General features: G+C 33.7%; 4 protein-coding genes across 6 annotated transcripts; 3 read left to right on the top strand and 1 right to left on the bottom strand.

The window, feature by feature from the left end:
• Positions 1–28,847: 28,847 nt before the first annotated feature.
• On the top strand, positions 28,848–37,511 carry LOC141721596 (putative protein phosphatase 2C 76). Its single transcript, XM_074524569.1, has 10 exons — positions 28,848–29,003; positions 30,048–30,160; positions 30,234–30,353; positions 31,833–31,960; positions 33,193–33,291; positions 33,504–33,662; positions 35,029–35,115; positions 36,039–36,130; positions 36,564–36,638; positions 37,125–37,511. The coding sequence occupies exons 3-10, from the start codon at positions 30,253–30,255 to the stop codon at positions 37,272–37,274; spliced, it is 891 nt and encodes a 296-aa protein (XP_074380670.1). The 5' UTR covers positions 28,848–29,003; positions 30,048–30,160; positions 30,234–30,252; the 3' UTR covers positions 37,275–37,511.
• A 1,935-nt stretch (positions 37,512–39,446) lies between these two features.
• Positions 39,447–42,573, top strand: LOC141721598 (abscisic acid receptor PYL3-like). 3 transcript variants are annotated; one of them, XR_012574789.1, is made up of 4 exons: positions 39,447–39,757; positions 40,797–41,012; positions 41,849–42,161; positions 42,252–42,573. XR_012574789.1 is itself a non-coding variant. In XM_074524571.1 (3 exons), the coding sequence occupies exons 1-3, from the start codon at positions 39,641–39,643 to the stop codon at positions 42,065–42,067; spliced, it is 552 nt and encodes a 183-aa protein (XP_074380672.1). In that variant the 5' UTR covers positions 39,447–39,640; the 3' UTR covers positions 42,068–42,573. The 3 variants fall into 3 exon arrangements, 1 of the variants encoding a protein (XP_074380672.1); XR_012574790.1 differs by having other exon boundaries at positions 42,272–42,573; XM_074524571.1 differs by having other exon boundaries at positions 41,849–42,573.
• A 1,708-nt stretch (positions 42,574–44,281) lies between these two features.
• On the bottom strand, positions 44,282–47,381 carry LOC141721597 (transcription factor SPEECHLESS-like). Its single transcript, XM_074524570.1, has 3 exons — positions 46,888–47,381; positions 45,746–46,294; positions 44,282–44,911 (listed from the first exon to the last, which is right to left on the bottom strand). The coding sequence occupies exons 1-3, from the start codon at positions 47,374–47,376 to the stop codon at positions 44,846–44,848; spliced, it is 1,104 nt and encodes a 367-aa protein (XP_074380671.1). The 5' UTR covers positions 47,377–47,381; the 3' UTR covers positions 44,282–44,845.
• A 17,458-nt stretch (positions 47,382–64,839) lies between these two features.
• On the top strand, positions 64,840–66,895 carry LOC141720059 (low affinity inorganic phosphate transporter 4-like). Its single transcript, XM_074522414.1, has 2 exons — positions 64,840–66,363; positions 66,785–66,895. Exons 1-2 carry the CDS (start codon positions 64,840–64,842, stop codon positions 66,893–66,895), a joined length of 1,635 nt encoding a protein of 544 aa, XP_074378515.1.
• Positions 66,896–72,089: the final 5,194 nt, after the last annotated feature.

Raw genomic sequence — 72,089 nt, forward strand, 5'->3', positions numbered from 1 at the left:
AATATGAAATGAGTATGATGGGGGAATTAAGTTACTTTCTTGGACTTCAAGTCAGTCAAAGAAGTGATGGAATCTTCATCAGCCAAACTAAGTATGTCAAAGATTTATTGAAAAAGTTTTGTATGGTTGATTGTTCACCTACATCTACACCTATGCTACAACAACAAAGTTGGATGAAGATAAAAAGGGCAAAAGTGTAGATATTTAAAGCTATAGAGGGATGATTGGATCATTGCATTACTTAACTGCAAGTAGACCAGACATCATGTTTGCTACATGTTTGTGTACAAGATTTCAAGATAATCCAAAAGAATCACATTTGATGGCTGTAAAGAGGATTTTCAGATACTTGAAGGGGACTCCAAACTTGGGATTATGGTATCATAAGGGAACTGGTTTTAAAGCTGTTGGTTACACAAATGCGGATTTTGTTCGATGCAGGGTTGACAGAAAGAGTACTAGTGGAAGCTATCAATTTCTTGGACAAAAACTTGTGTCCTGGTATAGCAAGAAACAACAATCTGTATCAACTTCTATAGCACAGGCTGAATACATAGCTGCAGGAAGTTGTTGTGCTCAAGTGCTTTGGATTAGAAACCAGCTCATGGATCATGGCCCAGTGTTACACAAAATTCCTATCATGTGTGAAAATACTAGTGCTATATATATAGTGGCTAATCCAGTTAATCATTCTAGAACAAAGCACATTGATGTAAGGTACCATTTTATTAGAGAACATGCTACAAATGGTACCATTGAGCTCATTTTTGTTCCAACAGAAAAACAATTAGCTGACATTTTTACTAAAGATTTGAATGAAGCAACTTTCACTAGACTTGTAGATGAAATTGGAATGCTTAATTCTTCGTCCTAAGGCAAGAACTCAGCTAATATTTTACAGCAGATTAATTTCTAGTAAATCAAAATTAATTTAATTTAATTGGAAATTAACTGAAATATGAATTATAAATATTTCAGAAATCTCTGCATGTTTATTTTTCAAAAACAAATTCAACTTGGAATTTTTCAAATTCTAAGTAAACTGTCTAAATTTTAATTTACATATTCACTATGTAAAATTAACATAAGGCAGAATCAAATTGATCAAAAGTATATAGAGAACTGAGTTCTCGATAAGTCTAACTGACTTATCGACAAGTCATTTTAAGACTTCTCGAGTGAGTTCTCGATAAGTCAATTTACTTACTTCTCGAGTGACTTCTCGATAAGCTTTATTATGACTTATCGATAAGTCATTGTAGAGTTCTCTATAAGTGTAAACTTACAGAGTTCTCTACAAGTATCTTTTTAGACTTATAGATAACTCAGAACTAAAATAATTTAATTCAAAAAATTATTTTGGTAGAATACTTTTGGAAAAATTGTTCTGATTTAATTTTTATTTATTCAAATAAAAATTAGAATCAAATTAAGTCCATTTTGAACAAATTGGGTATTTATTTGACATCTCGATAAGTTATTTTTTTGTTCTCTAAAAGAGTAATTTAAAATAACTTCTCGATATGTAATTCAATTTCAAATTGACTTCTCGATAAGTATACTCCAAACATTTATTTTTGACTTCTCGATAAGTCATTTGCTTTTACTATAAATACCCAGGCATCTCGATACATATACAGACTTACATCTTTCGAGAACTCAAGTGACCTAGCTTTTCAATCCAAAATCGATTTCTCTCTCTTTTTCACTCCTTTCTCACTAATTTTTCTTACCCACTAAACTTCATACTCATAATAATGGCAGCCAACAATATTGTTCCCTTCATCCCAAAGGAGACTAACTTTCTTGCATTCTTAGATGCAAACCAAGCACCTGAGACTTTCCAATGCTTTGTCAAGTTCTTGTCTGAGACCTACTTTGTAGGGGCTCTAACTGATAATCCTGTGTTGTACTTGGATGTGTTGAAGGACTTTTGGAACACAGCTATAACAAGGACAATTATGCATGAAAACCAGGCTACAACAATTGTGATAAACTGCACAATTAAGGGCCAACAGGTGGAGATATATGAGAATGATGTAAATATGGCATTGTCAATTTCTACTGACAAGCTGGTGGAGGCTCCAACTCAGGATGAGCTGTATGAATTCATGGACTTCATCAATTACTCTGAGAAGATCAACCTGGCCAGTATGAACAAGAAGTATCTAAGGAGGGAATGGTCCTTTCTGTTTGATTCAGTGATAAGGTCATTCACCTGCAGGAAGTCAGGGTTTGACAACATATCAAAGGGTTGTCCAGAAGCCGGTCTACTCACAACAAACAAATCAATGTAGGACACTACATACTGGAGGAATTGAGCACCAGACTAACAATATCATTGGAGTCAAGAGGTAAGGAAATTTTTCTACCTAGATTCATTATGTCAGCCTTAAACCATAAAGTCAATGACATATATATGCTTGAAGGAGTAAATAGGTCACTAATTGGCAACTGTAAGCAAGTGTCCAAAATTCTTTTTGGATCACTTCTTACTAAGAATAAAGTTCCAGTGGGTCTTAAGTTAACATCATTCATGATTGAAAGATTTAAGACCTACCCTTATTCTATGCCAGACATGAGAACCAGTGCAAGTCAACCTAGTGCAACAATGGTTCCTGAGCCTGTGGAAGTACAAACACAGGCACACCCACAAGAACCTACCAATGTTGAGCCTATTCCTTCACTACCAATAGCAACTAGGAAACCAACCACTTCATCCTCTCAAAAGGGTGAAGTGAGTAAAGAGAGGAGAAAGGAGATAACCTTGAATGTTATGTATGAGAGTGGTGAGGAACAAATAAAAGCTGAGTCACCCTTAGTCAAGTGGACAAAGAAGAGTAAGAAATCTGAGTTGACCACTCAAACCACCTCTTTATCCTCCCAAAAGGATGCAGTTATAAAACTGAGGACTAAACAGACTCTAGATACATTCTCTCAACATGATGTGTCTATTGAAAAGAGCATTCACCCCAATACACCCTGTATAGAGTCTGCACAACCAACACCTGAAGAAATTCAAGTGTATAGTAGGAGAAATAAAGATGGAAAACACTGTGAGAGCACATATATTTAAGCTCCCTCAACCATTCAGGGGGAGCTGTCAACACTCAATTCTGAGCAACAAATCTTAATCTCACAAATTTCTTCATCACATACAGCACTTGAATCCATTTCTCAAGTGCAAGCTAAATCAAGTGACTTGGTTCAAGAAACCTTGCTCACCACCCAGACACCAAATTTAGTTGGTGAGAGGCTACATGCTGGGATAGACCTTGATGACACCAACACACCCATAGGGGATTCATCAGTTTTTACTGAAGACCCTATGAATGTCACAAATACACCTTCATGTGCAAATCAGCCTTCACAGGCTGTTAGGTTTGAGAGTAGTACTTCTGACGGGGAGCTATCTAAATCCTCTCCAATTCAATTGAAGGTTCCTCATGTAGGAACAACTCCCCTGAAAACCCTAGCAGAAATTGCATTAGCAGTTGATGCTAGGAATACAATTGACAATGATCCTGTCATGGAGGAAGCAAGTATAGCACATTCAGGTGACAGTGTGGTGCAAGACACATAAGGGTTTGAGACTGGTGCACATGACAACAACCCAGTCAAATCCCCTCCAATTTAATTGGAGGTTCCCACTACATGTCAGGAATAACAACTTGTCATAAACACAAAGAAATCTGTGAGTCTAACTGTGACTTCAGTCACAGGTGGTTCTGACCCTCAACCATCCACCTCACAACCACAACAACAACACTTAATCTCCCAATGGCTTCAATAAACCACACATCAACCTTCCACCATTGAAGATCTTAGAGTTGATCAACTTGGAGGCCTTGCACAGATATCACAACAGCTTCTCACATCCAACATGTCCAACCAGGACTACCAAGCTATCATGCTCACCTACCAGGCTGATGTTGAAGAAAACCAAGCTAAAATTATTGATGAAACTGGTCAGGATGCTAACTGTGATGCTTGGATGGATAAGGATTTCACCATTGAAATGGATGCTGTTAGGCAATAAATCACACACGGGGGGGGGGGGTAAATATGTTTTTCTGATTTTAGGATTTTCTTGAAAGTTAATGGTTGAACAAAGTAAATTAAAGAACACGGATCTTGCAGAATCTAAACTTGCATAAAATAAAGAACACAGATCTTCAAAACTCACTTAATTTTATATTAAAAATTAAGACTATTTTGCTATAAAATTTCTAAGCTCTTTGATGTTAAAGAGCTCAGCTTCTTCTTGAGAGTGATACAAGAGATTTGATCTAATTTGTTACAACTAACTAAAGGACCGGTGTTAACTTTATAACTCAGTTAACAGATGGTTTACACAGTGGATAATAAACATGTTATTAGCTTTTCTAAACTGTTACTTGTCATTTCTATTTATAGAAAAGCAGATCTTCCATTTTTGGCTTAGCATATCTTTAACATCCTGTGTTCACTTTAATCTTCCTTTGTCAGTAAAACTTTGCCATTGATCTTGCACACTCTTCAAGCTGCTTTTTGTAGACTTGTCAATCCAACTGTTGGATTGTTTGTTGATTGTTTATCTTGGATATTGAAGTGATATGCAATTCTGTACTTTGAGATAGTACCTCGAGATCTCTAGTTTGAATTAATAGAACACTTGACATCTCGATAAGTACATAGGCTTATCGAGATCTCTAGCACTCCACATTAAGTTTGTCTTTTAGAGGTCTTCAGCTTGTCGAGATCTCTAGTCTTCACATCTTCACTTTGGCTTATTGATTACTCAGAGTTCTCTACTGAATGTAGACTTCTTGATAACTCTAAGTTCTCTAGTGTAGAAATGACTTGTCGATATCTTCAATCTTTAGTTCTTCAATTTTGCTTATCGATATCTTCCTGAGTTCTCTAGTAGCTTTTTGACTTCTTCACTATGAATTCATTCATTTCTTCTATCCCGGTGGATATTGCTCATCCGTCGAGTAGTGATTGTATCCCGACGGATGTGCCTAACAACAGTCATCCGTCGACTAGCCAAACTACTATCCCGATGGATGTTCGTCATCCGTCGGTACCCTCTACAACTTGAATGACTTATCGATAAGCCATTCTGGAGTTCTCGAATGACTTCTCTATAACATTAAATCTGTGACTTGTAGAGATCTTGACTTAAAGTATTTTTCTCCAAACAGATATATTTAACTCCAAGCTTCTTCAAAATTCTTCTGAGGCATGATCTTCTTGATCTTCTTCCAGATAGAATCCTTAGGCTTGATAATGTTTTAGGAAAAAGACTCCAGTATGCTCCTTTGCATTTTAACATACTTTAAGTGTTACAAGTACAAAATACAAATTTAGATAACAATACAACTTACTTAGGGTTGACAAATTATCTTAGTCTTGTTAAAGTACAGGAATGTCTTTTATAACAATCTCCCCCAATTTGTGAGAAGATTGCTTAACACAAATTCATGCATGTTAACAAGACTAACCCCAAGTTTAAAAACTGATGGAAGATAAAATTAAAACATAAAGCTTGATAGAATTATAGCTTGTACAATATAAGATTTACCAGGTTCAATGATTACAAGAATCAGGTAAAGACAGTTTTTATATCTGCTTCTTCTCAAAGTTTATCCTTCAAGTGATCAAGAATTTCAAGTTCTTCTATGATTAGTGTTCCACTTAGAGCTTCCACAAGTTTTTGCCTTCCTGCCTTAGGGTAACCCTGGTCCAGATACTCTAAGCTGAATCTTGAGAATCCACCAACTTTGATGTTTAGAAATCTACCATCTTTAGAAATTCTGCTCATTCCTTTTGCTTTCGACTCTTCTGATCTTTTTATAAACATATCTATTTCTCCATCATGTCTCCTTCTTTTTTCTTCAGCTTCAGCCTTATCTCTTTTCTTTGTTTCCTCCCTTTCAATCAACCATTCAGCCAAAGATGATCTCCAAGTCCTTGTAACAGTATCCTTGCCTTTTAACAAACTTAACACTCTCTTAATTTCTGCAGGAGTCAAAGAATCCATTAACTTTTAGTCTAGAAGAGTGAATGTACCATCCTTAAAATAAACTCTAACTTCTCTCAGAGATACAATCCATATTTTAACAATTTCCTCAACTGGATGTTGGAAATGGTCTTCATCTGAGGTGCACCAATTTAGAGTTAAAAAGTCAGATTCCTTAAAGCAATTATAGATGTCCCTTTCAGTGAATTCCACTTCCTTTACAGGCTTGACTTTCTTAGGCTATCTCCCAACAGATTTGAGCTTGAATTTTATTGAAGGTTTGGCTAAAGGTAGGATTGTCATTTTCTTGAGATTTGTGTGGCTTGAAGTGATTGGAATTTTTGGGAAAGAGTTGGCAGTTTGTCTATAAAGAAATTTTAGCTTAGATGTTTGGGAAGGTTTGATGTTAGAGATAGTTGATGTTGTGGGTTGAGCTAAGGTTTGATATGGTTGTATTTGGATTTTTAGGATTGTTTGAGTTCCTGAATCATCATGAGGTTTTCTGCTCTTCCTCTCCCCTCTTCTCTTCTTCTCTTCATCTTTCTTGTCATCCTCATTCTTCTTCTCTCCACCCTTGCTACCAGATGGCTTACTAGACTAACTCGGATTTGAGCCAGAAGGATTCTGATCACTCTTCTTGTGCTCATCATCATCCAAGTCATCATTGTTAAACTGAGTTTTGGGCAAGTTGACTTCTGCACTATCTAGATATCTCCTTAGTAGTTTTATCATTTCCATATCATCATGGTTCTTGTTTTTCTTAGCTTTTAAGCTAGTTCCTAGGATCATGATAAGCTTCTCATTGCTCCGACACATTGTTTAGGGATATTGAAAAATCTGAATTGTTTGGTGGTTGGACAGATGTATGTTATACCCTTGCTTGGCTGTAGATATGCTTCAAGAAATGAAGCTACATGAGCATCTTTCAGTGTAGTTAATAGCTTGGTATCTTCACGAGTTATAGCTCTAACTTTGCTGATAAAGATATCTAACTCAGATGCCCTCTTTGAGACAAGGCAATTGAGGGACACCTGCATACATCTGTCTGTCCCTGAGTCATTTGCATTAACCACTATCCTATCTTCCAGAAAGTTGTCCTTGTTGACCTTGATCACTCTTATAAAATTGATTGTCTTATCGAGGGCCTTTTTATATGTGAAGTGATTGTTGTTGAGAGAAGCTTTTAAGGCATTGAGTAGTTCTTCAAAGTCTCTGCTCAAACTAGGTCCTTCAGCAAACCTAATAAGTCTCTCCTTATCAAGATCAACTTCTTTATCTTTCTTTCCAGCACCCTGAACTTGATGTTGAGATGACCTTGATTGTGCCAACCTAGCCTCTATCTCCCCCTTAGTCTTGTTGACAGGCATGAGAAGGGGAGTAGGGATTTCAGGCCTTACTTGTTCAGGAAAAAAGGTAGTGGTATGTTGAGTTTACCCATGATGGCTCCTAAAGCTATAGAATTCTGCATTTGAAGATGCCTATGGGAGTCCACCAGAGTTTGGATATATGTTTGTTGGCTCTTGACAAGAGATGTCAAAGCCTTAACTTGTGCAGTGAGAGAGGAGTTGGAGTCTTGCAATGTTGTGATTTGCGCCTGTAGAGACTGAATTTGCAGATTTGTTGAAATGGATCCAGGCTGATAAGAGCTGCTAGATGTGCCAAAGTGTTGTTCTATAGCCTCTTTGATCCCTTCCATTAGCAAAGCTGAGGGCTTATATCTATTCTGGTGAAGTTGATCCAGCTGGACCTTGGTCTCATTTGAGTGAGTAATTTGTTTCTGGATCACTTCATGGAGATTGGTGAAGGATAGTTTGAGGTTTTTGACTTCCTTCTCAATAGAGGCAAGATCCATCCTAGTCATTTTCTCAGAAAAATGGTTGAATTTAGAAGAGATCTTTTCTTGAGATGGTATGATCATGTCCATTTTCTCATTCACCAGTTTCCTGATTCTGTCTTCATGGCCAGTGAGTTTGATTTCAAGAGCCTTACCAAACAGGTGAAATGCTTTGAGCTGAGCTTTATATACATCTGTAATGGCATCATAGACAGCTTCTGGACTCAAGTCTTTTTCATTGCTTCCCAGGATAGTAACATACTCTTCTCTAAATCTGGCCAGAACTTGATTCATCTCTAAGGCAAAGTCCTCACACAGCCATGCATCCACATTCCCATCTGGCTCAGCATCATTGATAATTTTCTCCTTTTGCTCCTTAACCTCTTCATTGTAAGCAAGCATGATGGCTTGATAATCTTGGTTGCTCATGTCTGAAGTCAGAAGATGATGTGAGATGTTGGCCAGTCCAGAGATCTGCTCTACTAGTAGATCATCTACAGAAGTTGGTTGAGAGGCAGATTTTTGTAGCCATTGAGAGAGTATGTGAGATTGTTGAGGGTGAGAGGTGGATGGTTCATCAGAAACTCCTGTGACTGAGATCACAGTTTGACTCACAGATTGCTCTATGGTTTTGACAGTGTGTTGTCCTCCACTTATAGTGGGAACCTCCAATTGAATTGGAGGGGATTTCACTGGGTTACTGTCATATACACCAGCCTCAAACCCTTGTGTGTCTTGCAACACACTGGCACTTGAATGTGCTATGCTTGCCTCCCCTATGACAGAATCATGGGCAAGTGTACTCCTAGCTTCCATTGCAGAGGCAATTTCTGCTAGAGTTGTGAGGGGAGTTGTTCCTTCATAAGGAACCTCTAATTGAATTGGAGAGGATTTAGATAGCTCCCCCTCAGGAGTACTACCCTCAAACCTTCCAGTCTGTGAAGACTGTTTTACACATGGTGTATTAGAGGTATTCATGGGGTCTTCAGTAAAGACTGATGAACCCCCCATATTTGTGATGGTGTCATCAAGGTCTACCCCAGCATGTAGCCTCTCACCATCTAAATGAGGTGTCTGGGTGGTAAGCAAAGCTTCTTGAGCTAAGTCACTTGATTTTTGGTGCTCTTGAGAAATAGATTCAAGTTGAATTGGAATGGAAGAAATATTAAATAGAAGAGATTGTTGCTCAGTTGTGAGTGTTGGCAGCTCCCCCTGAATAGATGAGGGAGCTTCAAGGGATGTGCTCTCACATCCCCCTGAATAGATGAGGGAGCTTCAAGGGATGTGCTCTCACAATGTGTGCCTTCCTTATTTCTCCTACCATACACTTGAATTGCTTCTTGTGCAGGTTGTGCAGACTCACTCCTGGTTGTTTTTATAACTGTATCCTGTTGGGAGGATGTAGAGGAGGATAGAGCGGTCATCTCAGTTTGTTTACTTCTTTTGGATCTTTTGACGAGAGGTGGTTCTCTTTCTGCTCTCTCCTCACCACTCTCAGTTATCACAGCTCGGTTTATCCCCTTTCTCTTCTTTTTACTGACCTCACCTTTTTGAGAAGATGAGGTAGTTTGTTTCCTAGCTTTTAAAGGTTGTGAAAGAATGGTTGCAGCTTGGGAAGATCCCTGTTGGTGATCCTGTGTTTGTACTTCCACAGGTTCAGGAATCATAGCTGTACTAGATTATGCATTAGATCTCATGTCAGGCATAGGATAAGGATAAGTCCTAAATCTCTCCAACATAGATAGAGTGATTTTCAGACTTACATTCACCTTATTTTTTGTAGTAAATGAGCCAAATATTATTTTGGACACTTGCTTACAGTTGCCTATTTTAGTACTATCTATACCATTCAGTAGGTGTATGTCAGCTACTTTATTATTTAAAGTGAACATAATAAATCTAGGAAAGATAATTTCCTTACCTCTAGCTGTCAGAGGCATTATCAGCCTGGTTGCAAGTTCTTCCAGGATCAACAGACCAACATTCAGGTGTCTGTTGTGGGCAATTGAATATACCAGCTTTTGCACAACACTTAAGATATTGTCATATCCTGTTTTTCTGCAAGTAAAGGCCCTTACTACAGAATCAAAGATGAATGACCACTCCTTCCTTAGATTGGCTCTGTTTAAGCTTGACAGGTTGATTCTCCCACCATAATTGATGAAATCCATGAACTCAGTCAGTTCATCAGGAGTTGGTACATCCACCAGATTCTCAATTGGCAGCCCCAAAGCTCTATTCACATCTTGGTCATTGAATTCTATTCGTTGGCCTCCAATTGTGCATGTCACCACCATAGAAAAGAGTTGTTAACATCAGTCCTCACTATAACTGTAGTCGAGAATTCATGCAGCACATCTAGATAAAGTACTGGATTTGTAGTCAAAGCACCTGCAAGATAGGATTCAGACAACAGTTTCATAAACCCCTTGAAACTATCAGGGGCTTGGTTTGCATCAGTGAAAGCTAGATAGTTGGTTCCTTTCTCTGGGATAGATATTCTAGCAACATTTTGGGCCATTGTTGATTGATGAGAATGAATGGGTAAGAAAAATTTATGAGAACGGATGAAAAACGAGAGAGAAAACGGTTTCGAATTTAAAGCTAGGTCACTTTAGATCTCGAAATTTGTAAGTAAGAGTATGTATCGAGAAGTCTGGGTATTAATAGTAAAAGTAAATGACTTGTCGAGAACTCAAAATAGACATTTGGAGTTTGTCTATCGAGAAGTCATTTTGAGAAGTAAAGTACATGTCGAGAAGTCATTTTAAATTACTCATATAGAGAACTCAAACTTGACTTATCAAAATGTCAAATAAATACCCAATTTGTCCAAAAAGTGGACTGAACTGATTTCTAACTTTTATTTGAATAAATTCAAAATATAATTAGAATAAATTTTCCAAAAGTATTTTACCAAAATAATTTATAAATTTAAATTATCTCAATTCTGAGTTATTGATAAGTCAAAAATCATACTTGTAGAGAACTCTGTGAATAAACACTACTAGAGAACTCTACAAGGACTTATCGATAAGTCATTTTAAGCCTATCGAGAAGTCACTCGAGAAGTCAGTGAGTTGACTTATCAAGGACTCACTCGAGAAGTCCTAAAATGACTTGGCGAGAAGTCAATTTATACTTATCGAGAACTCGGTTCTCTAAATACTTTTGGTTATTGCAATTCTTCCTTGTGTTAATTTTACATATTACGAATGTAAATTAACAACTGAGCAGTTTACTTAGAATCTGAGAAATTCCGAGAAGTCTGGGTATTTTTGGGTTTCCTGCATTCTATAGCAAAGTGGTCTAGTTCATCACAATTGAAGCACCTTATATTAGATCTGTCAACAGATCCAGTTTTATAACCACTTTTGCTGTCAGAATTGTACTTCCCTTTCTCTTTCCAGCTGTTGTCTTTGTTGAAAGATTGTCCTTTACTCCTGAAGTACCTTGGCTTCTTTATTCTAATGTTAGAGAATTTTCTAGCTAAATAGGCCATTGATTGATCTAGCTCATCCAGTTCTTCAAGAGTGTAAAACTCATCCTTTTCTAACTCTAGTATGACTTGCTCCTGTGAATCAATTGTTCTCTGCTCACTTGTTGAAATGACTAGAATATGAGATCTTGGTTCATCATCAGATGTTTGACCTTCATTTACTATTAAAGCACTTGAGACGTCTACAACATGTCCTTGACCAGATCTCAATGATTTCCTTTGAATCATCTCTAGTTCATATGTTTTGAGAATTCCATATAGAACTTTCAGAGTTATTCTACTCAAATCTTTCCCTTCCCTGATTGCTGAGATTTTCTGTTCCAAATGGTCAGGGAGAGTAAGCAAGAACTTTAGATTCACCTCTTCAGCTTTATAGTATTTGTCATGAAGTTGCAAGTCATTTATCAGCTTATTGAATCTTTCAAACATATCAGTAATGCTCTCCTTAGGCTTAGCCATGAAACCCTCATACTGTGAAATCAGTATCCTTCTTTGATTAGATCTAACCTCCTCAGTTCCTTCACAGAGTATTTCAATCTTCTCCCACATTTTCTTGGCAGAGTCACAATTAATAATGTTGTTGTACATCACATTGTCAAGTGACTCAATCAATATCAATTGCAAGCTGATATCCAGGGAGACTTTCTCCTTTACAGGGTCAGAATACTCAGCTGGATCTTTAGGAGCATAATGAGTTGGTATGATCATGTCTCCATCGTAGATTCCTTAACTCTTATTATAGGAATGAAGGGTCCATTCTTGAGGATCTGAATGTAGAGTGGATTGGCCATCTTGATAAACAGCATCATTTTCTTTTTCCAAAGAGTGTAGTTAGCTTTGTCAAAGGTAGGAATTTTGATGCTACTAATTTTCTGTGTATTCATTCTTCCAAGATCTTGAATCTGTTTATTTTCAGATTTTGCTCTGATACCACTTGTTAGGAAATGAATCACACACAGAGGGAGGGGGTGAATGTGTTTTTCTAATTTTAGGCTTTTCTTGAAAGTTAATGGTTGAACAAAGTAAATTAAATCTTATAGAAAAGTGTTCATGCAGAATCTAAACTTGCAGAAAATAAAGAACACAGATCTTCAAAACTCACTTAATTTTATATTAAAAAATTAAGACTGTTTTGCTACAAAATTTCTAAGCTCTTTGATGTTAAAGAGCTTAGGTTCTTCTTGAGAGTGATACAAGAGATTTGATCTAAATTGTTACAACTAACTAAAGGACCAGTGTTAAATTTATAACTCAGTTAACTGCTAGCTTACACAGTGGATAATAAACATGTTATTAGCTTTTCTAAACTGTCACTTGTCATTTCTATTTATAGAAAAGCAGATCTTCCATTTTTGGCTTAGCATATCTTTAGCATCCCGTGTTCACTTTAATCTTCCTCTGTCAGTTAATCTTTGCCATTGATCTTGCACACTCTTCAAGCTGCTTTTTGTAGACTTGTCAATCCAGCTGTTGGATTGTTTACTGATTGTTTATCTTGAATATTGAAGTGATCTACAATTCTGTACTTTGAGACTGTACCTCGAGATCTCCAGTTTGAATTAATAGAACACTTGACATCTCGATAAGTACATAGGCTTATCGAGATCTCTAGCACTCTATATTAAGTTTGGCTTGTAGAGGTCTTCAGCTTGTCGAGATCTCTAGTCTTCACATCTTCACTTTGACTTATTGATAACTCAGAGTTCTCTACTGAATGTAGACTTGTCGATAACTCTAAGTTCTCTAGTGAAGAAATGACTTGTCGATATCTTCAATCTTCAGTTCTTCAATTTTGCTTGTCGATATCTTCCTGAGTTCTCTAGTAGCTTTCCTCACTTCTCCACTCTGAATTCATTCATTTCTTCTATCCCGGTGGATATTGCTCATCCATCGAGTAGTGATTGTATCCCGACGGATGTGCCTAACAGCAGTCATCCGTCGACTATTCAAACTACCATCCCAATGGATGTTCCTCATCCGTCGGTAGTCTCTGAAACTTGAGTGACTTCTCGATAAGCCATTCTGGAGTTCTCGAATGACTTCTCTATAACATTAAATCTGTGACTTGTAGAGATCTTGACTTAGAGTATTTATCTCCAAACAGATTTATTCAACTCCAAGCTTCTTCAAAATTCTTCTGAGGCATGATCTTCTTGATCTTCTTCTAGATAGAATCTTTAGGCTTGATATTGTTTTAGGAAAAAACTCCAGTTTGCTCCATTGCATTTTAACAGACTTTAAGTGTTACAAGTACAAAATACAAATTTATATAACAATACTACTTACTTAGGGTTGACAAATTGTCTTAGTCTTGTTAAAGTACATGCATGTCTTTTACAACAGATGATGTGCTAGCTAAGCTCAGAGAGGAGTACATTACCATTTTGGGCAGCAATTCTAGATCTTTAACTCCCCAAGAGGTGTATGATTCCATCAATGATGTCTACAAAGCTCAAATCAAGGCTTTTCATAATTTTAGAAAAGCACTTCAAACATTGAATGGACATCAAGACAAGATTATGAGGATGGTAAGGGAAAAGATAGATCAAAAATCAATTCAAAACCTTTTCAGTTTAAATGTCAAGGTATGATCTCAGTGGGATTGACAGGAGTGTTACACAACTAAAAGACTCTTTTTTAGCTTTGCACAAGGTGGTTCAAGATCACATCATCAACTCCAATGACACAAGGCGGAAGCTGGATCAAATGCATACTGTAAGATACACTCCTTCTCCTTTGGTTATGGATGAAATTCAGAAACATGTGCAAGCTTCATTTGGCCCATCTACTACTGTCTCTACTTCACACTCTTCCTCACAAGACTTTCAAGATCTCAAGACACAAGTGGCTTCTCTAGAAACCTCAAATGTATCTCTCACTGCTCAAGTTCAAGCTTTGACTTATCTGGTAAAAAGTCAACAATCTGACGTCAAAACCCTGGTGGACTCTCACAAGCATCTCCAAATACAAAATTATGTTGCTTTGGGAGCCATTATGGGGAAACTCAACATATCACTGCCCTCACTACCTGAGCAAATAAGGCCAGAAATTCCAACTCCCCTACTCATGCCTGTCACCAAGACTAAGGGGGAGATTGAGGCTAGGATTCAATAATCTAGAGATGCTAAGGCAAAATCTAAAGAGCCTATTCAGGTTGGTCAAAGCTATTCTCAAGTTGATGTTGGAAAAGAAAGAATTCTAAAGGCTGCAGAAGGACCCAATCAAGATCAGGAATTCAATGACCTTCTTGCAGCACTAAGAGTGTCTCTTCAAAACAACTATGTGACCTGCAAGAAAGCTTTGGCCAAAAACATCAACTTCATAAGGGCAGTGGTGGTGAAAATTGATAACATTTTGGAGAAAAGGATTGTCATGAACATCAATGATGGTGGTGTGGACAGGTGTCTTCAGGTGACTCTCACAAATCTTCAAACATTAAGAGTATCTGAACTGGATGTAATGATTGACAGAGTGAATCCAGTTATTCTAGAAGACACTCAACTTCTCCAAGAGCTCAAAAAGGCACCAATAGCAGCTTTTCCAGAAGCCTATCTATATCGAAACCAAGGAGTAGTTTATGTCTGTCCAACAACCAAACCAGTCAAACATCTCCTTGTTCCTAAATATTGTGTCAGATCAAATATGAGGCTGATCATGACTTTGCAGTCTGATCTAAAGTACAAAAGGAACAAGAAGGATGAGGATGTGGAGATGATAAAGATCTTGAATAGATATCTAGTAAATCCTGACACCATGCTGCCAAATACTCAATACAATCTAAGAAAAGACAAGGATGATGATGAGCAGAAGGATAACAAACAAAAGCCTCTGGATTAAATCCAAGTCAAGCTTCTAAAACAACTGGCAGTAAGGACAAGAGTCAAGAAGAGAAAAGGGAGGATGAGAAGAAGGATGGTGACAAGAAAAGGAGAGGAGAAAGGAGAAGCAAACAAAGACATGATGGCTCAGAACCACAACAAACCCTAAAAATCCAAACAACTCTAGCTCAACCCTCAAAGCCAACAACCTCAATCATCAAACCACCTCTAACCTCTAAGCCAAAGTTTCTATACAAACAAAATGCAAACACCTTCCTAAAAACACCAATCGCCTCAAACCAAACATCTCTCAAGAAAATCACAAACTTACCTTTAGACAAGCCTTCACTCAAAATTCACTACAAAACTGTTGGGAAAAAACCTAAGAAAACCAAGCCTACTGAAAAAGTGGAAGTCACTGAAAAGGCCATCTGGAATTGTTTCAAGAAAAATGATTTTCTACCCTTAAACTGGTGCATCTTAGATGAAGATTATTTTCAATAACTAGCTGAGGAAATAGTTAGAGTCTGGGTTGTAACTCTGAAGGAAGTAAGAATCTACTATGAAGATGGGTCTTTCACATTTCTTGGTTGCAGTTTAATGGACTCTCTTTCTCCCACAGAAATCAAGAGAGTGATAAGTTTGTTAAATGATAAGGATACTGCTACAAGAGCATGGAGATCTGTTTTGGCTGAATGGTTGATTGAAAGGGAGGAAAGAAGAAAAAGGAATGAGGCCGAATATGAAGAAAGAGTAAGGAAGTATGATGGGGAGATTGAGATGTTCATAAGAAGATTAGAAGAACTCAAGGCCAAAGGAATGAGCAGAATCTCTAAGGATGGAAAGTTTTTAAACATTAAAGCTGGCAAATTCTCAAGATTTAGGATTGATTTACTAGACAGTGGTTATCCAAAGACAGACATACTCAAACTTGTAGAAGCTTTAAGTGGGACACCTATTATAGAAGAACTTGAAGTTCTTGATTACTTAAAGGATCTCATTAGAAAGGAAGCTGAAGCAAAAATAGTCTTTAGTTTATGCTTATAACCATTTAAACTCTGTAAATCTTCTAATGTATACAAGTTGTAATTGTGTCAATTTTTTTAATCTTAGTTTCCATCATAACTTGGGGTTAGACTTGTTAACATGCATGAATTTGTGTTAAGTAATCTTCTCACAAATTGGGGGAGATTGTTGTGCAAGACATGCCTGTACAATAATAAGAGTAAGTTATATTGACAACCCTAAGTAAGTTGTATTGTAATCTTAGTTTGCATTTTGTATTGTAATATTTAAAGTTTGTAAAAATGTCAAAGATGTTAGTCCTTAACAATGCAGCAAGAATTACAGAAGGGGGGTTGAATGTAATTCTAGTAAACTTTTTCTTGAGCTACAAAATGTTCTAACTCAAACTATGTATATATATGTGTTTTGATTTGCAAGGTGCGGAATAACAAGTTAAGTGAATAAAAAACACAAAGTAATAAAAATACAAGTTTTTTAAAACTTTCTGGTGGACTTGAAAGTATCCACCAAATATATATATATATATATATATATATATATATATATATATATATATATATATATATATATATATATATATATCGATTTAAGAACTTTGTGAAGAACAAGTTGTCTCACAGCTGCTTTACAAGTGAACAAACAAACTACAGAGAAATTCTTAACAGTTACAGCCTTTTCTATTTCTCTTCTAAAAGTGTTTGCTTCGTTGTTTGTTTCAATAGTTACACTTGGTTTATATATCACCAAGTTTACATGGTAATAAGACATGATAATAAAACAAAAATATCAAGTCAAACTTTATGCTGCTTCACTACTCTATTCCAGCATCTTTGAAAATCTTCTTAACTTACATGGAAATGGTAATGCTTCTTTGTTCTTCATTTCCTGTTAAATAGGCTTCCACATTCCTTTTATAAACACCCAACGCATGTGACTGCCTTGTGACTGTCAACAGATATTTAAATTGATCATCCATCGGGTACATGCTTGTTATCCGTTAGGTAGCTTTGTTGATCATCCGTCGGGTTGCTTTGTTGATCATCCGTCGGGTAGCTATTTAACACTTGACTTCATTTCACTTATGCAGAATTATAAGACATCTCATATTTACAATTAATCAGCCTATTCTGCATATCTAATAATAGTCAACATGACTCATATGCTACCACATGATCTATATAAAGTTGTTCACAAAAATGTGTTACAATACTTATTGTTACATAAGATACTCACTCGATGGATGTCAAATCATCATCCGTCGGGACTATATTGAGTCATCCGTCGGGACTATATTTGATCATCCGTCGAGTGCTACATTTTTCACTAAGTTAAATCTACTAAGGTGTTTTGTTAATACAATCATCAAGTTCACAACATATTCCCAACAATCTCCCCCAATATAAGCCTACTAGTATTGTAGCCATAAATTAATAGAAACTTGATGATAACAAAACACCCTAAAAATACAGATTTAAAAGGTAGTAGATAAAACTAAAAATTGCTGCATTATTTACTGAAAAATTTACAAGACAAAGTTGTATAAATATTTGCTCACAATCATTTTCAAGGTGTTCCTCTAGTCTGAGCAAATTGATCTATTTCCTTGATTTTCTGGATTTCTTCCCAAGCCTCCTGTTGTTCTCTTCTATCTGATTTTGGAGCTGTTTGTGGAATTCAAATTCATTAGATTCTGAGAGATCTAGCATTCCTTGCATTTCCAGAAGAGTCTCATTGCTAGAGATGCTCAACTGGTCCTCTAATCTGAAGAATCTAATAACTCCCTTATCATCCATGAATTCCATCAGCCAGTAGGGCCTTAGATGCACTCTACTCCCTGTGTAAGGAATAGTTAAAGTCTTTGGGAGTGCATCTTTGGCTCTAATACTCCTCAGTTCTTCAATCTTCTTTAGAACTAATCTTCTAGCTGTCACATTGAATCCAAAGTTCTTTTTGAAGGATGAATAAACTTTTATCAGTACAGATTGGCTCTCTTAAAAAATCCTGTGAAGTGGCCATGATATCTCTTTTCCTCCTTTGTACTTGAATACTAACCTTTCAGGTAGATTCCTATAAGCATCAATCCCTCTAACTTCTTCCAGTTCATCTAGATTGAGGTTTAGATCAGAGAATTCCTTGATGTCACAGATGTACATGATATCTCCCTTGTTGACCTTGGTTTGAGCTTTGGTTAGGGACTTGGATCTGAGAGTTGGGGGCTTCACGTTCTTGACTGCTCTGGTCTTTGTCTTTTTTGGCTTCATGAAATGAGGTAGATTGGGTTCAGGAATTGGTAGACTATCCCAGTCTATTGGCTCATCCTTTGGAATGATAGGTTTACCATGAAAATTCTCTTGGATGGATCTATCTTGAATTCTTCATGTGCCACAGAGGGCATGGATGTTTGAGTTGTTGTAGAAGTAGACTCTTTGGGAAAGTATTCTTCCATCTCCTCATCACTGAAATCCAATTTTCTCTTGATTATTTGCTTCTACCTTGGTTTCTTTGTCTGTGGAGGTTCATCTTGCACTGCTTGATCTTGAGATTCAACAATTATATATGGTTGTGCAGAAATTTGTTGTGTGGGTTTCACAGCTTGCAACTTGGCCAAGATAGCAGCTTGCTCCTTCTTTTGTTTGAGCTTTTTAGCATCTAGAGTAGCTTTCTTCTTTTCTTGCTTCAATATTGCCTTTTCTTCCCTTTTTTCTTCAACAAATTGAGGGTGTCCGGCTACCACCCAAATTTCCTTACCATTTCTGAAAATCTTGGCAATCCTCCTTTTTAGAATTGAATCTGCATGATCTTTGTAGAATGCTATAGGCCTGGCCAACAGCTTCTTCTCATCAGGCTTTGTTGTCTCATACACTGTTTCCAAAGGGTTCTTTAGTGAGGATTTTGGATAGTTCACCTTTGGCTTCATGATTAGATTTGCCTTTGGGGATTTGATGCAGGATGTCTGGCCTCTTTCCAGATAGTTCATGCTCATATCATTCACATAAATTTTCATGACTTGAGAGTGATGAATGACTGATTTTTATGGCTTCTTTGCTAGACCAATTTTTTTTGAATATCCTCATCAATTCTCTCCCAGTTGATTGTACTAAACTGTTTCTTCTCAGCTGCTCACAAAGTGGCTGCTGCTTCATTTATCAGATCAATGCTATCTTTAGCTGGTGGCTTTGTGAAAGCAATTGTTGGCACAATTGCTTTACTCACTTGAATGTTAAGCACTTTTTGCTCCCCCTCACTCCTAGAATTCTCTTTCTCCCCCTTCTTGGTATCAACAAGTTGAGTAGAGGAGGAGGTCTGTGCAGCCACCAGTTTCTGAAGTAAGTCTGTTTGTTGAGTTTGGTGTAGATGGATTGTTGTAAGAGAAGCTTCCATAGCAACCATTCTTTTGTCCAAGGAATCCGCCTTGGTTGCAAGATCAGATTTTTTCCTGAGCTGTCTTTTGATGTCAAACATTGTGGCTTCTGGAAGTTTAGCTTCCAACTTGTTAGAGATGTCTTTCTTAAGTTGATCAACTTCATTTTTGATGAGAGAGACATTTTGACTTTGTTGGTAGCCAGAGATTTGCTGTAGTTGGAGAGAAGCAAGATGTGCTTGCAGAAGCTTCTTGGTGCTAGCATTTGTGGTTGATTGAAGTGCAGACTGTGTTTGGCTATTAAGTTGGATGAGTGTGGTCTTGAAATGGTGATCATCACAGTTCTTGGAGAAGGCCCATGATGGCATGCTTGATCTGGAACTAGGGCCTACTTCTCCCCTTATGTCCAATGACTCTTCTTCAATATCTCCACCCTCACCTCCAAAGAATTCTTCTGAGCCACCAGCCTCATAATCAACATCACCATCTATTGAGGGCAAAGCTGTGATGGCATCCTTAGCTCTTTGCATGGACTGTATGGTGTGCACCAAATTGAGCATTCTTTCGGCATTGTCATTGCCCTGTCCAGCTAGAAGTTGATAGGCTGGAACAGGGTGAGTAAATGTCTCAGCATCTAAGGAGGTGGAATCTATAACAGCTTGAGTTTGCTGAGATAGTCCCTACCTGTCTGCATCCTGGACATTCATTAACTCACTTACAATGACATCCACCCTTATATCTCCAATACCTGCATTTCTCTCATTATCTCTATTTTCTTACATCAAGGTCTCATCTTGGCTCCCCACCCTCACACCCTCACCTTCACCATCTAAGGTGGGACTCCTCACACTCACTTTTTCCAGTCCTGAAGAAATGGACTGCATTGGATCACTCTTTTTCTCTCTTTTTTCCTTGGAGCAACCAAAACTCTCACTCAAGTCACTACCTTCCCTCAATCCTAATAGTGATTGCACAATTACTAAGTCATCTGCACTTGTAACTATAGTTGAACTTTGGAGTTGTGCAGAGACACCCGACGGATGAGAAATATCCATCGGGTTAGTAATTTGACTATCCGACGGATGACTGCTGTTAGGCACATCCGTCAGGATACAATCATTACTCGATGGATGAACAATATCCATCGAGTGAGTAGAAATGAATGAGTTTGGAGTGGAGTCTATTGTGGACTCTCTGCCGATTGATGAAAATTTTGGCACAGATATCTCAACAGTCTCAGAAAGAAATGGCAAGTGAGCCAACAAATCATCTAGAAGATGATGCTCACTTGCATGGATTTTTGGCTTCTCCAACAGAGTTAAAGATGGAGAATATGGTTGTGATGTTTGAATCATGTCAACATCCAAAGAGTGTGTGGGAGAATTTGGTGTTTGAGGTGTTCCAATTTGTACAGTTTTTGGCTGTGACTCCACATTTGTTGGATCCACATCAATTTGACTTTGAGATGGTGCAGTGACTGGGTCTTTAGCTCCAGTTTACACTGTGTGTGTACCCTGTGCATCCCCAAGGGTTTTAGTTTTCTTCTTTCTTGTGTAGGTAAACTTGTGGCCCTACCCCTTTTGTTATGTGTTCCTTGTTGAGAGCTTGTTTCAATAGTTACATCCTTTTGGGAGGATGAAACTAGAATTGAGCTTTTATCCTTATTAATAACCACAGTTTGTTGGGAAACTGTGGTGTGGCTTGGTTTGGGTACACTATGCTCACCATCCTTATCCTTAGGGCTTCTTTGATTTTCACCCCGTCCCTCACCTATCTTTCCCACCTTCACACTCCCCTCTTTGTGTTTAGTGGATTTTACAACTGACATCTTTTGAGAGACACCAGAGGGGGCTTTCTTTGTCTTTGGTTTTGAAACTTTGGTTTTGGTAGCTTGGGTAAGCATCTGTCTAGTTATTGATACAGATGTCATTGCTACACTAGAAGGCAAAGAAGTGTTTGAGGTTGGAAGAGTAAGGACAGTTGAAATTACCTCACTTACCTGAGGTGCCTCCATTACTGGAAAGTAGAAGAGTGGCACCTCTTTGTGGTAATCTGCTCTATTGAGATCTCCAATAATTCTTCTCTCTTGAACCCAACAGTTTAACTTGTTGGTTGGGTTCTCAAGCACAATGTCCTCAGAGAGGTGGTTAGCAAGCATCATGAAAAATCTAGCATAATAAACACTCTTACCCCTCTTATTAAGCTCTCCTAACTTAAACCCCAACTCAAACAAGACTATATCACTAAAATTGAAGTATTTATCAGTTACTAGCATGTAGAGCATGAAGATATTAACAGAATCAAAATTGATAATTTTTCCAGAAAATACTTTAGTAACCACATCACATAGGAAACTTCATTCTTTCCTAAAACCCAATTTCCTAATTTCACTTAATTTAGAGATGGTGAGTGCATAGCCCATGGAGTTTAACATGTTAATAATATCAGTGTCTGTGTGTGTAGTAGAGACAGAATTATCAGGAATCCTAAAGCATGCTTTAACAATGTCACTATTAACACAGAATTCATTACCTTTAATAGTGAAAGTGATGGTATTGTCAGTTGAGTTGTACACTGCAGTCATCCATATTTTCTCCACAACCTAACAGTAGATAGTGGGAGACTCTAGTATGGCATATTTGAGCTTACAACTTTGCACAAAATCCATCATTTTGTGGTAGTCTCCAGACTGTTGAATCCCCTTGTTCACTAGAGCCGTGAAATTGTTCTTTTCATAGATAAAACCAGTTTGAGACATGATTTTGATGACTGGTACCATTGTTAGAGAGTAAAAATTGCAGAGAGAGAGTGGGTAATTGCTTTTGAGAATGAAAGAAGTTAGAGCAGATGAATTGAGAATGATAAAAGAAAAAAAATGAAAATGAATTCTGCTTTTATATCCCCAAAAAAAATAATAAAGTGAAATAAAGTGACCAATAAAAATTGCCCAAAATAGCCTTTTCAAAAGATAAACTGTAAAAATTCCATCAATTATCTGTCGTGTTATGCTTACAAACTGTAAGTATACTCGATGGATAATGTTTAGAAGCTTAACGGCTAGGATTTAGACAATTCGACGAATGAGGATAAACAGTTATCCATCGAGTTATGAAAATTCCAGAAAAATAATTGATTTTATTAACAAATTGTATTCCGACGGATGATCGAACTCGATGGATAATGATCATTCGTCGGGATGTAAATTTTGACTTAGCCAAAACTTCATCCAGGACTGAAAAATCAATTAAATTTCGGGTTAAGTATCACTTTGGTCACTGAAGTGAGTGGCATGTATCAAAAGGTTCATTATAGTAATCGGGGTATCAGTTGTACCACTATAGTGGATAGTAATGACAGTCCGTCATAGTTGACCTGTTGACTTGACCGAAAACGTAACGGTTGCGTCGTGGAAGCATACGTGGACACACGTGGACACACAGAAGTTGTATTTGTTGAAAAAATAGGGAAATTATATTTGTTTAATAGATTTATACTGATATATATGAAAATATCGGGTCAAATATCTCATTTTAACACGACTGATTAGCGAATTGGGGAAGGGGCGAAAAACCCTAATTTCTTGAAGAGATGAATTTTAATCCAAGGTCGACTGATGTAACCGAAGCACGACTTTGAGGTATGAAACCCTAAGTTTAATTGAACTTTAATTTCATTTTGATTCAACATGAATGTTTTGTGTATTATTTGATTGAATTTGGAATACTTGTTTTGTTGTGATTTATGTTTCGGTATGTCTTCTTTCGTGACTATTTATCTGCATCACCATGGGGATTTGACCTCTCCTCCTAATGTTAGCTATATAGGGGGGAAAGTAGAAACCCTCCATAATGTTGATACTGATGTGTTTTCGTTCCGTGATTTGGATGATTTTCCAGTGAAATACGATTACGATCCTTCTGCATTAGTTTGGAGTTGAATAATGTTGTTCTAAGAAAAATATTCTAAGTCAGATATCAACAAATCAGAGATCAAGGAATATCGAGAAGTCTAAAATGACTTGTAGAGAAGTCCCAAGTGATATCGACAAGTCAATCTGCATGTAAAGAACTGAGATATCGACAAGTCAAAAAATCCATGTGGAGAAATGGAGATATCGACAATTCAATTCTTCATGTAGAGAACTGAGATATCGACAAGTCAAAAAATCCGTGTAGAGAACTGGAGATATCGACAAGTCAATTCTTCATGTAGAGAACTAGAGATATCGACAAGTCAAATCCTCATGTAGAGAACTAGAGATATCGACAAGTCAAAAACTTATGTAAAGAACTGGAGATATTGGCAAGCCATTCTACTTGTAGAGAACTGGAGACCTCAACAAGTCAAAAAAACATGTAGAGAACTCAAGATATCGATAAGTCGTTTTACTTATCGATATATGACATATCTACTAAAATAAAAGAGACCTCGAAAAACTATTTCATAATTCAAAATGCAAACAACTTGAAGATTCAAGATTATCAGTCAACAAACAATTCTATCACTAAATTGGAAAGCCTACAAATGCAGGTTGGCGAATACAAGATCGAGGGTCAAGATGAACTGGACAAAGGAGGGTCACAAACCGAATAGATTCTGCACATATTTGTTAACACTGAAAATGGAAATGTACAAAATAGCTTTAGAAATTGTGTTAATTCGTTTTAGTGCAAGTTTTGTAAAACCGTGCATTTTGATCAATAAAGCATTTCACGGGTCCTTTGTTTAGAAGTAACAAACAGATCTAGGAAATATCTTGTATTCTATCAAGATAGAAGCTGGGTTCTTATTTCGAAGATCACAGATTTGTAGCAAGACAAATCTGATTTAATATAAATCAAGTGAGTTTTTGATAATCTCCCTGTGTGTTTGCATTTGAGTATTTTATCACTACAAGTTCATACAAACTGTTTTGTTCCATAAGTCAAAAGTAATTTAAAATCAAAAAAACATATTCACCCCACCCCCTCTCTGTTGCATTTCTTACCTAACAAAATTTGTTAAACTCTTATAGATCGATATTTCTTCCGCGTTATCTATCTCCCTTCACATCTTCTTTTCCGCCATAATATTATCTCCATATTTTATACCCTTCTATTAGTTTTTCCTCCATTTCCCTTACTTCCCTTCCATTTTCTTATTTCTCTATCTAAAAATCAAAAATTACTTTAAAGTCGCGTGCTTCTTTTTTTACTAAAATTCTAAACAGATCTGTAACATTTGGTTATCCCAAATATTGGTAACTAAATATTTCGATAACTGCTTTACTATATCATCTTAAACTCTTTATCGTTGTACTTTCGTCAATTCTTACCTAATCATCAATAGCAGCAGCAGCCTTTCCATATGCAACCATTCTCATTACTATTGTCATTTTTTGTATAGACGATAATTCATGAGCAGACACACTATCAATTTTTTGAGTATACTAATAATTATAATTTATAATTGCTTCTTCAATTCGTAACACTAATGATCAACATATCTTAAATTTTTGATAAAAATGTGTTTTAGTATATATATATCGAAATATCTGAATAATAATTATGAAACAATCTACTATTACCTTTTTCTTTATTTCTATTAATAACACGATGATTCATTATAAATCTGTCATGATCACGTGAGAGCAACTTCAACACAAATCTTTTTGATGCCCAATTTGAAAAGAGAAATCAGGACTTGAGCAAAAGAAACTTGACCACTAGTGCTGGATAATTACAAATAGTTAGGTATGTTGTCACTTAGGTGGCCTGCAGAGATACGACATTCAAGACACCACTTCATGCTTTTTTTGCTTTTAAATACTAACCAAGAAATTGTAACAATAAAATTAAGTTTAATAGATTATTAACTTTAGTCGGACCAGAATGTGAAAATATAATGTTAAAAATAGAAATTAAGGGCATCATGGTCGGAGAAAATTGCCCAACTTTTGTTTGGGGATGACTTTTGCTTACGTGGATCCTTTGTGGGGTCAAAATCTTTAAAGTTTTTGTAGCCCTAGACATGTTCTATGATCATGTTTTCTCTCTGTCTCCTACAAGGAAGATGACCAATTCCTGCCATCGTCATCAATCGAATCTTTAGAATGAAAATATTTTTTTTTTATTTTCATTAGTATCTAACTATCTGCTCTATTTATAGAAAATCGACATGTAGCCATGAAATATAGTGTTAAAGTAGCATCGTCGAAAAATAACCATTTCACAAAACTATTAAAATATAGATGTTTTTTTATATAGCCTTTGTAAATTTAAAATATAAAAATGATAATAAAATATTATTTTTAATGTGACTAACAATTATAGTTTACCATATTGGACCCAACCACCTATTTAGTTAATCTATGATTTAGCCATTGAACATTTAATTATATTATAAGCAACCATTTGGAGATGCTCTAATAAAATAAAAACATATAATTAACTCTATTGAAGTTACAAATATTATTTAACAAACTGTCAATTTACTCCTCCGGATAGGGATGGCAACGGGTCAGGTTCAGATAGGGTATCGTTAAATCCAAATCCAAATCCAAATATTTTCGGGTTATCCAAATCCAAATCCGTCGGGTTTTGGATCAGATCGGGTATTTTTCGGGTATCCAAAATTACGAATAATATATTCAAATTTAATATCATTGATGCATAGAAACACCATTATCCACATTTATTTAATAACTAATATTAAAATAAATACATTATTAAGTAGTCAAAAGCATTATACAGCACAAATTGATATTTTGAGTAAAATCTAAGATACGTTAATATCATAATATTTAGTATTACATTGCAAATAATTATATATATATATATATATTACATCTTAAATAATAAAAATTGAGATTAAAAAAAGAGTTATTGTTAGGTCCCAATTTGTTTGTAGAAGGGGGGGTTGAATGCAAACAATGCCGTTTAATCGAATAAAATGCGGAATAAAAAGGTGAAACAAAATTCAAGTTAAATAAAACTTTTATTAAACTTGAAAGGTGTTACAACAACGGTATCTGTTACAAGGGATTAATCTCAAATCAATTATTACAAATCTAGAATAAATTCGACATGAACTTTTTCTATTTTTGCAATGAAAAGATCAAATACTAAATGCGATTTGAGATTAAGTTCTAGGCATTTTAATCCGCTAGATTGTTACACAAGAACAAGATAAATAATTCTAGTGGTTTGGATTTAACTTTACAATCTAGAATTTTGATCTTGAATAAAGCAGATGAAAAATGAAATGTTTTGCTTTTGTTTTCTGCTGTGTTCTTGACTTGTGTATTCTGTTTTATTGAATGAATAATGTCTTCTGCTTTCTGTTGTTTAAGTAAACAAAACAATCCAGTTGAATCAGCAAGACTTTCGGCAAGACAATCAAATGAACTGGCATGACAATCCATTTGAACTGGTAGAACTTTCGGTGAGACTATCCTTTTGAACTAGCAAGACAATCCCAATAGCTAGCAAGACAATCAGAATGAACTAGCAAGACTTTTGGTATGACTATCAATTGTCATACCGATTGTCATAGTAGTTCAAATCATATTGTCTTACTGAATTATTAATAGATTTTAATCTAATAACAATTCTGAAAATCCTTAATATTAATTCTGAATTAATTAATCAATTAATTCAATTAATCAATAAATTAATCTTTGCAGATATAATTTATTTTCTTAATTAATTTATTTGACTTAATTAATTAATAGAGAATTAATATTAATCTTAAGCAGCAACCATTCTTCTGAAAATCTTCTGAAAATTACTGTCAATTATGAATCAATTCCACCACTTCAATGTTGACACTCGATGTACTGTCTGGTTCATGAGTGACTAACTTCCGTGACGTTTCTTCAAGCCTTGACCTTGATACTCTTGATTTTCTTCAGACTAAATCCTTGTAATTAATTGATACCCTGACGAGATCTCTGTCACTTGATTAAATCCACAATCTTGATTTATATCACTGAGGCTTGATCAATTTCTTGAGCTTCTTCCAGTGAATTAAGTCTTCAAGTCTGTAGATGAATAATGTTTCTTAACCCTTTGACAGATGTTACTTTGTGAGATCTCTCTGACGATAGATCCACTATTTACTTATTACATTCTTATTTGAGTTGAGTTAAATCCTCGAATAAACAAATAGGCTATGACATATGCCTTTCAGTTATAATTCAGTAAATAAGTCTTAACAATCTTGACATTAATTAATTACTACTAATATAATAAAAATATATAATTTATATGTCTTACATCTAAAATAATGTAAATAATACATTATGAAAATATTATATACTATTTTATGTATTGGGTTTTTATCAAGTTTCGGGTTTGGATCGGGTTTGGATTGAATTTCGGATTTCGGATCGGGTATCGGTTCGGTATCGCTGAAATCCAAATCCAAAACTTCAGGTTCGATATATCCAAAATCTCGGGTTTCAGATCGGATATCCGTCGGATCGGATTAAATTGTCATCCCTACCTCCGGAATTGTCCCAATTCCAAAAGGAGCCGTCTTGAGCCCAATATTTTTTCATTGCTTGCTTAAACAAATCTCTCTCTTCACCTTTCTTAATCAAGCTCACACGCTTGTCATGGGACCATCATGAAGAATTATAAACTTCTTTATTTCATTCTCTTTCCAACCACTTTATTAAATATAATACTACTCTCAACCTCGATATTTTTTACTGGACTGCAATTAATACTATTCTAGAATTTGTCAGGACTAACAATCGAAGACTTATTAAAAGTAAAGGGAGCAACATATTTTTTTTGATCAATTTTTTTATCATAAAAATAACTGAAATAAATTGAATTTGACAAATATGTTAATGCATTACTAAATGAATACTTGAACACTTTCCATAATAAACTTCATAGGTATCACTCCTCTAATTCTTTATAGGTATTAGCTCGTTTATAAAGCATAAAATTTGTATATATTTGGGTATATAATTGTTGATTTGAAAAAGTGCAAAATAGTCACTAATTTTTAACCCGCTTTACAAACAAATTTAACAGACCTAACCAATAAGTGGATAAATGTACATTTTCGCACATGATTTTTAACCTTTGATACACAATTTGTTATTTTCAAATTTCAAGTACACAAGTTGCATCAATTGCAAACCTCAAACACAAATATTGCATTTTACTCTTATTTTAAAATTAAACAATGTTTTCTCAGAAAGACCGAAATAATGCCACGTGTAACTCTACAACAACAAAAATTCCAACACGTATGCCACGTATACATGAGCCAAACGTCACTCTCATACACATCTGTTTCACTTCACTTGAACACTCGTGCACTTTCCTTCTCTCATCATAAACTATACATACATTATACACACAACTTTCTCTCTCTAGCATTCACCAGATCCTCTCTCTTAATCTAGAGAGAGAAACTGCATATACTTCAAGCTGAACCTGGAGCTTCTCGCAGATCGACCCGCTGTAATATTCGATATTTTGTTTTTAATTATGGTCACTTTATTTATTTTTTTTTAATTAAATGTGGATTATTTGTTTGTGTTTTTTTTTAATCAGTTTAATAGTTGATGTGTTTTAATTACTATTGTTGAATACAAAGTGTATTGTTTTCTTATAGTTTTGCTATTAGTTAGATGATTTAAGTGCATTGCGTTATTGTAAAATTTGTGTTTGATCAGCTATAGTGGTGTTGCCAGATGATGATCCAGCTACAAGTGAAAATGTGGACTTGTCACTTGTGGGAGTATCGTTTTTATGTTCAAATTTTCGGGTTATGTTTGTGCAAATTGTTAAGTAATCGGCACAACTAATTATGTGTTATTCAACAGTGCCTCTAAATCGTATGATTATACTAAACACACAAATTTAAAATATCAAATTGAACATATTGGTGGTGGGAGGACTTGAATCCGGAACCCCTCCTTTAACTGAGTTCTGATACAATGTTAAAGAAGTGTTAGATTAAGAAACCAACTAAATCATATATTATATAATACAAGAAAATTATAAGAGCTGGTAGAAACAAAGCTTATATAGAAAAGTGATGACGAAGGATGTTGAAGAAATTAAAATGAAACACTTGACCAATGTTTGTAGAATTTGCGTGATTGATCATTCTATTGTCTGCCCAATGGATGTTAACAGCAATATATTCGGTACACGGATACATAGTCCACATGAAAATTTATTTACCATTATGATTTAAGTGGCTCAAAAACATGAAAGGTTTAAGCAACTAAGGAAGGAGTTTGCATAAAATAATGAATTCATACGGATGGGTTATAAGTAAGTTAAGTAAAAGCTAGTGAGTTGAAGTCTTCCATATACAGGAAAAAAGATTTTGTAATTCATCTTTAAAGTTGTATATTACTTTGAATTCGTAATGTGATCAGATGGTATGGGCAAATTTATGTTAAGATTATTACTTCAAGATATTACTATTGATATCATTGTTTTAGTTAAAATGTCATAAATTTTACAGCTGACGCTATTATGACATATTAACAGTACCAGTGTGCAAGCTTGGGCATCTAAAGGGAAGGTGGTGTTGTTAGATGGTATGCCATAGTGGCACAAGGTCTGTGCTTCTTCAGATTGGGCACTTCGGGAGAACAACTAGGGTAAGAGCTCAGCTTAGCTTCATTGCAAAGAGTTTGATCACAGCTAAAAGCCCAATATATTTGTGGATTGCAGCTTTACAGCCATAAGAAAGATGATGGCAGATACAGTTGCAGCTTCTAATAACAGTTCAGCTTCTAACCTCTTACCTGAAAAGGATGAAGATGGTAACTACGCTAGTGGAGGATTTAAGAGGTGATTGGTTTTATAATCATGTCCAATTTTATGAACTTTGCCCATCTGTTTAGAGTTTAAAATATAAGTTGCGTGTTGTGAACTATCTATGCACGACCTGTTAACTTTTATTTATAGAAAAAACAAATACCTAGCCAATTTTTTATGGTCAACTAGTTTTACCACAGTCCAAGATTGGATAAAAACTTACGTAGGTCTTTCCTTGGCGAGTCTTAAGTCATCTATGTAATGAATGTCGTCTTATAATCTGCAGTATAAATATTGTCTGCAATAAATAAAATCAATTTGTATTTAATGAAATATACTTTTCATCGAAAAATTGGCAGATTATTTAATGAAATTTGTAAAATTAAATCTCTGACATCTCTAAAGTTTCTTAAATTGCTCATCTTCACTGTTAAACTAGTTTTTTTAGATTCGCGTGACACAAATAATTGAAAACAATCATAATTTTTTGTTTAAATACTTTTAACCTCTGTGATTTGGAAAGGTCAGCCATTTGAATCTGATTGCTATTTTGCCTGCCAGCTCTTTGGATTTTGAAGGAAATATATGAAATTCAATCAATATTCTAAACCTTCACTGTTTTGGAAAGTGCTTAAAATGTGATAGTAGAAAAAAGTTATGTCTTGCATTGCGTAAATGAAGATATATGTTTATATTGTAGCTATTACTAGCTTTTCTAGGAAGAAAGAGGCAAGCGCAGATAATCCACACAATTAAAATGTATAAAATTGTGGCTACTTAACATGAATGTGTATTTTTAAAATTTTAGAACTTAGAAGTACGCTTTGAGGCTGAAATTTGTTGGAGAAAAATAGATTCACTAACAAGTTGCTTGCTGAGTATTATAGTACTAATGTAATGTTTAAGCAACTAATATTTTGAAATTTTAAAACATTTCCTCTTACTTGTGCTTATAAAATATTATTCTCGGTACTGTGGCATATAATAGGATCAGAAAATAAAGTACACAAAACAAATTTTGTTTATAATTTTTTTGATTTGCCACCTGGCATAAACAAGGGCATTTTGTTATTTGTTTGCTTAAAATTTGTATGACGTCTAAATCTTTGTATGGATAAGAGATTTTTGTAGAATCCCCCTAGGGGCTAGGGAAAGCAATTCCTTAAGCTATTCTTACTAATTGCTTCCAGAGGGAGACACATAAGCATGAGTTTTAAAATGGTTGCATTTTTGTACTTTCAGAGCAGAAATAGAAGTTCTCTTTCTTGTCATGTTTCTAACGTCATGTTTTTCTAATTGTTCATATGTTGTGCAGGCCATACTCATAGATATATTATTTTTTAGTAGAGCGATATATACTGTTCTAACCTAATTCAGTTGAACATATTTAATTAGATTACACAAAGATAGTTATTTCAAAATTGATTGCTTCTGTTATTCTTGTGATGTGAAGAATGTGTTGGTTTTTATATTTAGTAGGTATCTCACTTAGTGTTGTTCTGCCAATGACAGTGAAGACGGAAAACTGAGCTGTGGGTATTCAAGTTTCAGAGGAAAGAGAGCGAATATGGAGGATTTTTTTGATGTTAAGATTACCAAAATTGATGGAACAACAGTTTGTCTCTTTGGGATATTTGATGGTTAGGTTCTTTTATCATCATTTCTCTTGAAAATAAATTGCTGCTCTTTGCTGAGGATACTTGTTGTGAAGACTTACTTCCTCTTGGGTATTACTTTTTAGTAAAGACTTACTTCTCCGAAGTTGTTCTAAATTATAACATTATGTATTAGAGTGCAGGACTAAACATGTTAATTTCACATGCATCATGTCTTAGACTTGAATGCACAAACAAAGGATTATTATTTGTATACTTATCATTCATTTCTACTGGACTGTAGTCCGGCAGCATTTATTGTTCACCTTTTCCGACATGGTACACACCAAAATTGCATGGCTATAGCCTATAGTTCTATAGCAGATAATTTGTTTTAGTAAAGAGAATAACAAAATAATTCAAAATAAACCTACTGCACCTTCATTAATTATGCCAACCATAATAGTACCACTAGTATAATAATATAATTCTAATTCTGGACGCTGGCTTTACTCTTTTTGTTGATTTTATTACCGGGTATAATATTAGATACTTCATTGCTACCTATAGTCGTGAAGTACCTGATCACGGAGTGCTGCTAATCGCTCAATATTGAACCCTAATATGAAACCTGAAATTTATCTAAAAGTCATGGCATGGGCCTTGGACCATATCGTGGTTTGTACTTTGTAGGCCCGTCGGAAAAGCAGAAGGATCACTTTCAGTAAAAGATGTAAAGTAAATATTACAAGAATCTTCTATGGTTAATCCTGGTTCTTGATGAAAGTGATATTTTTTAGTAATAAATCATATTTCATAGCTGATTCGGATTATCTTCCAGTTTTAAGATCTTGGGATGTCCCATAGTGAGTTATTTTAGTTTAATCCTGATGTAGTATATACAAGCTATTTTCCGGTACAACCACGATTTAAATGTGTGAACAGATAGTCAGTGACTCGCTAATACTGTACTTCTCTGTAGGCTACATAAGATTCTCCTATATAAATATCATCTCAGTCACCAGCAACATGCTTTATCTGGCCTACCATCTGACCTGATATGTGAAAAAATAATTTTCCCGGTTGGTTCAAATGAGAATAGTTTCATCCACTTATTTAGTAAACTTCCCATTATCTGGTTTATATGATCTCTTTCTAATAGTACTGAGTGTACTGTGCTCGTGTTGATTCTACATCTTCTACTAACATAAAATAAAAAACGAAATTCCATTGTTTCTTCCCTCTTTATGTTAATCTGTTGCAACTGTCTATTACAGGTCATGGAGGTTCACGTGCAGCTGAATTTCTGAAGAACCATCTATTCGATGGTCTTGTGAATCATCCTGAATTTTTAACCAACACCAGATTGGCTATAAGTAAGCCCGAGTAAATAAAATTGAATTTTAATTACCAGTGCTTGTATTTTGCTGTTTTGAAGGTAGATTACCAGTTCTTGGATGTTGAACTCTAAGCTAGTTCAACATACATTCTGGTTTAAAGTAATTTACCATCATTTTCTATTTTAATGTCTTGGACCAACTTTTCTGCTTGTACGTATATAGTTCTCCTTACAATTTGTAATTTCCAGGCCAGATATATCAACAGATTGACAAGGACTTTTTGGAATCCCAGAAGGATAATTTTCGAGATGACGGATCCACGGCTTCAACTGCAGTTTTAGTTGGAAACCATCTCTATGTTGCCAACGTAGGCGATTCACGGACTGTCATATCAAATGCCGGGGAAGGTACTTGAATACAGACACAGATACATCCTTTTGATATCTGCGTCAGAGCTTTATGAGTTTTGTTTTGTCATGTAGCTCTCCGAAATAGAAACATACATTCTGTTGCTACGTGTGTATGAACTTATAACAGCAGTTACAAATTGCTATTATAGTTATAGTAAGGAAATCAACTATCTTTGTTAACCATCCTTCAGAAACAATTTTGTTCTGAACTAGCACAGGACCAATTTGGAATATATCAGCTTATTAAGTTTTTAGTACACAGCGTCACAGCCGGAGTCTCCTTTGCCTCTTTTTATAGCTGTCTACCTTGTTTATCAAAAAAAAAATATTATTCTTCTTAATCTGTCCATTAAGTCTTCTTCTCTTTTTTTGTTATTTTTTTGTTTTAGAAGCACTAAAAGTCTAAATTAGGTTTTTAATGTTTGACAAAACTGAAACAAACTTTAACTATGATTACATATCTAGCTCATAACTGAATCTTGTTCAGCAAGTATTTATCTTGAATGGAAAATAAAATAGGATAGAGGGGGTATATTTTTAGACAACACATTTTTCCCATTTGATATAAAACAAACTAACCTACTTGATCCTTGTTCATGAAATAAATAGATTAATATGAGTTGATTTCTATGGAGACCGTGAAGACCATATTTGTTCTGCTTGGCGCTTGCATAGCATTTCAAATGTTGTGCAAAACATGTTTCAAACATATACAATTTCCATGGGCTCCAGTTTAATTGTGGTCTCCATCGACCTTTTCCAACTGTCTTTATATATTAATGTAGCAAACTTAACTAAGGTTAAGTATTATATATCTAACACTAGTGGTACCTGTTTCTACCTAGTTTTAACGTCTCATTAGATGTTATACCAGACTTATCTTATTGAATCTAGTAAAGCCTGGTGCACTATTCTCGTATTGTAGGAGAACTCTGCAATGAAATACAATGTTATTTGTTGCTCAGTCCAGTAGGTAGCTCTGCCTATGTTACTCAGACTCTCCATTATACCTTCGAGTACCCGTGTCGGACACCCGACACTTGAACATGGACACTCGGACTTGGACACTTATTTTAGGCTAAAACATCTATATTTTTCAATATGTTCCCGAGTCCGATACTTGGACACGTATCCATGTTGGACACTTCTAGCCGAGTCGGAGTAACAGCTTTGCTATACTCTGCTTCAAAGACTTTTGTTTCACTTTAAGTTGTGATGTATATTCACGGTTGCAAATCTTCTCTGAGATTTAGCATGTCTAACTGCTAAAACATGTTTTCTGGGTGACACGGGAAGAACTGAATATTAATTTTGATTAGTCCCTTGTTAACTGAGATAAATATTTGTTTTTACTGTGTTGCAGCAATTCCCCTTTCTGAGGATCACAAACCAAACAGAAGTGATGAGCGAGAGAGAATCGAAAAGGCGGGTGGTGTTGTTATCTGGGCTGGTAAGAATCTATTATATTTTTTTATCTTCTTTACTTTTAACATGCAATTCTTTTTATTAATTTCTGTACGGCCACCAAGATGCAATATTGAGAACTTGTGTTGTATTTAGATGGCCTTCTGTCACGAAGTCCTATTTGTGTAAATTAATTTTTCATGGACAAATGCCGGGTGACGACGGCTATTTTTGAAAAGCTTAAATAAAACATGGTTGCATCATTTGCTCTCAAATAGTAGCTAAGCATTACTCTAGAGCATTTTTTTAAAAAACTTTGAACAGTCTTTTTAGCTCATATAATAATTTTACAATGCTAATATTAGCCCCTTCTTTCCTTCCTAACATCTATCCAGAAGTGGCGTGATTAGAAAGAAAAGGCATCCGATATCTTGTAGTTTATTCAAATGCCAAAAGTAGCTCTTCCTTGTCGGAACAATATTTTTTCACCATTCATGTACTAGGATACAATCGTTAATTCGTAATGATAATATGTACCTTCATTTCTTTTCAGCATATCAGAACATGCAAATGACTAGCTTTTTCCCATAGCACTCGGAAGCAAATGGGAAAAGCTTCATTTTTTTTTCCTTCTATTTTTCTTGTCATTCTTCTCTCCATACTTGACGAGTGAAGTGTTATTGTTTATCAGATTTTTTTTATCAACGTTTTACTTGTTATTATTGTTCCTTGACTTGAGTTCAGTCCATGCTCCTGAATGGGGTGTAGGCTGTGTAGGTTCTTCCAAATAAGCACTTACATGGGAAAATATACTAATACGAACAACCTTAAGGACCTTCTTTACAAGAGAAATTCGATATATTGTTGTCAGATAGGGTATAAGCATCATCAAGAGATTCTTTTTTCACTATCAATATTAATTATATATTATAGTTTCAGTTTTAGTAACAGTTTTGGATCTACTACCAGGTACTTGGAGAGTTTGTGGAGTCTTAGCAATGTCACGTGCATTTGGTAATCGTATGCTAAAGCAGTTTGTTGTGGCAGAGCCGGATATTCAGGTAGATCATAAAATGCATACTGGTGTTTCTTTATGTTCTGTATTTCTGTCTATTAACTTATTAGTAAGATATTTATGTTCCTGTTGTCTTCATGTCATTTCCTTTCCATGTTTTCATTATTCCATTTCTCGTAGAGAGATTACATTTAGATGTCCTCCAAACACACACATACACAGTTGCATGTAAAACTCTTTGAAAAATATATGCAACGAGTTTCCAATTACTGCCGCGTCTAAAATTCTTTTGTGTTGTCATTCAAATATGTAATGTCATTTTCAATGTTATAAAAGAACAAGTTGAATAGGCTCTGGATGCATATGCTTAAGGGAAACATATTCATAATGACCATCTGGCATTATTTTCCTGGAACCTTTTTAGTCAATATCCAAACTGGTAAATTCTATTTAATGCTTTGGACCAATTCTCTTTATAGGATCAAGTGATAAATGAAGATTCTGAACTGCTCGTGCTTGCAAGTGATGGACTTTGGGACGTTGTACCTAATGAGGTATGTTACATTACATTAATAAATAATACAAATGCTTTTGTTTATTAATTTTCTATATTTGATGTCTTAAAGACTATAATTATGTTCAAGTCACTATTAATTGTACTAGGCAGAAAGTGTTTAGGGTATGTTAGCAGTCAATGTGTCACAATATAGATATGTAACTTGTTTTCTTTAAAGCTTTGAGACAATGTAGTGTTACATATCGCATATAAACTCAAGCCAACAACATATAGGCATATGAATGTTTTGGAGACTACGGTATGAGTTGTACTGAACCCGCAAAAATGTTGCGTCAGGCTTTGTTTTCTAATTGCTGCCTATTGATTGTTTGTTTATGAGGGCCAAGGTGGATCTTGGTTTTGTTGGTACCTTGCTCTGGAAGTCATTCACTATAAGAAAACTCTTATCTTTTAGTAAAGCCGGTGCAAGGTGTATTACTCTTTCCTAAACATGCTACATTGACATGTTACCTTGTATTATCAGGATGCTGTGGCACTTGCTACAACTGAAGAAGACCCCATAGCCGCAGCACGGAAGTTGACAGACACTGCTTATACTCGAGGGAGCGCTGATAATATCACATGCATTGTCGTGAAGTTTCACCATGAGCAAGCAGAGGCAATTCACCCCTAGTGCCTAAAAAACTGCGGTATCAGTTCGTTTCATGTTGAATTTATAAATTTGCCGCAGATGCACAATGTCCTTGTTTTTACCAATTTTTAGTTCTATCTATTTTTTCCTTTTCTTTTCTTCTATACAAATGTTACAGAGAACAGAGACTGTTTAGGCCAGAACTTTGTCTGTGTTCTGTATCCTAGTCTTTCCTGCACAATTACCTTTCAGTTTATAAAATTAAAGATTTTACTTGTATGTTTTGTGCTATGACCACAGAAATATGGTCATAAGCCCTTTTTTCTTGTATTTTCATTTCTCGCTAAACTTTTTACTCTTGTTTTGTCTCTGCAAAGGTAACGAAATCTTCTCTTTGGCATGATCTGTAAACTTTCTTTCCTCTTCATCTTGTATCACCCCATCATAGAATACACAATTAGTTTACTGGAGATAAGTTTGTTGCAAGCATTTTAAGTTTGAGCTCGTTTGGTAATATGTTTAGATGATATTAGATAGATAGTGTTATGAGTAATGTGACAAAATTTACTTGCATCAATTTATGCATTCAGTTGGAGTTTATCTTTTTATCAAACTATGAGAAAGTACTTTGTTAGAGTATATCTGGAAATAAAAATTTCTGGAGCTATATTTTAATTTTGGGAGTAATATTTTCTTAATATGAACTTCCTCATCAATATTTTGTATGATACTGTTTTAGAAGTTTTTGCAAATGCGGTCGTAAGGTTTCGGTCAATTTTTCAATTTTTTTTACAAATGTGATCGTAAAATACGTTCATTGCGCAGTGGTCAAAAAATTAATAGCTGTATTTGGAAGTTAACTTTTTGGCAAAAGATATTTGACACAATTTTTTTTAAAAATCAAATTAGAGGTTTGACCAAATGAAATATCTAATTTTAGTGGTTAATAGTTGGTTTTTGAAACAGCTTTTTTGTCCTGAAAAACTTATTTTGAAAAAACTAGCAGAAGTTTTTTTAAGTAAATAGTACAAAAATCTATATAAACATTTATTTTATAAAAAAAGCTAACTCAATCAGTTAATCAAACTAGTTATTTTAAACTGTTACAGCTAAACGTTAATAGTCAAACATAATCAATATTTCCCATTTTTTTCCCTAGGAAGCATAGCAATTCACAGTCTCTAAGAACGTTAAACTGCTATAACTAGAACTAATATAATAAATCTCTGGTCCAAACTTTAGACTATGATGACTAAATATAGGAGGCAGGACCATGGAATATTAGCAGAGATTTGAAATTTTATAACATGAAAGTACAAATATTTCCTGTACTGGAAGCAAATTAAGAAAAGAGGATTGTGATTTGTTTGTGTGCGTGTGTGTGAGTGCCCTTTTAGGTCCAACGAGCACGCATGCACAATATGTATGGTTTATATTCATACAAATGCACAATTATACAAATCACGAGCTATATCAAAGACTTGTATCACATATGAATGGATAGGGATGGATAACAAACTTCACAAGGTTTAGATCTTATCATTCCTCATTTCTAGGTATTTCTATCCCTTTCTTTCTCTCTTTTCTCTTACATTTTTACCCCCCTTCAATCATTTTTTGTTTATGATTGTATCGTTTAATAAAATTCGAGTTCGTAAGTGAACCGAGTCACTTCTAGTACCGTTCGAGTAAAATTGAACGAAAATCAAGACTGTAAAATTGAAGAAACTTTGATCATATTTTAAGTTACTAATTTAATAAAAACTAGCGGATTAAATCAAATTAGGCATTCTTCACAGAAAAAATCGAATTAGGCATTTGACAAGATAAATCCTTGGCATTTAGTAGTTAACATGTTAAAACGACCGTTATCTCGAGTAGTTTTTTTTTTAATTAGAAGAGGTTTTTCGATTAAAGAATCGACAAATGTTAAGTTATAATATAAATAAATACTCTAAATCATTATTTATAAATAATTTCATTAAAAATAACTTATTCAAATTACTAAAGAAACTGCCAACAATTATCAATTCATTAGTCAAAATAGGTAACTCAATGATCGGTTTCATTGAGTTACTGATCATTGAATCACGAAAGTACACAAAACGAATGGATTGCGAGCTATGCTTAGTTCTGTAACATTGGGATAGGAAAGGGCACTTTGGACAATTGACAAAAACAACAAAAACGACAAGACTATAAGAACATCTGCACACGGTAATAAGACGATCTGAAAAGGGAAAGTACAGACAACCTCACAGATAAATATAGACATACAAACAACACAACTGCTGATCTATTCACAAATCTCAATATGTAAACACACACATGTACATACAATTCATGCAAGTAAACAAACCTTTGTATTGATGATTTGAAGAAGATTAAGCTGAAAAATCAAGCACAAAATGGGTGATTTAGAAGGAGCTGAGAAAGAGTATGTTAGAAGGCATCACAATCATGCAGCTGCTGAGAATCAATGCACTTCTGTTCTTATCAAGCACATCAGAGCTCCTGTTCATCTCGTAATATTTTATTAGTTATAAGTTTTATGTTATGTTGTTATGTTTTGATTGTTTGATATGGTTGTGTGTTTTGATTTATTGATTTTGTTTAGGTTGGTTTTGTGGAATTTTGTTTGTTTTTATTGGATATGATATGATGTTTTAAATTGGATGTTTGACTTATTGTTGTCGATTTTGATTCGTGTTGTTTGTGATTAGTTTGACATTTATGGGGGGAATTGAGAAGGAATAAAGTTAATTGGCAATGTGTGTGTGTGTGTAGGCTTCGGTTCAATGAGAACTAGAGAGCGGTGAGAATGTGTACCAAATATGCTGAATGTTAACATAGAAAAAGTGGCTAAAATTTGGTTGCTGTGAAGAATCTTTGGTTCTGCCCGTTGAATCCTATTCCAACTTGGTGTGTATAGATGTGAATCATGTGATACTGTGAAGAGCAATACAATTAGTACAAAAAAAAAGCTATAGTTAAGTTGGGGGCGCGGGGGAGGGGTGAGTGCAGTTATTGTTTTTCTGGCAGCTTAAAAGGATTCTTTTTTAAGGGAACTAATTTAAATTTGAAGTATTTATCTCAGGTGCTGTGTTCTTTATTTTAAAAGTTGTAAATTTGATTCTTTATTTTTGGAGTTTGTCTGGAGAGGGTCAATAATGGAAATTTTGAGTACTCGGTTACTAACTTACATGCCTCCACTGAGATTGAACTGTACCAACAAGAAAGGGGCTATTCCGTTCCCCTTGGCTAAGTCTTGTAACTTTTTTCTGAAGGGCTCACTAGATGTTTGTAATTGTCAAATAATGAGTGAAGGAGCAAGGAGAATAATAGAGCATCTTGGTGCTTTAGAGGTTTCAACATTCCTTTATCCGGAATCTCGATAAGAATTTTAAATTTTTTTTTGTTATACAAGCTGACAAATGTTATTGGACAAGAAAAATATCTTACATGAAATACAGTACTTGAGTGCCTTGTTTTCTGAGATATTTATGTCCTTTCCTTAGTCGTGATTTACTGTTGCTGAAGTAAATAACTTTTACTCTATAATAGGTGTGGTCACTTGTAAGGAGATTTGATCAACCACAGAAGTACAAGCCCTTTGTTAGCAGGTGCATTGTTCAGGGAGATCTTGGGATTGGGAGTCTTAGAGAAGTTAATGTGAAGTCGGGCCTACCCGCTACTACTAGTTTTGAAAGGTTGGAACTTCTTGATGATAACGAGCATGTTCTTAGCATCCGGATTGTTGGTGGTGACCACAGGCTCAGGGTATATATGCACTACATGCTTACAATTTCCTCCTTTATTTCCCTCTTTCAATTAGTTCTTAATCTCTGAACATGAAGTATTGCATGTTTAAATTTTGTTTTTTCAATCCATGTTACATCAGATCCTCATTCTTTCTAGTTTGTACATTTCTACATCCTTGTAAGTATATAAACAGTTTTTGTAAGTGGTCAAGTGTGTTTTTTAGCCTAATAATGTCTCCATCTACGAATATCACCCTTAGCCGGGTCAGTTTTTCTCTACTCATGAAGTTGGTATACAAAGTAAATCCTGCCGATATGATCATCCTTTCTGCTGCTTCAGCTTGCTACTTTTCAGTTTTTTGATTCTAGTACGAGTCAGACCAACTATTAGCATCACTCTTGACGGCTTAAACGTTCATTAAATTTAAAACTTGGCTTCAGATTTTTTCTACTACTTGAACTGCCAATTTTTGAGTCCTTACTATAACTTTGGAGTCACCTTCTGATCTGTTTTTTAGTCTCAGACATATAAAACTCTTTGAACCTATCATAAGGCTCTACCCACACATTTAACAGAGTGACAAATTTGTACACTGTAGTAAGTAGCATCTGCATGGTCACAAACATCCTATGCTATTAGTATTTATGTAAAGTAATCAACTTATCTGAAAGTATATACATGCAGTTATATAATTAGTTATAAATAACAAGTTGTAGACACATGGAAAGTATCACGGGCCTAGGTAAATTTTAAAGTCAATAGGATGGGTGAATATTATGTACTTGGTTGTGTTACTCATCAACTTATCATATGACGTAAACTACTTGACTGTGTTATTTTCATTTCTTCCACAGAATTATTCTTCAATTCTATCCGTCCATCCAGAGATCATTGAAGGAAGACCCGGGACCATGGTTATTGAGTCATTTGTCGTAGATGTGCCTGAAGGAAACACCAAAGATGAGACATGCTACTTTGTTGAAGCATTGATCAAATGCAACCTGAAATCTCTTGCTGAAGTTTCTGAGCGACTTGCAGTGCAGGGCCGTACTGAGCCCATTGATCGAATCTAAATGTGATACTGAAACAATGCGGTGGAAGTTGCACAGACTGGACTTGCTGAAGTTTCTTTCAAAATTTATTTTGGGCAGGATTGGGGACAGACTGGTAGCAATTTCTCTTTTATCTATCCAATACAATTTGTGCTCTTGTTTCTTCTCTGGTTTCTGATGTTCTATATCTCTGTTTTGAAATTAGTTTGGATCGCTTTAATGTAGCTTAGCAACCACAGCTTAATAAAGGTTTCTGTCAAGAAGTACGAAAGAAATATCTCTCAGATGTGAAGTTTTGCCACTAGTGGTATCTCACCCCTCTGTAAGTATGTGTTGGAAAAGGAATTATTATGGTGTTCCGGTTGTAGGTTCTTGATGCCCTCAGAGGTGAATTATGTGAATGCTAATTTATGAACCGTCAGTGTATCTTAACGGAGATTGTAATAAGTTTACTAAAAGAATCATTATCATCATCAGCTGACATTGAAATCTGTCATTTTATCACGAGGATAATTTTCATTTTTCAAGTATAGAAGCAGGATAGAGAAATGGAGTAATTTATGTTATATTTTGCTAACTTGAAATGACCACTGAGTATTTGTCAGATACACTCTTGTATTTTAGTGATCAATTCTGCTTCCAGGGGTGAACTGAGTATGTCAATTTACGGAGATCTTAATAAGTCTACTAAAGAATCATGATCATCATCAGCTAACATTGATATTTATTTCTTTATCAATGAAGATTATTTGCGACCGTGACCAAGAGAGGAGTTGTTGAATTCCAATTTGCTTAGTTGGAGTGATTACTTGCTGAATTTGTAAATACTCTTGTATCATAGTGATTGATTTTACTAGTGGTTACTGGTTAACTCCATTACTACGCTATTTGTCGACCATAGTCTACTACATTATTATTCTGTATACCTATTTGTGTACAGTCTTGATTTGTTTAGCAGCTGTCTCGGATTGATTTTCCATCTCTGCTCTGGCAAAAACGGCGTTGATTCTCGTCTCAGATTTGTGCATTTCAATAATGGCCACAAGTGTACGTTGTAAAACAGATCGAATTGGCAATGCAATAGTGGTCACATTGCTAAATACTGGAGGGGCTGTCTAAAGCTTATTACCTAATAAAAAGTATATTCATTCACTGGGATTTGAGACCCTGTTGGCAAAGAAATCATTTTAAGGAAATATACATCAATTTATAGAATCGTATAATATCTGTTCCAGTTAGTACTTCACAACAGCATGAATCCAAATACAGGTAATCAGACAGAGATTTTATAGCTCCCCAACTCCAACTTCAGATCATTAACTGCGTTCTTGGCCCATAAACAAACTAATCAGCAATATTAGATTCATGCTTAGTTAGAGATTCAGCTCTAATGAAACATCAGCTGACAATTCTTCAAGTTCTTTCAATTCTTTATCGAGATCTTCCTCTTTGCTAGAGTATACTTGTGAGTTGAGGTCATCATTCTTGATTGAGCATCGCGATCCTCAAATTATGTCTTTCGAGAGCCACTTGCCATATCTTTATGGATCAATGACTTGCATCAAGAGGAGCGGTTATTTGAGATGACGAAGAGCAACTACAGAACCATCGTTAAAAACGAAGGAGATAGACAACATCTACAAAATTCACACCATGTGGGACCACAATCAACATTCTCCGTGGGTATGGGCTTCCGTTAGCAAGTATTGGAATTTATCGAAACTTGCATAAGGTTCCTGGATTATGACATCGACGCTCGGCGGTGTTAATTGGGATAGTGGTTGTGGTTCATGGTGTCGTGAGAAAGATCGATGATTTGGTTTTGGATGATGGCGCGGCCACGACGACTGAATTTGTTTGACGAGATGTCATTGTTTCCCTTTCAATGGTCGTCGTTTTATACGGGTAATACATGTTTGAATGATACTAGATGTCATTGTTTCCCGTTCAATGGTCGTCGTTTTATACGGGTAAGTCCCGTTTGAATGATACTACAGGCTTAGATATTATCTCAAATATATCACACACTATTTTATTTATGATGCACTAAATCGGGGGCCTTCACAAAAACGGACTCCCTACTTCCCAGCAGGGCATGGTTTGCATATATCAAACCATTATATCTTACTCTTCTCACGCCTCACTCTAGGCGGGGTATATTGAGTACGTTTGGTTTGATTTAAAATGCTGGTGATTTATTGCTCTCTCTATTTTTTTTATTTGTTTTTAGGAGTCATCCCCGAATGTTCAACAAGTGCCAACTCCTACAAGACGGTTTGCCTAATTGGAAATAAGTTGGTATGTGTTTTTTTACCATATCTGATGTGATTTAAACAGTTGATACTTTTTCATGATTTTGTAATGCAGGTTCACGTTATATATGCAACACATTCTAGCCTGAAAATAAAGTGAACAATTGTTATGTACTCTTAATATGTAAGAGTTTAAGAATGCAGAATAATTATTCTCACCCTTTGTCCGATAATAATTGTTCTTGTCCGGAACATAGCTGATAATGAATGTTCCATTTAATATTGAACTATACGCAGGTAATAAAAAGATGATGCCAACTACAGAGGATTATATAATTTTTTCTCTTTCACAATTAAATGAATTTGTATCAGTTTGTCTTTGATCTATTTCATTGCTATATTTAAAGCTACAAAGTGTTTTTTGATACTAAGATTTCACTTCAATTCTAAACAGAACCAGTAAGATTTAAAACATGCATGTTGCCAATCATCATTTCTGTTTCGCATCTTTTCATTTGATAATATATGATACATTACTGCATTAGGGTCAGCAAAATGTTTGTTGAACATGTAGAGCCAGATCATCTGCGCTGAGTTGACATTCAGTTCCAATCTGTCAATATAAACAAAGAATTACCTAATCTAATCTTCAATAAAATGACACATAAATTTATCTACATCTATATTCTCCAAAACAAATGTACATTACAGTAATACAGAGACTTTAATACTACTAAATACTCCCCCGTTGGTCCGTTTTAAGTTACTTGTCCAGTTTTGACTTCGTCGAAATTTAGTCAATGTGATCACAAATAAGCCGAAGCTCGACAAATAATTTGTAACAGAGGAAACATTCTTAAAATGGTACAGCATTGTTGAAATATTACCATTTGTTATTACCACTGTTTCCCCAGTTTTCAGTGAAGGCTGCTTTATGTAGCAGAAAATTTAATTCTACCCGTTACAGGTACAGTAGCAGTAGTCTGCAACTGTCTTTTTTAACAGTGGTAAGATCAAGTACATGTTAGTTATCTTTTTAACTATACCAATCTACCATACTGCAATTTTCCACCTACCAGTACTTTGTATCTGACTCACTTTAAGATAGACAGACAAGAAAACAATACCCCCAGTCCCCACCCTACTTTTTTAGCCCAATAATACAGGGGGTACTAGTATTTCAATCACCAAGAATCTATGTTTCTCCTGAATCCTTTCTTGAAATATATATGCGATGAAGATTAAATATCTGAATTCAGACGTATTTTTTTAGAATATAATATAAGATACTGGTAAGCGTTTACTAACAGCTTAAGATTTTAGGGGAAGAAAAACGATAGAGATTATACTGATCATGCATAAGCATAACAAAGAGTGCACTAAAGATTTGAGTTATGACTTAAAAGTAATTAACTTTAATTTAGAAGATAGAAATTGTTTTAGTTACCTTGATGGTGAAAGAAATAATCATGGCATCATCTGCAGTACTGAGGCTTACATGAAGGATCTGAAGCGAGAAGTCTTCGAGGGCTAAAATAATCTTTAATGCTTGGCCAGGTATTTTAGCAGATACAGTCTTTAGAAGTACATAAGGCCCTGAAAATTTCAATTCAACATCTGCAACCCCGGACTTCAAATGTGCGACCAGCTCATTAGCAGTAGCAACAACATTGTGACGATTAATTGGAGACGAAGGCGAAGAATTAGAAGGAGACATCATGGTTGGGGAGAAGTGATATGGAACTAATTGGAGCAAACCATGGTGCTTGTAAGGGCTAGTTGGTGTTCTAGGGCTTACGGGTAAGCTTGGTATTAGTCTAGGGCTTAGTGGCGGTTTTCTTGGGCTGATCGGTAAGTTTGTTGGACTTGAAATAAGTCTTGGACTTAAAACTTCACTGTAAACTTTTCTTTGCTTCTTTGCCTCAAGGGATTGGAGAACTTGCTGCAACTCAGTGATGTAGTCAACTACTCCTCCAACTATAGATGCTTGATCACCCTGTACTTTTAATTGTTAAGCACAGAAGTTTAAAAAAAAATCCTCTAAATATAAATTAGTAGTTCTAATATGATATTAGGACTTGTTTGGCCGGCAGCTTATAAGTCGGCCATGAGAACTTTTAGACAACTTAATTAGAATAGTAAGCCTTTAGATCGGCTTTGACAGTAAAAATTTTGCGAAGATTCTACTAGTGGATATAAAATTCATTTCAACTAGTGAATTTTTAAATAACATCAATTGAGTTGTTATTTCAAGTTCTCAAATTTGAGTGTATATGTTAGAAAGGGTTGGGAAAGCGGTTGTTGCAGCATAACCGTACCCTGAAAACTTTATGTAGTACATGTATAGTAGAGTTTTTAGTGTGAATACACGAGAGCCATCTTTATATACATATCGCGCTACGGTATGCTCCTAACAATCGATTGCCGCTTACCATCTCCCATATTTGAAATTGAATCAATTTCAAATTTGTGTTCATTTGTACAAAATCCAGAATTTCAAACTAATTTAAGTTTCCAAACAAACCGTATAAAAATTGTAATGAAGAAAAAAAATATATTAGTAACATTGACATAATTTTAAGGACTTACTCTTTTGACATAAAAGGAAGGCATAAGTGAACGCAAGATGGATAGGTTCTCATTCATCTGTTTCCTCCTGTTACGTTCCACAGTTATGTGGGATACCTTTTGCTGCCCATCTCCGCTTACAGAAACTTCGTCTCCGGTGGCATCTAGCTTCTGTTTCTTGGTCTTGTGTAAACCAACCACCATTAGCTCCGTGTTGAATGGATCCTCTAGATGATTCGCATTAAATGAAAATGTCGACTCTTGGGAAACTAAGTTTGTACCAGCAGTCGGCGGCTGCTGATTTTCATGTTCTTGTTGGGACAAATTAGACTCATGATCCAACGGAGGCAATGAGTGGAGTTCGGAGGTTGAAACTCCATCTAAAGCCTCGAGAATACTAAAAATATTTTCCGGTGAGGATACGAAAAAGCTGGATTCGAAGAACGGATTATCTGAGTCTTGGTGAAATTCAGGGAACACAGTTTGCATACTGCTCTCATGAACACTCATTTTCTTGCAACAGTAGAGTTTGGGCTAGGGCCTAGGTAGCTTGAGTGACGCTAATATATTCCATGAAAAATTAATGTGAATATATTTAAAATATACTATGTAATTTACCGCGCATTACATGATCTTAAAAGAAATAACAAATCGTGAAATGTGTATAGAAACAAAATCTTGAATTTATAGAGAGTCAACTATTTGCTAACTGCGCCAAAATTTTGACGAATAAATATACTCCATCTGTTTTCTTTTATATGTACTTTGACTTTCTTACATACAATTCTAAGTGTTAGACAGCATAGATAAAATAATATTTTCTAAAATTTTCTTTCTTTTAATTAAAGTTTTACTTATATATTTTTATTCACAAAAGAAAAAATTAAAAATTATTATTATAACTATGTGGTCAAAACACTTAAAATTGTGTGCACAAAAGTCAAACGTCATATAATAAAAAACAGAGGGAGTAATATTGGAAACTGATGCGAATGCGGGAGCCATGTCACTTACATACTCGATTTTTTGGTTTTAAGGATTAGAGTTATACTAATTTTTAAGAATAAACTGAAATTCAAAAAAAAATTACCAATATAAGTTGCAGTTCAGCTGGGCTTCAGCCTTACCATCGATTATACATAAAAGCAATATAAAGGATTATATTATTCATAGAAAAAACAGAAATTATATGTATTAATTTGCTTGGTTCTTAGAATCTTGAAACTTTCAAGTGTTTTTTTCCATAAAATTATGTAATGCTATCTTTGTTTTTTGATCGAATTTGGAATATATGCTTTTGGTTTAATTTTCAATAATATTTCAAATAAGTAAACAAAAAAACTAACTCTCAAAAGAACATCATGTATACATGCATTCAACTAAAAGAAGTTTCGAATTAATTTTTTTGATTATAATTAATTCGAGAAAAAAATATATGCCACCACCTGCCTACAGTTGACATTTGTGCCTTAGAGAAGAGAAAGAGAATGATTATACACTAATACTCAAACCGAGCCAAGACAAATTTGAAATCTTATATCCCAATTGTGTTTTTAGTACTTTCGATGAAAACTAAAGTATACAGCTTACATGAATATGGGAAAACATTACTAAAATGGAAACTGCAGAGTACAGTGAGGGTGATGCTCTCTATGTGTTTTCTTACATTCACTATACATGATAGAACTCAGAGCAGTTTTAGCATGGAAATGCAGAAGAAGGCAGAACTGTGGTTTAGCCAATGTTTAGCACTTTTTCTATAAATCATAATTATCAATTTTTTATGAAGTGTCAGAACTATTAACTATTTTTCCTCGTATATTTTGGTGATGAAACTGCTTTTCGTTAAGCACATTTATTAGGAGTCAGATTTTGATTAAAACGGTCTAAATTAGTACAAACAATAAACAAATACGTTATGTAATATTATATTAACTAGTAGATAACCTGTGCCAAGTACGCGCCGAGATCAAAATATCAATATTAAATAATGATTATAAAATTTATTTTAACTTTTTATTAAAATATATAATAATAAAATTATACGATTATTACAATTTTTCTTTTTAAATTATATATAGTTTTCATTAACTCAAATTTTATTAGAACTACAAATTCAATTTATTATGTATCTGTTGTTCAAACAGACACAACTAATATTTTACATCAAAATTTTAGTCGCAACACGATTGATGGATAATTTAATAAAAAATTAAATTAACATTACTAAGTAATTGCATATAAAATTTACTATTATTAGATAAATTTGTGTTTTTATATAGGTTTTTATTGAATAATTTTTTCTAATAAAATATTCATTATTTATGTATAAATTTGCATTTGGTGCTAAAATAGAATTCTGTAGGTATGACTCTAGATATTACAATGTATATACGATTCCGTTTATATAAAAACAATATAGATATGTCATATATAAGAATCAAAAAATGGATAAAATATTAAATATAGAATTATAAGTCATATATGAATAAAAGAAAAAATAAAAATGGTATAGCTATAATAAGATTTAAAAAGGGGTGAAACCAAAAGTTCGTAAAACCGAAAAGGAGTGAAACCAAAGTATCCCTTAAAAGATGGGTTCCTTATTAATTAATAATAACACTATTTAAAGGGTTCAATTTTATTATTTAAATAAAAAATAAAAAAGAATTGTACGAAAAATAGAAAAATCGTAATTATAATATAATTCCAATCTATATTTTGTTAAAAAACAACACAGAACTGTACATGAAAGAGAAATATAGGGGTGAAACCAAAATACAGTATAACTGTACTAGGATGGAACCAAGTACCCTGTCATGAAATAATTTAGAGTTTTACGAAAATAAAATTGTAATCATATTACGATTTGAACAATTTTATTATTTTCTGTAGGTATGAATCTAGAAATTATAATGTATATACGATTCCGTTTATATAAAAACAATATAGATATGTGATATATAAGAATCAAAAATGGATAAAATATTACATATAGAATTATAAGTCATATATGAATAAAAAAAAGAATAAAAATGGTATAGCTATAATAAGATTTAAAAAGGGGTGAAACCAAAAGTTCGTAAAACCGAAAAGGGGTGAAACCAAAGTAGCTATTGCGTGAGCCCGTAGGGTTTACCCAGTGCGCACCCGAAGGGTAGCGGCTGCGGGTTACCTACGATTAAAAAAAAAGTATCCCTTAAAAGATGGTTTACTTATTAATTAATAATAACACTGTTTAAAGGGTTCCATTTTATTATTTAAATAAAAAATAAAAAAGAATTGTACGAAAAATAGAAAAATCGTAATTATAATATAATTCCAATCTATATTTTGTTAAAAAACAACATTGAACTCTACATGAAAGAGAAATATAGGGGTGAAACCAAAATACGGTGTAACTGTACTAAGATGGAACCAAGTACCCTGTTAAGAAATAATTTAGAGTTCTACGAAAATATAATTGTAATCATATTACGGTTTGAACAATTTTATTATTTTCTATAGGTATGAATCTAGAAATTACAATGTATATACGATTCTATTTATATAAAAACAATATAGATATGTGATATATAAGAATCAAAAATGGATAAAATATTACATATAGAATTATAAGTCATATATGAATAAAAGAAAGAATAAAAATGTTATAGCTATAGTAAGATTTAAAAAGGGGTGAAACCAAAAATTCGTAAAACCGAAAAGGGGTGAAACAAAGTATCCCTTAAAAGATGGTTTCCTTATTAATGAATAATAACACTATTTAAAGGGTTCCATTTTATTATTTAAATAAAAAATATAAAAGAATTGTACAAACAATAGTTAAAGGGTTCCATTTTATTATTTAAATAAAAAATATAAAAGAATTGTACAAAAAATAGAAAAATCGCAAATATAATATAATTCCAATCTATATTTTGTTAAAAAATAATATAGAACTCTACATGAAAGAGAAATATAGGGGTGAAACCAAAATACGGTGTAACTGTACTAAGATGGAACCAAGTACCCTGTCAATAAATAATTTAGAGTTCTACGAAAATAGAATTGTAATCATATTACGGTTTGAACAATTTTATTATTTTCTGTAGATATGAATCTAGAAATTACAATGTATATACGATTCCGTTTATATAAAAACAATATAGATATGTGATATATAAGAATCAAAAAATGGATAAAATATTACATATAGAATTATAAGTCATATATGAATAAATAAAAGAATAAAAATGGTAGAGCTATAGTAAGATTTAAAAAGGGGTGAAACCAAAAGTTCGTAAAACCGAAAAGGGGTGAAACCAAAGTATCCCTTAAAAGATGGTTTCCTTATTAAAAAATAATAACACTGTCTAAAGGGTTCCATTTTATTATTTAAATAAAAAATAAAAAAGAATTGTACGAAAAATAGAAAAATCGTAATTATAATATAATTCCGATCTATATTTTGTTAAAAAACAACATAGAACTCTACATGAAAGAGAAATATAGGGGTGAAACCAAAATACGGGCGAAACCAAAATACGGTGTAACTCTACTAAGATGAAACCAAGTACCCTGTCAAGAAATAATTTAGAGTTTTACGAAAATAGAATTGTAATCATATTACGGTTTGAACAATTTTATTATTTTCTAGTGGTGAAACCAAAATACAGTTTTTATAATATTCATACCATTTTATTAAAATGAAATTCGACCAACAATTTAAAAAATTCTAAATTAAAAAATTTCAATTTAAACACATGGCCTATTTACTTGGTCGTGTTTTATATTTCTGGAAACCTATTTAGTTGAGCCAATTTATAAACTTATTTATTTTAAAATATAATTAAAAATAGGATTTAAACCTATAAAAATAATAAAAAATCATGGCTTACAAAAATTAAAAAAAAGAGTAAAAATAATATATATGGAAGTATAAGTCATATAGGAATAAAAAAGGATAAAAATAATACACTATAACATGAATCGTAAAAGCTGAAACCAAAAGGTGGTGGAACCAAAAAAATAAGTTAAAACAAAATACCACTTAAAAATAGGTTTTGTTTATTAATAGAGAAAAACAGGTAAAAATATTACATATAGAATTATAAGTCATATAGGAATCAAAAAAGAAAAGAATACACTTAGAGTTATAATATTAATCATAAAAACTGAAAACAAAAGGTGATAGAACCAAAAAATAAGTGAAAACAAAGTATCACTTAAAAAGTTTATTAATAAAGAAAAACGGTTAAAAATAATATAGATAGAATTGTAAGTCATATAAGAATCAAAAGGGATAAAAATAATGCAGTGTTAAAAGTTATAACATGAATCATAAAAAGTGAAACCAAAAAGTGGTGGTACCCAAAAATAAGTGGTAAATAATCCAGATAGAATTGTAAGTGAATCAAAAAGGATAAAAATAATATAGAGTTAGAGTTATAATATGAATCATAAAAAGTAAAACCAAAAGGTGGTGGTACCAAAAATAAGTGAAACCAAGGTACCACTTGAAAAGAGGTTTCACTTATTAATAAAGATTATTAATTATATATTGACAAAATGAAAATTGGAAAAATGACATTTTTAACTATATGATCAAAATTCTTACAAGTATGTGCAAAAAATTAAAACTATTAATACAGCTTCCAAAGTCCAGAGGAGTGTACTTAAAACATCTACAACACACTCTTTATTCAAGTTTTTAACTCAAAAATTGAGAATCAAAATTGATATTTTTAATAATAAAAAATAGTATTATTGAAAATGAGTACATATTAAATCACTTAAAACCAATAATTTATATTATTTATGTAACAATTTAAATTGTACGATCATGTATGCATCATGTGTATGCCATAAGTTTCGGGTCCCAGAAAAATGAACACTCTCATGCAGGACATGGTGATGGAATGTGATAAAAACCAAGGACATTTATTTTCAGTTGATTCTGGAAATGTAGATACTCATTAGTTAGATGCATTGTTGCAGATGTTGTTAATGATACAATAGTAATGTCATAAATATTACTGATATACTCCCTCCTTCCCTAAAAACGTTTCCTCTTTGTGTTGGACACGTTTGTCAATGCACACTTTTGATCGTTAATATCTTTAAATTCGTATTAGTATTAAATATAAAAATTTCACTGTATTAAAGTACTGATAAATACGAATCCAACGAGATCACTCATGACTATGTTTGATATTATAGATTAGACGTAAATTAGTAGTCAATCGCTTACCGTAAACGGTACCGAAAGTCAATATAGGAACATCATTTTGGGACGGAGGGAGTATCATGCAGTAGTAATTAATTTATATCAGCAGAGAAAATAAATAGAGGGAGCAACAGAGCTGCCTCCTTACTGTTCAGGACTGGGACATGATAGACAAAATCTAAAAGAAAATCTAAAATTTATTAACAACAAATCTATAAATTTGTTTTCGGGTACATAGCTGCCGGGAAATTAGCCCGAATCTAACCAACCACATACAAGCTGGGGGCCGTCTTATAATTTTACCTGTACTGCATTGACTATTTAGTTTAGGGGGTGGAACTCGGGACGAACCTAGGCCGTAACCTGACTAAACAAAAATGCATGTTTGAGATTTTTTTTTTAAATATCGATTTTTAGTTAAAAACTAGTACAAAATTTTTATATTTTGAAATTCTGGTTCCGCCACTGTTTTTATTAGTTGAAATTGTTAGAATAATATAAGATCAGAGTCATTCTTTAATACCTTGAGATTTCAGAGAAACTGATTCATTTATATGGTATCAGAGTTTGGTAGAGGATTCAGGTTCGATCCCTGACACCCTCAATATTTCTCACAATTTATGATGGACACAAAAGACAAATTTATGCCCCAAAGATGAATGTCCGTGATCCACTATTCGATCCATAAATGGGCGATCACTCCTCGACCCATAAATGGGTTTTCGAGTGCTGGGGTGTTAGAATAATATAAAATCCTGAAAGGATACATTGAGATTATTGAGATTTTAGAGTAACTGTTTCCTTGACAATCACTTTTCGACGTATAAATAGACTTTCGAGTGATGGGTGTTAGAATAATATAAGATCCCGGGGACTCGATTGTATATAAACTGTATACGGGGTTTGCATTTTCAGTCTGGAACAAGAAAGAAAATAATCTTTACCCCGCCTGGCCGCCAAGTCGTTGACGTGATCGAGTGCATGCATTGAAGTTGTATGCAATAGCCAATAGGTAGGCATGCATGCATACAGGCAAATTAAATCTAAAATTTAGATCTTCGGAATGGAGCAATAAATTCGGGAGAGTGAGTGACCACGGAGATGTCGTGTCTGCGAATTAAATTTGAAGGCCTCCATTTCAATTTTAGAAAGTACTCTCATCATTGCTACAGAAGATTATGAGTGAGAGAGAGAGACTTTGTAGCTTAATTTGTTCATAATCGAAATCTTTGTATAAATGACGGAGACACGAGGCTACGTACAGAGTATAAACAGAGATAAATTTGATATGTGAACCACACACATGATCAGAAATTAGAACCGCAAATGAATAGAGCAGTTCATAAACAAAATTCGGGATCGGTTCGTTTAAGTGAACTCGGTTCGACTTGTTTTCTTAAACGAGCCGATCGCGAACATAAAAACAAGATCGGATAAATAAACGAGCCGAGCCGAGTTTTTTATATGTTCGGCTTGGACTCGGCTCTTTTAGCTCGGACTCGACTCGAACTCGGTAACTCGGATAGGCTTGGATAAATTTTTTATATAAAACAAATAGTAAATATTTACTAATCACTTGTATAAAGATTTTAATTTTTTTTAATTATAATTTAATACTAAATTTAAAGTAAAATGATTAATTTAATAAAAAATTAATATATATATTCTAATAATACATAATTTAATTAATTTCATACATATTACTAGAACTTGATTACTTTAACAAATAATTTCTAATTAAATTTAACTCTAAATTTCACCTCACACTTTTATTAGAGGAGTCTATGATAAAATGGACCAAAATTACGATTTCAAATAAATTAAAATAGTGGGTTGTTAAAATAAATTATATCATTATAATAATTTTAAGAAAAAATAAAATAATTTTTAATAATTATATTTATCAACCACTTAAAGGGGCTTGCTTCCTTTATTTTATTTTATATGTGTTTTCTAATCTAAACCATATTAACTGAAATATCAAAAAGCACTAAATATTTGACAATCGACATCAATTAAGAAACAAGTGTAGAGTGTGAGTGTGAGTGTGCGTATATAATTGTAAGATGAAATTGGTATTTGATCTCTATATAACTTATAAAATTATATATTATACCTTAAGTTTGGTCGATTAAAAAATATATGCGAAATATTAGTGGACAACTCGATTTGGCTCGAGTTTGGCTCGGCTCGGTTCGTTTATAAACGAGCCAATCGTAAACATTTTTTTTCGGCTCAGTTTTTAAACTCGGCTCGATTCTTTTTAAATATGCTTGGCTCGGACAGAACTCGACTCGGTTCTGTTCGTTTGCAGTTCTATCAGAAATTAATATAATTGTAGCCTAGTATGAAACTATAACATAGATACAAAATATGTTTGGGTAATTAACAGCAAATGTATTGATCATGGAGAGCCTTCCTATGCTACATAATCGTTTATTGTTAGAACATCTTCTATATATTCTTAAATCATTCTTAAATATAAAATTATTAGATTTTAACAATTTAGTACACATCAATCTCTAATAATATTCTTCATATCCGCTTCTCATTCAATTATATATTATTAATAATAACTTAATATCATAAAATTATAAAATAAAATGAAGAAAGAGAGAAAGTGAGAGTATAGCTTACTAATTTACAGTATTAGAATTGGGTTACCAGTATATGCTCGGAAACTTGGCAAACTCACTCGGTTCCGGAGATCTTCCAGTTTCCGGTGAGATTTTTTAAAAATTGGTTTTAATTAATTCAATCGAATGCAGTTAAATTTAGAATTCTTTTTTTTTTGATTCGATAAGGTTGAATTTAGGTTTTGGCGGTTCTTTCAAAAAAATTCAGAAAATTCAATTTTTTGAACCGGTTTTTTAAATTTTAAGCGAAAATTTTAATTTGACTGTCTTCGGTCGAATTTGACCGTATTCATCTGGTCGTAATTAGTCGGTCGAATTTAGTTAAATACGACCGAATTTCTAAATTCGACTCTTTTTATTATAATCAATTCAAAATCGCTCGAATTTAGTTAAATTCCACCGCGCACAATCGAATTAAGATAAATTTGACCGATTTTTTCCGATCAAATTTAATTTTTTTTCTTGCAGGGGTCATTTATCCACATGTGAGGGGAAAATAGTCAGTACTGATCATCAATCATAACATAAAACGAGAACTTGCGAAAATAGTGACAACTAGAAACAATCAAGTTATTGGCAAAATGTAACACTATTAATTTTAGAGAGCAGGCTTTTTGTAAGATAGGTCCCCTTATGAGGGTCCTGAACACAAGCCCAATTATTGAGATGTTTGATTTATTATCCATCTCTTTTGCCGTTTGCCTTTTGATTTAATATCTGGAAGATGACTCGTGTCAAGCACAATTTAGAATTTTTTTATTAAATTTATTTATAATAATATAGTTAATTTAATGTATTGATGTTATAATATAACCAAAATACGATAAAATCAAGTAATTATTTACATTCGAACAAATTATAACATGATCCAAACAAATCAAGTAATATTAAAAAGGTAATACAGAGTTCTAAAGAAAATAGAAATATTGTAAATATAACATGATCCGAACAAATTTATTATTTTAACTAAAGGTAATGTAGAATTATTCGAGAAGTATAAGCATTATAATTATACTACAATTTCAACAATTTTGTCACCTGCGTAAAATAGAAATTTAGGAGTGGAATCAAAAAATTGTAAGCCAAAAATTCATTAAAATCAAGTAGTACTAAAAGTGATCAGATTGAAACGAAAATTCTGGGGAATCAAGTATCATATCGTTAAAAAATAATATCGAGCTCTACATGAAATAAAAGTATTGTAATTATAATCATATAATTGGAACAATTTTATTATTTTAATAAAAAATTATTAAGAATTCTATGAAATATAGAAATATCTTAATTATAACATGATTCCACAAATTTTTATATTTAATTAAAAAGTAACATAAAACTCTACATGAAATAGGAATATAGCGTTGAACCAAAATACGACGTAACCATACTAAAATGTAATCAAATACCTTATCAAAAAATAATATAGAGTTCTATAGGAAATAGAATTGTAATCATAATACAGTTTGAACAATTTTATTATTATTTGTGGGTGAAAATTAAAGGACGGTGTCTATAATATTATTATTATTTTTATTAATATAGAATCCTACCAATAACTTAAAAAATTCTAAATAAAAATATACCAATTTAAACACATGACCTATTTACTTGGTCATAGTTTTAATTTTTTTGGAACATATATATTTAGTTGGGCCAATTTATGAACTTATTTTAAAAGATAATTAAAAATAAAATTTTAACCTATAAAAATAATAAAAGCATATGACTTATAAAAATAAAAAAACGGGTAAAAAAATACATATAGAATTATAAGTTATACAAGAATAAAAATAATATACTTAATGTCACAGCATGAATTAAAAAGGGTGAAATTAAAAGGTGATGAATCAAAAACGGTGAAATTATAAGGTGATGAAATTATAGGATAAAAATAATACACCTAGAGTTATAACATAAATGAAAAAGGGTGAAAACAAAAGATGGTAATAATGATTATTAATAACTTTTTACTTAGCCAAAAGTATAGTATTTCACTACATTTAAATCCTCTATATACATTAATTTGTTCAAATTTAAACATTTATCTTTTTACCTAGCGAAAAGTATAGTATTTCTTTTCACTAAATTTAAATCCTCTGGACACATTAATTTGTTCAAATTCCAACTTGTACAAAGTTGTAGGCCTTTAATACTACTAGAGTTGGGATAAGGCCCAGAATCCTAAATGAAAAGCCCATTAATTTAATCATTTCCACGTACAATCCTATATCCTTTTGATATTTCCATGAACAATTTGATATAAAATGAAAAAAGATGGTATATTTTATAGTCAAAAGCATACGGCAGCATATCCTATCATAAAAAGTTTTCGCTGCACGTCTACACTAGGATTTTTTAATGTATAAATGGGGTTTTGATCTTTATATGTAATGTAAAAAATTTCTGCCATACCAAATTAATGAAGATGGTGTGTCTCGAAAAATGAACTGTTGACTGCGGCTGGATGAAGCCAAATTTATTTTATTTTTCATGCACTTAATTTCCTTAAATAAAATAGCAGCAGTATTTCATATATTTATTTATTAAGGCTTGTAAGCTGGGACTTTGTCTTTTGTCTTGTTTAGCATGTTGAGCATTCACATGTGTTCTATTATTGAGGGAACTTGTATATTTACAATCTTTAGTTTGTTAGGAACAGTCTGATAAGATGGACATTGTGGTGACAGTATAGACCATAGGTGAGATTTTCAAAATTTGAATCAATAGCCTAGTTCCTCATATCCTCTCTCTCTTTTCTACATAATTTTGAAATGCTCTTTATCAATTTGTTTATATGGTATCAGAGGCCTATATGATAGAATGAGAGTAGAATCAAGTAAAAAGAGAGAGTCAACACTTTTATATAGCTTGTAGCCTGTTTAAAAAGAGCTGTCATAGGTGTGTTCTCTTTTCATATTATTTTTCAGACGTAATGGCTGCCAGCAGTATTAGACTAACATATATTTATTTACAAAATTCTTTGTTCCTACACCCCTCTGATGGACCTACCTCGATTACTGTCTCAAAGTTACAAGGGGCCGTTGATTATAGAGCGTGGAAAAGACAGTTCGAGATCCAACTTTCTGCACAAAGGAAACCGGGTTTTATTGATGGGTCTATCTCAAGGAGCACCACTAATGTCGCTGAAACAGGGAAATTGGACACTTGCAATAATATGGTAATTTCATGGATCCATAATAATGTCTCTGAATTAATTAAGTCTTCCATTTTGTTCCTAAGCACTACTAGTGAAATATGGAATCAGTTGAGACAATGATTTTCTTTGACAAATGGCTCCATAAAATATAAGTTGAGTCGAGATATGTTTAATTTAAAACAAAATGGTGCCAAGATTAATGATTATTTAACAAGTTTGAGTGAGTTATGGGAGGAGCTTGAGTCCATAAATAGTCTTCCTGCAATTACTACCATGACTACTGAGGTAACAAACTTGTTAAAGGCTATCCATACTATGAAAGAGGAAGCTAAGTTATTTCAGTTTCTTAATGGTCTTGACGATATATATGGATCCCCGCGGAGTCAGTTGCTAAAGGTGACACCTCTACCATCTATTGAAATGGCTTGTGCTTCTGTTCAGCAAGCGGAATCTCAAATATTTGTTGGAGATTCAGATATTTCAGCCATGTTTAGCAATGGAAATGATGAAAAGGGGATGACTTTTGTAGCATGTGGTGTTAGAGGTCATACTCGTGATAAATGTTGGACTTTTGTAGCATAGCGTTCCGGGGAAGAGGTTTGTTCAGAACAAGGGTAAATGGCCTCCAAATAAAAATAATATGCCCAAGATGGATAATAATATGCAAGGAAAGGTCACAAGCCAGGATGAAGTGACAATGATTGCTCAACACCTTGGACGGTTACTGAAATTGCTGCAAAATGCTTTGGAAGGTCACAGATAATCAGAAATGGATAATGAATTAGAATATGGTTTTTCTGGTATGGTCAATGTCAGAAAAGATAAATTGAAAGGAAAAGTTAGGATGAGTGAAGTAGAATGGATGGTTGATTCAGGGGCGTCAGACCATATGACTTGTTGTTTGAAGAATTTGATTAACGTCAAAAAGGCTCCATCTGCTTTTAGAATAAAGCTGCCCACATGAGCTACAACTTCCATAAGTCATATAGGCGATGTTCTATTAGCTAAAGGACTAAAACTGTTAAATGTGTTGCATGTTCTTGGGTTCAATCATAATTTGTTGTCGATTCATAGATTATCAAGTGATCCTCACTGTGATGTAACATTTCAACCAAATCGGTGTATAACTATTAACCCCAGAACAAAAGAAGTTATTGCTATAGGTGTTCTAAAGCAAGGCCTGTATTATCTAGAGTGTAAAGGGGAGTCATTCGGTATGCTCATTAAAGGTGGTAGAAGCAATGCACTGTGTCTGACAGTTGATACTTCTCTTGTTCCTGGAAATCAGTTTACACTGTGGTATTAATGGCTTGGGCTTGACTCGATTTCAAAAATGAAGTATATTGACTGTTTTAAACCATTCTTTCCTCAGCAGACTCAAGTGTGCATCACATGTCCAATGGCAAAAATGACAAGGCACCTATTTCCAGTTAGTTCTTCTCATGCAGCCACATCATTTGCACTGGTACACACCGACATCTGAGGTCCGGATTAAGTCAACACCAGAGGTAAATTTGATTTTTCCTCACTATACTGGATGATTACAGTAGGATGACATTGGTGTATTTGTTTCATAAAAAAATTTATTATCTTGCTACCATGATTGCTTTCAAAGAGTATATTAGAACTCATTTCAAAGGTCGAATGCAAACTATAAGATCAGATAATGCTCTGACAAAGCATGTGCTTAATTTTTAGTAGAAAAAGGCATTGTCCATTAAAAGTCATGACTTACACACCCCAACAAAATGCTAGGGTGGAAATAAAACATAGGCATGTGCTGGAAGTAGCTAGAGCATTGAGATTTCAGTCTTGGTTGCTTCTTTCATTTTGGGGCGGCTGCGTTTTAACTGTTGTGCATTTAATTAATAGGCTGTCAAGTGCAGTGTTAAAGTTTAGCACTCCCTATGAAAAGTTGCATGAAGATCCTACTACTTATGAACATCTCAAGATGTTTGGGTGTCTTGCATTTGGAAAAGATCAAACTCCTAGCACTGATAAATTTAGAGCAAAGGGAATTCCATCTGTCTTTATCGGTTACCCCGGTTTACATAAAGAATATAGGTTGTTGAACCTCATTTCAATGCAACCCTATGTGACACGACATGTAATATTCAATGGAGATGTATTTCCTTTAAATAGCAATTCGTCACCATCATATATACAACCTCTGCCTGTTAAATTGCCAGCAATAAACAAGTTGATTGCACTGATGATTTTGACATCTCTGTAGGGGTGAACACGGGTTGGGTCGGTCGGGTTTTAGATAAAAAATGACCCAACCCAATATAGTCGGTTTGTAAAAAAATCAACCCATTATCTCGAAAATATTTGTCAAACCCAACCCTATTATTTATATGTCGGGTTGGGTCGGGTAGGGTCGGGTTGGTTGGGTTTATTATCCTGTCAAAATTTAAATTCAAAACAGAAGTACAATAAATCTTATCAAGTCAATATAATATAAGTTCAACAGAATATTAAATAAAACAGTGACAATCCACAAATCCATCATCCATGTTCCATGCCATGGCAGAATATTACATCAATAAGTTCTTACAACAAAAACTAGTTCAAATTTCTAATAGCATTAACAGACAACAACAGTTTCATAGTTCTAAGCAACATTATAACATAGTTTCATTCATCAATAATGTTAATGGCTGCCTTGATTGTGTCATTTGATGTAGCAGGGTCTTTTCCCTTGTCCATGTTACCTGTAAATTGAAAAAATAAAATACATAAGCAAAGAAAAAAAGATCATGTTAAATCAGATTTATTAAATATGTTTACCTTCTTCCAGAAACGCGTAAGAATGAATATCATCTAAAAAATCTTTAGATTTTATCCCATCATGACGCCCCTTCAACCAACTCTGCGTGCACACTAGCACTTCCAACATCTTTGGACTCAAAGAACTTCGAAAAGGGTCCAATATTCGACCACTTGTACTAAAGGCAGATTCAGATGCCACAGTTGATACCGGAACAGCAAGAACGTCTCTAGCAATCAAAGATAAAATTTTATACCTGTTCGCATTATCTTTCCACCAAAGTAATATATCAAACGAGGACGTCATTGGATTGATAGGTTCTTCAGTTAAATATTTATCTACATCAGTTTTACTCTCAGCCGTATCCAGCTGCTGTTGCTGCATATAATTTTCTAACAATCGCCTCCTACGAGTTTCTTTCGGTGCACTAGACTTTGGCAGAGAATCAGTTCCAGCATCCTGTTGGATATTAAAATGTGAAATCATGTCTAAGGATTTGGAATCTTCAGAAAATCAATTTTTTGTTAGTCAGAGAACTTGCCTAGCATATAGAGATGATCTCTGGCTAAGATCATTTTAAAAATTCACCCCTCTTTGAACCACAAATTTCTGTGTCTTAAACACCACCTCTGTCCACATATATAGAAACCCCTGAATCTGATTCACATCACTCCACAAACACTTCACCCGTGCAAAGTTCCATACTTCGAAAATCTTCTAGAACAGGGAAACCACCTAGCTGGTTTGAAGATTATGTTCATCATATTTCTAACAGAGTTGTTAGTGCATCTGCAGTTGTTTGTCAGCCTATCACAAGTTCGTTTAATTGTTTCTTGGATAACATTGTTCATGACATGGATCCTGTTCACTTTAAACAAGCTATTGCTCAATCTCATTGGATTAATGCTATAAACGTGGAACTTGACGCACTTGAAGCAAAGCAAACATGGGAGATTACTGATCTTCCCTATAACATAACAACAATTGGAAGCAAATGGATATATAAGACCAAGTACAAGGTAAATGGGAGCGTGGATAAATCCAAAGCTCGATTGGTGATCCTTGGAAACAAGCAAACCTATTTCATCAACTACTTGGAGACCTTCACTCTAGTTGCTAAGATGTCGACAATATGAGCAGTCCTTGTCGTAGCTCCTATGCATGACATGAATGCTATTCACATGGATGTTTCGAATGCATTACTAAATGGAAATCTCAATAAAACTGTGTATAAGCGTTTTTCACAAGGTTATACTGGATATGGCATCAGGATTTCACATAAATTGGAGGAGGTCGTGTCTAAAATGGAGACTACTTTCGTGTGCAAAGTCTTGAAAGCTTTGTATGGACTGCGTCAAGCAGCGCGTGAATGGTTTGATAAGTTGTCTACAACTCTCTTGTCTACTGGGTTTGTGCATAATAAGGATGACTATAGCCTCTTTACCAAGGTAACTCTTGCATCTGTTACTCTAGTTCTTATATACATTGATGACATGTTAATTACTGGGGATTGTGAAGCATCTATTGAAAGTTTGAAGTTTGTGTTGTCCAGTACTTTTCATATGAAAGATTTGGGTCATGTCACCTATTTCTTACGTCTTGAAATTGACAGGACACAAGATGCTTTCTTTATTTCACAAAAGAAATACGTCTTAGACCTCTTGGCTGAATTTGGTATGCTCTCTGATAAGCCTCTGAAACTACCTATGAATTCTCATTTTAAACTCACGCCGGATAAAGTGATTCGTCTCACAAACCTCATCCTTACCAAAAACTGTTGGGTAAGCTAATCTATCTCACTCTCGTCGTCCTGACCTCTCTTTTCCAGTGCACAACCTTGCTCAATTTATGTAGTGCCCAACCAATGTTCATATGTAATCAACCAAACGTATCCTCCGATATCTTCTATCTAATCCTGGACAAGGCATTCTTCTTGTATCGTCTTCCGTAGCTCAGCTGACTGCATACTACGATAGCAATATGGCGAGCTGCCCAACAACCCGAAAATCTACTACGGGCTACTGCATTTTACTTGGGTGTTCACCTATCTCCTGAAAAACGAAAAAGCAGTCGGTTGTTGCTCGTTCCACAACTGAGGCATAATATCGTGCGACGACACTTACTTGGTTACACTCTTCTTAAAGATATAGGGCTGGTCAATCTTCCTCCTATTATCATTAAGAGTGATAACCAAGCAATATTATATATAACTGCTAACCCCGTGCTCCATGAACGAACAAAGTATATCGAGTTGGACTGCCATTTTATAAGAAAAAAAAATGAGGAATGATCGATAACTACTAGTCATGTTCCATCTCATCTTCAACTTGCAGATATCCTCACTAAGTCGTCGACTGTGAAGCAACATGATTATCTTTTGCACAAGATTGGAGCCTCGTGAAACCTCCTCTCAGGGGAGTAATGAAGATGGTGTGTCTCATGCAAGTAAGGAAGAATGAACTGTTGCACAAGATGGTGTGTATCATCCATTTTTTAGCGTACACACTTACTATCTCTTTAAATTACATTTACATTTACTTAATAATTTGCTTAAAATTTTATAATTTTAATAATAAAAATAAATGAATTTGTTTCCGGGTGCCTGCCACGGGTAAGGTACTAGTTTGTTTGAATCAATAGTCTAGTTCCTTGTATCCTCTCTCTTTTTTACGCAACTTTCATATGTTCTTTATCAATTTGTTTATGACAAATGCTGCTAATAATCGTGATTATTTCCCTTCTTTGCAAATTTTGTTTTATTTTTATGTAACGAAAACAAAATTTGACGTTCCTATATGTCGTATGAACATGATATAGATACATACCAACACACGGAGCCAAAATTAAAGTAACGACAGCTAGCTTAATCAGTGGTTTATCTCTGTCTTTTGGTCTTTTGCTGTCGACGTAGCTATTTAATTAAGGTTTATTAACTCTCTAAATTAAGTTTAATGTGGGGGTGCTTAGTAATAGTATACGGAGAGGTCCTCGAGTACAACAACGAATAATTGGATATCCTAGATACCTTTCTATCATTGTCTATTGATCCGGCCGTCAAATTCCTAGTTTAAAACGTCCTTGACACAATTTTAACATTAAATCACTTTCGTTAACATGTCTTTGTTGTGTGTATATATATGCATTAATCTTGTTACCTTGCTAGTTCATCTTACACAAACACAATTCAGCTAGCTAGTTGGCAATGGCTTCGAATAATCTTGCTGTGCTTACTGCTCTTGATACAGCTAAAACGCAATGGTACCATGTGATGGCTATTGTTATAGCTGGTATGGGCTTTTTTACCGATGCTTATGATCTTTTTTGCATCTCCACCGTGTCTAAATTATTAGGCCGGCTTTATTACTACGATTCGAGTACTGGAAAGCCAGGAGCTCTCCCTCACCATATTAACAATGCTGTCACCGGTGTTGCCCTCATTGGAACCCTAACCGGGCAGCTCTTTTTCGGATGGCTAGGCGACAAACTTGGTCGAAAGAAAGTCTATGGAGTAACGCTTATTCTCATGGTTGTTTGTGCTCTTTGCTCTGGCCTTTCTTTTGGCTATAGCGCCAATGCTGTTATTGGAACCTTATGTTTCTTTAGGTTTTGGCTAGGGTTCGGCATTGGAGGCGATTATCCACTTTCGGCTACTATTATGTCCGAGTATGCTAACAAGAAAACACGTGGGGCCTTTATTGCTGCGGTGTTTGCTATGCAAGGCATGGGGATTATCTTTGCAGGACTCGTTTCGATGATTGTTTCAAAGATATTCCTTGATTTTGACAATGTTCCGAGTTTCAGTACTAATCCAGTGCTCTCCACGCAACCCCAAGCGGATTTTGTGTGGAGAATTGTACTAATGATGGGTGCTGTCCCAGCAGCTCTAACATACTATTGGAGGATGAAGATGCCTGAAACTGGTCGATACACTGCCGTTATTGAAGGCAATGCTAAGCAGGCAGCAGCGGATATGGGTAGGGTTTTGGAGATTGAAATCGCAGCTGAGCCAGATAAATTATCCGACTACAAGGCAGCCAATAGTTATTCATTGTTTTCTAGTGAGTTCTTGCGAAGACATGGTTTTCATTTGCTTGGAACAACTACCACATGGTTTTTGCTAGACATAGCCTTTTACAGTCAAAACTTAACTCAAAAAGACATATTTCCGGTGATGGGCCTCACAAGAAAGGCCGTTGATGTTAATGCACTTCGCGAGATGTTTGAAACTTCAAGAGCCATGTTTGTGATAGCCATGTTTGGAACATTCCCCGGCTACTGGTTTACGGTATTTTTCATCGAAAAGATGGGAAGATTTAAGATTCAACTAATGGGGTTTGTTATGATGACAATCTTTATGTTCACCATTGGATTAAAATATGATTATCTTAAAAATGAGGATCATAAGTGGACTTTCGCAACCCTATATGGCCTGACGTTTTTCTTTGCTAATTTCGGGCCAAATAGCACGACCTTCGTCCTGCCAGCGGAGCTGTTTCCGACCCGGATAAGGTCCACATGTCATGCCATTAGTGCTGCATCAGGAAAGGCAGGGGCAATATTTAGTGCATTTATCGTGCAAAGTTACACATTGGATGGCACAACCAAGAAAATTAAGAAAGCCATGTACTTTCTGGCCTTCACAAATGCATTAGGGGTTCTCTTTACATTCTTTGTGACAGAGACGAAAGGACGATCGCTTGAGGAGATCTCCGGTGAGAATGAAGGTATGGGCGGAGATAAATCACCAGACAACAATGTCCAGAAGGAATCCATATAGCTCGATGCATGCATGAAGTAACATTTATAAAACTACAAAGTGATAGATATTATATGTAAGGAAAATAAATAAATGGGCGAAGGACTATATAGACATGGTTATTCGCTCGAGAGATTGTTGTTGTGCGCGTATGTATGGTGTGTGTAATATGATGCTTATTTCTTGTCTCGAATAAATAAGAACCAGCAATGTAACTATATTGTTTTCGTGATATTGTAGCATAAATCCATCATATAATACTCCGTCTATCCCAATAATTTCTTAACATTTAATTAGGGCTGTTCACAAACCGAGCTGTTCACGAACCGAGCTGTTCATGAACAAACTCGAGCTCGACTCGTTAAGAACTCGTTCGGCTCAGCTCGTTAACGAACTCGAGCTCGAACTTGAACAGACAAATGTGCTCGTTAAGCGAAACGAGCTCGGGCCGAGTTTTGGGTTGTTCGGCTCGAGATCGGCTCGGCTCGTGCTCGCCCATTAAAATTCGAAAAAATTCTAATATATCCTGAATATTTTTATACAGGTATGATTTTTTCTTTTTAAATATGACTTCACTGTATTTTTTTCATCTTCCAACGATCATTTTGCATACCATATGTGATATATTTTGACATGATTTAGAAATTTTTTATTTTAGTTTTTAATTTTAAAATCTGGCTTTATAATTATATCACTATTTTTTTTAATATTTTTCATCGATCCAACCGTATGGATGTCATAAAATATATATTTTAATGATATAATCAAAGTTTCACATCAAAATAATTTTATTTGATTTTCTACTTTAACGGTCAAGCATTAGTTTGACTAGTAATGTTAACTAGTATTTAGTCTGGATTTATTGTTTCTATTATTTTAAAAATACTTTAAATCGATCCAACCATATGGATGTCATAAAATATATATTTTATTGATATAATCAAAGTTTCAGATCAAAATAATTTTATTTGGTTTGCTATTTTAACAGTCAAACATTAGTTTGACTATTACCGCTAACTAGTGTTTAGTCCTGATTTGTTGTTTTGATTATTTTAAAAATACTTTATATCGATCCAACCATATGGATGTCATAATATATATATTTTATTGATATAATCAAAGTTACGTATCAAAATAATTTTATTTGATTATCTATTTTAACAGTCAAACATTAGTTTTACTAGTAGTAGTAACTATTGAATGTTTGACTAGTACTAGTAACTATTATTTAGTCATGTATTGGTATCTCGACTTATTTAAAATTATTTCTAATTGATCCAACCGTATGAATGTCAAAATAAATATATTTTAATGATATATCCAAATTTTCAAATCAAGATAATTTTACTTGGTCTGTTATTTTAGCAGTCAAGTATTAGTTTGACTATTACCACTAACTAGTGTTTAGTCCTTAATTGGTGCTTCGATTTTTTTAAAAATATTTTCCATTGATCCAACCGTATGGACGTCAAGATATATATATTTTAGTGATATAACCAAAGTTTCAAAAAAAATAAATTTATTTGATAAGTTATTTTTACAGTCAAACAGCGGTTGAGCTGAATTTTTTCTGGCTCGGCTCGGCTCGTTTATGTTCGCGAACAAGCTCGTGTTCGGCTCGTTAGTTAACGAGCTCGAGCTCGAACACATTTTTTGTTCGATAAGAAAGCTCGACTCGGCTCGGTTCGTCAGAAAAAAATTAAAACTCGGCTTTGTTCGATCAAAACTCGGCTCAGCTCGGTTCGTGAACAGCCTTACATTAATTATAGTATTTATATTGTAATATAAATTATTTTAATTTTTCTGAATAAAAATTAAATATTTACATTTTAATTCAAAAAAAAACTTTAAATTTTTTTTAAGTAAGTGATGAAACTATACTAGATAAAGTCTTAAAATGCGTGTCGAACTTTATTTTTCAAATACGAAGAACCTACCGGGACGGAGGGAGTACTAGCTTAGAACCGTGCGATACAATGAATTTTTTTAATATTATATATAATATTTATTTATAGATTGAATTGCTAATGTTTAAGATGCGGAATTTAATAATTCAAACTTTTATATGATTTGATTTAATAATTATTATACATATACACATATATTTGTAAAAACATCTAATAGTCCATATTAAATTAGGAATACATGAACCATAACTATCAATAATTTGGCAATAGTTTAAATTTTAATTTGTCTCGTCATATTATAATTTTAAAATATTTATATAAATATATAATAATTATAAATTTATAATAAAAATAATAGAATAACATGTGGTCATAGTTTAGTAGGATAAATATACAATATCTAGTGGTTTAATAATTTAGTAGTTTAGAGAATATATAATACTATTTATTCATTTTTTTAGTAATTGGATAAGTTGTGGTTGTAGTTTAGTAGAAAAAGTAGACTATGTGTAATTTAGTAGTTTAGTGGATATATATAATACTATTTATTTATTTTTATAATAACCAAAATTAGGGAACAACCGTTGAATCAATTTATACCCCATTCCAGTTATTATATTATAGTGTAGATTATAAAATAAGGATGTAATTTGATTTTTTATTTAGAGGTATTTAAATTGAAAAATAAAATATTAAATTGAAATATATAGTATTATTGTTATTTCTATGCGTGTATACGAAATATAATTATTTTTTAATTTTCACGATAATTTTTATCCCGATTTAATAATATACAAATTACGTTTAGTTTTATTTTAAATTTTTTTAGAGTACTATATAAAACCAAGTTCGATTTCGACTAACTAACTATGAATTTTTTAATGATTAGGTGTGTAATGCACCAATATTTTATTTTTATTTACAAATATTATTTAATTTGAAATAGTTAAAAAAACCAAATTAAAGTTCAAACAAATAAAAAATACCGAATTTAGTTTGATTTTATTTCAGCTCTATTTTGAGTCCTATAAATAAGCTTTTAATAATTTTACAGCCCACTTGAAACTCATGAAGTAATGTTTAATTTAGTGATGGTTTAAAATTTTTTGTACAAAATATATAATCCAAAATTTGAAGATAAAAAATAATTATAAATTTTACATCAAATAATTTATTCAGTTTAAGATACATACTTTTTTTTACTAGTTTAAATAAGTGAAAGGGTAGAAAATTCTATTCAATTTAGAAATATCTTACTTATCTTTTGTTATAAAATATTCTTTTATTTTAGATTTAACGGATATGATCAATTTGTTTAAAGATTTAACTGTGTTAGTACAGTGACCATAACTACAAAAAATTTGGATAATGTCCCCTAACGATATAATGCATAAGGATCTTATCCAAATTTTTGTTAATGATGGTCACTGTAGTGCCAATTTAATAAAATATGTTAGATCTTTAATTAATTTGATTATAGTTGTTTGATCTAAAATAAAGGAATATTTTATAAGTAATTATAAATATGTGTTCTAAATTGAAAATAAATCCTACATTTTCAATAATTTAAGTAAAGGCATCCCAAACTTAATCCAATAATGATATAAAATTATTAATTTATCATTTTCTTACTATTTCTAGATAATATTTTATGGACAAAATTTTTAAATCATCACTAAATTAAACAATAATTTGTATGCTTCGCGCGGGCTATAAAATCATTAAAATCTGATTTATCGAACTCAAGATAGAGCCGAAATAAAATCAAACAAAACTCAGCAATTATTTTTATTTATATGAAATGTAATTTAATTCTTTTTGTAACAAAATAAAACTTAATAAAAATTTGTTAATTAAAAAATATAACCCAAAATATTAAAAAAATTGGTTATCGGTTAATCGATACCGTACTTGGTGTTATATAATACACGACACCACTTTTGTATCCATATTATTCATGCTACTTTTAATACCTAAATATAGATCATTCCTTAGTTGGTCTAATGACCTTGAAAAAAGACAAGATAATATACATTATTCATTTTGACTAAAACAAAACTATTGGACGAGGTTAAAATAAAATTAAAAGCAAAGTTGGATTTGGTTGGTATAATGGTTTGCGGGCTAAAATAAAATAATAATTACTATTGATTCGACTTAAAAAATTATATTATCGAACTGGTAATTTGTCGATCGGTATAATACCGTAGATTAAAACAAAATAGTATATATACTATTCACTCGAGCTAAAAATTTATAGAACTGATCTGCGATAGATAAAATTACAATTAAGATATAATTCCACCACTTTAAACAAAATATTCCCTCCATATAATTCATTCGTATATAGTTTTTTCAATATTTATCACTCATTTCAAGATAAATACGAAGTATACTATTGATCTATCTTTAAATAAAATTAAAATCAAATTAAATATATGTAGTTAGATTTGGTCGTATAAAAGGTCTCGGGATAAAATAAAATAAAAATTAAATTAAAGGTGATTTATATACTATTGATCGAGAGTAAAACTTATCTTTTAAATTAAAAAATAATTATATTTCGTAAACTCACATAGAAATACCGATAACAATATACCTTTCAATGAGTAATATTAATTTTTCTAAAATTAAATGCATCTAAATAAAAATATTAAAGACATATACGTATAATTTTTATCAAATCTTATCATTTAAAAATTTTGAAAAAACAAATCCCGCATCTTAAAAATTTTAATTCAATTTATATTTAAGAAAATTATATACTGATAGAAAAAAAATCCTTAGCACGTGTTTTAAGTTTGAGTCTCCTCCGAATACACTGTTGGAGACTTCGTGTTCTGATTATGCTTATTAATGAAATTTCTCTTTGTTTTTGAAAAAAAATATATGTACGCCTCTGTTCCATCTGCCGGCAATATTTGTGCTAATAGCTCCAAAATCACCTAGCATTTTCCCATATATATTTTTTGTTAATGTGAATACTAAAAATTCATGCGAAGACCATTTCTTGTTGATGACACTGACGGTAATCTTGTTTGGAAACATAGTTCCATTTCAAAAACGTCTACAAAAGCCTTGAAGCTCACCATTTCTTAATTGCCGGTTTTAGAACTATTTCTTTTGATCTTTCCAAACCATTTGAAACCCTCCAATAAGTTCACCATCATTGTTATTGGGAGAATTTAGTTCAACAGTATTTTGGAGGTTTATATTCGGAAGAAAGATCTAACCTGACGTTTAGTAGCAGATGAAGGTTTTTTGTGGTAGTTGCTGGGCTTATAAGGCGAATCCACAAGAAAATAATACATAATGAGTTCTTTCTAACTACAAGAATAAAGGCCGTTTCCTACCAGCATTTTGGTAGGAAAAGGTTATAATCTGGTAGGAAAAATGATCAATTCATACCAAGCGACTTAGAAGGAATTACCCATGTCGTAAATACTAGTTGGTAGAAATTGATGCTTGCATTTCAAATGGCCCCCACATGCCAAGTGGCTGCCCACGTGGATTGCCACCTGGAAGCCACATCACATGCCACATCAGTTGCCACGTCACACCAACATGGATCCCTTTTGCTGAGATGTCTTGTGGGTCCCATCTATGTGACATGCCACGCGTCCATCCATGTGTCAATTAGAACAGTCAAATGGCTATTTTCCTACCAGAATTGGTAGGCTTTGTTTAAGCATTTCCTACTTGAATTGGTATGTGTTGATTAAAATGTGCAATTTCTACCAAACATTTCCTACTATGTCATTCGATTGAATTGAATCAAAACCTACCATT

The sequence above is a fragment of the Apium graveolens genome, chromosome 4 (genome assembly GCF_009905375.1).
Source record: "Apium graveolens cultivar Ventura chromosome 4, ASM990537v1, whole genome shotgun sequence".
Lineage (NCBI taxonomy): Eukaryota > Viridiplantae > Streptophyta > Magnoliopsida > Apiales > Apiaceae > Apium > Apium graveolens.

What these genes read in the sequence shown, in the direction of transcription:
- LOC141721596 (XM_074524569.1), top strand. Translation starts at nt 30,253, where the DNA reads ATGATGGCAGATACAGTTGCAGCTTCTAATAACAGTTCAGCTTCTAAC. An exon ending in GCTAGTGGAGGATTTAAGAG is followed by an intron (nt 30,354 to 31,832) that starts GTGATTGGTTTT and finishes TGCCAATGACAG; the next exon opens with TGAAGACGGAAAACTGAGCT. An exon ending in TGGCAGAGCCGGATATTCAG is followed by an intron (nt 36,131 to 36,563) that starts GTAGATCATAAA and finishes TTCTCTTTATAG; the next exon opens with GATCAAGTGATAAATGAAGA.
- LOC141720059 (XM_074522414.1), top strand. Translation starts at nt 64,840, where the DNA reads ATGGCTTCGAATAATCTTGCTGTGCTTACTGCTCTTGATACAGCTAAA. An exon ending in TCTCCGGTGAGAATGAAGGT is followed by an intron (nt 66,364 to 66,784) that starts ATGGGCGGAGAT and finishes CAGCTCGTTAAC; the next exon opens with GAACTCGAGCTCGAACTTGA.
- LOC141721598 (XM_074524571.1), top strand. Translation starts at nt 39,641, where the DNA reads ATGGGTGATTTAGAAGGAGCTGAGAAAGAGTATGTTAGAAGGCATCAC. An exon ending in TCAGAGCTCCTGTTCATCTC is followed by an intron (nt 39,758 to 40,796) that starts GTAATATTTTAT and finishes ACTCTATAATAG; the next exon opens with GTGTGGTCACTTGTAAGGAG. An exon ending in GTGGTGACCACAGGCTCAGG is followed by an intron (nt 41,013 to 41,848) that starts GTATATATGCAC and finishes TTTCTTCCACAG; the next exon opens with AATTATTCTTCAATTCTATC.
- LOC141721597 (XM_074524570.1), bottom strand. Translation starts at nt 47,376, where the DNA reads ATGAGTGTTCATGAGAGCAGTATGCAAACTGTGTTCCCTGAATTTCAC. An exon ending in CTTCCTTTTATGTCAAAAGA is followed by an intron (nt 46,295 to 46,887) that starts GTAAGTCCTTAA and finishes TTAAAAGTACAG; the next exon opens with GGTGATCAAGCATCTATAGT. An exon ending in TTATTTCTTTCACCATCAAG is followed by an intron (nt 44,912 to 45,745) that starts GTAACTAAAACA and finishes TTATATTGACAG; the next exon opens with ATTGGAACTGAATGTCAACT.